This window comes from Heptranchias perlo, chromosome 2 (assembly GCF_035084215.1).
Source record: "Heptranchias perlo isolate sHepPer1 chromosome 2, sHepPer1.hap1, whole genome shotgun sequence".
Lineage (NCBI taxonomy): Eukaryota > Metazoa > Chordata > Chondrichthyes > Hexanchiformes > Hexanchidae > Heptranchias > Heptranchias perlo.
Window position 1 is genome coordinate 123,890,565 of NC_090326.1, and position 72,089 is coordinate 123,962,653.

At 43.9% G+C, this 72,089-nt stretch overlaps 1 protein-coding gene across 1 annotated transcript; it reads left to right on the forward strand.

Moving 5' to 3' along the window:
• Positions 1-4,772: 4,772 nt before the first annotated feature.
• LOC137334276 (uncharacterized) lies at positions 4,773-14,890 on the forward strand. The gene is made up of 5 exons (XM_067998938.1): positions 4,773-4,974; positions 5,630-5,738; positions 7,560-7,679; positions 12,340-12,418; positions 12,508-14,890. Exons 1-5 carry the CDS (start codon positions 4,877-4,879, stop codon positions 12,597-12,599), a joined length of 498 nt encoding a protein of 165 aa, XP_067855039.1. The 5' UTR covers positions 4,773-4,876; the 3' UTR covers positions 12,600-14,890.
• Positions 14,891-72,089: the final 57,199 nt, after the last annotated feature.

The window sequence follows — 72,089 nt, forward strand, 5'->3', positions numbered from 1 at the left end:
TGGCCAACACAGAACCAGCCCTGACAACCTCTTACATATGAAATGCAGGAAGCGAGCTATGCGGATGGCATACAGTTAGCTGGACATGGGGCGTCCGAATGCACTACCTCCAGTGCAAGCAGTTCTAAAATATCAATGGGGTATCAGTGCTTCTACAATAATTGTATTAAGTTCTGGCAAATATAATTCTTTAGGAGTATCAATCACTCATTTTGGTTTAAAAATATGACCTATTTTGATGAGTGTTTTGTTTAGGTCAATGAGGATCTAATTGGTCCCCATCAAAACAGCTTCAAGTACATCCTTGGAAGGAGGGCACCACTAATAAATGTAGGCTGCCCTGTTCAAACTAAAAAAAAGTATCAATGGATGATTATTCATCTAAAATAATGGTGTAATTTGGGCCAATAAAATAATTGATGCCTTGTGGTACCCACCAGTTGGCTCAGGAGGCAAGCAGAATAGAGGACCACCTTGTGGGTCTGCTCCTGGGCCTGGTAAAACCACCATTCACAGGTCCAGAATGTGCAGGTTCCACGGGGAGGGTCACTTCGACTGCTTGCCTCTCTTCCATGGCCTTATGAGCGCCTGGGTGACTCTGCAGAGGGATCTTGCGATGTCCACCAGTACGCTTGAAGCCACCCATGAGCGGCGGGCTCCGCAGGACATCAACTGTATTATTAATCAAAAGAACCATATTATGATATTGGTTCATTTTTATTTTGTATACATCTTAGTTTGAATAAACCATTTGTATTAGTGGTCTATTAGTGATGACCTCCTCGAGTGGGGCGCAAGTAGTGATGTTTTCGTCCTGGTGAACTGGTCCAGTACAAAATAATCCCACCAGTTGGCTTACAGTGAACTGATGGGCACCACGTGGTCACTCTTCAGTGAGCTGGGTGCATGCTAGAGAGCAGACCATGAAGAAGTAGTCAAGCAGACAATTCCTGATAATGCCCCAGAAATTGCTGGAAAAATAATGGCAAGTTCATGGCACTTGCCATTAATAGTTTTTTTTAAAAACTAGCAATTTGTGGCAAAGAGATATGGCATGAGTTCTGATTCTCCACAAATTGCTGGACGATTTGCAGTTAGTTTCGCCAAAACCGAAAAATTACCATATCACCATAAGCCTCCCCATTTTGTGTCATGAAATTGCTGGTTTTATGTTGTCAATACCAATTAATCTCACTGCAGCCATTCATGGCTGGTAATTCATGTCACAAGGACCCTGTTAATGACGTGATTTATGCTCCTGACATGCCACTCAACCATAGAGACGCGGGTAAGCCCACAAAGCTAAGATGCATACATGACTGGTAAGCTCAGTTGGTTAGAGCGTGGTGCTAATAACGCCAAGGTCGCGGGTTCGATCCCAGTACGGGCCATAAGGTTCCTATTGCAATATTTTGGTCGGCCCGGAGGACGCCGACAGTATGGACGCTCCGCTGAGTTTGGCGGAGCTGACCGGCGCCCTCCACCAGCTCTCCAGGGGCAAGTCCCCGGGGCTGGACGGGCTGACCGTGGAGTTCCTCAGGGCCTTCTGGGACGTCCTGGGGAGCGACTACGCGCGGGTCCTGGGGGAATGTCTGGCGACCGGGGAGATGCCCCTTTCGTGGCGCAGGGCGGTCGTGGTCCTGCTGCCTAAGAAGGGGGATCTCCGCAACCTTAAAAACTGGCGCCCGGTCTCCCTCCTCAGCACGGATTATAAGGTCTTTGCCAAGGCGATGTCTGCTCGCCTGGGCACCGTGCTGGCCCACATGATCCACCCTGACCAGTCCTACACGGTCCCGGGCCGGCAGATCCACGATAACATCCATCTGGTCCGGGACCTGATCCACCATTCCCAGAGGGCTGGTCTGTCGGTCGCCTTCCTTTCCTTAGATCAGGAGAAGGCGTTCGACAGGGTGGATCACGAGTACCTATTCGGGACTCTGCGCGCTTTCGGGTTCGGGTCGCATTTCGTCGCCCGGATCCGACTTCTGTACGCCGCCGCGGAGTGTCTGATTAAGGTTAACGGATCCTTGACGGCGCCCCTTCGCTTCGGGAGAGGAGTGCGTCAGGGGTGCCCCATGTCCGGCCAATTATACGCCGTCTGCGTGGAGCCTTTCCTGCGCCTCTTGCGCAAGAGGCTGTCGGGACTGGCTCTGCGCGAGCCGGACGTGGAGGTCGTCCTTTCGGCTTACGCCGACGACGTGCTCCTCGTGGTCACGGATCCCCTTGACTTGCGGAGGATGCGCGAGTGCCAAGAGGTCTACTCTGCGGCGTCTTCCGCAAGGATCAACTGGGAGAAATGTTCCGGACTCCTGGTGGGTCAGTGGCGGGTGGACTCCCTGCCAGAGGAGCTCAGGCCTTTCGCCTGGAGTACCACGCACCTCCGGTACCTGGGAGTCTACCTCGGCCCTGCCGAGGAAGCCTGGCCGGCGAACTGGGAAGAGCTGGAGGCCAAGGTCGCCGCTCGCCTGGCGCGCTGGACAGGACTGCTCCGAGTGTTATCCTACAGGGGTCGAGTGCTGGTCATAAACCAGCTGGTGGCCGCCATGTTGTGGTACAGATTGGTCACTTTGACCCCACCCCCCGAGTTTGTCGCCAAAATTCAGAGGAAGTTCGTCGACTTCTTCTGGGCCAGAGGGATACACTGGGTTGCTGCCGCGGTCCTGAGTCTCCCGCTTAGGGAGGGCGGTCAGGGGCTGGTGTGCGTCCGCACCCAGGTGGCAACTTTCCGCCTTCGGACGCTGCGGCGATACCTGTACGTTGAGCGTCCTCTTAGATGGCGTGCGCTGGCGACGTATTTTTTCCGCCAGCTGCACGGCCTGAACTACGACACGCAGCTCCTGTTCATCTCGCTGGTGGGCGGCCGCATGTCTTTGCAGGAGCTGCCTGTCTTTTACCAGGATCTGCTCAGGGTCTGGAACATGGTCGCCTCCGGTCGGTGCTCTCGCCCGTCAGGGGTAGCGGCCGTCCTGCAGGAGCCACTGCTCGGGAATCCGTTCCTCCGCGATATCGGCTTCGGCCACTCGCGGCTGTCGGTGCGGAGGGCCGTGGCCGGTCGGGTGACCAGAGTCAGGGACGTCCTGGATGGCGGTGGGTCGGGTTGGTTGGAGCCGTGGGCGCTCGCCGCACGGATGTCCTTGTGGCGTGCCGGGGACGCGGCCATCGCCATCCGGGCGTTGAAATCGGCGCTCGGCCCTGACTCCACTCGGGATGTGGAGGCGGCTCAGGCGTGCGGAGCCATCCCGTCCGACCTGACCCCCGTTCGGACGGAGTTCCTCCTCGGCGCCAAACCCCGGAACCTCCCTCGGGGGGCCGCGCCTCACAACTTGAGCCGTCTCTCGGAAATTCCCTCCATGCCGTTTCACACCGCGCGGAGGGATTTCCTGTACGGGCTGCTCCTGCACACCATCCACTTCCTCGCCCTCGTCTCTCGGCCGGACACGCCCTGGCGTGCCATCCTGCCGTCCGGCGGAGACGGGGGTCCCCAGTGGGAGGCTCTCTATATACAGGGGTCCTCCCGTGTTACTTTGGGGATCTGGGGTGGAGGGTGGCGCACGGAGCAGTCGCGTGCAACCGGCGGTTACGCCATTTCACGGACACCCAGGCCGCTTGTGATTTCTGCGGCCTGGAGGAGTCCGTGTTCCATCTGTACACTGGGTGTGCGAGACTGCAGCCCCTGTTCCATTATTTGAAGGGGCTGCTCCTCAAGTTCTGGCTGCATTTCAGTCCCACGCTCCTGATCTTTGGCCGCCCGGTGAGGAGGGGGGCGGGCAGGTCGGTGGACGTTCTCGTGGGCCTGCTCCTGGGCCTGTCCAAGGTGGCCATCCACAGGTCTAGGATGATCGTGATCCGTGGGGGCGGTCGCTCGGCCTGTCTGCCTCTCTTCCGCGGAATGCTCCGCGCCCGGGTGGCCCTGGAGATGGAGCACGCGGTGTCTGCCGGTACGCTCAAGGCTTTCCGCGACCGGTGGGCACCGCAGGGGCTGGAGTGCATCCTGGACGAGGATAATAAAATTTTAATTTGAACACTTGGTTTTGGTCTGTTTGATTTTAGTATTTAAGCACACCCCACACCCCCCCTTCTTATAAAAGGGGGGCCTAATACACAAAAAAAAAATCAAAAAAAAAAAATCTGAAAGTGTCTCTATGCTGGCGTGCCATCCTGCCAAAAAAAAACCATAGAGGCCCAGAAAGGGAACACTGAAACTGTGGAGTCTCACTTTTTTATTTCTCCTCTCTAATTTATTCTATTTGCTTCTCTGTTGTTCCCTGTTTCTTTCGCTATCCTTAAATTTAATTGGTTAAGGAGATAGACCATTGGGCACAACTTTCATGAAGTCTCAGATGCAACGTTGACATCGCTGAACCATTGTTAACTCGCATTTCCAGCAATCTGAGGGAAAAGAAAATCTAATTCACCGTGTTCGCCGCTCCAGCACTTTCTGGGCCATACTTACACATCCTGGACCTGTACATGGAGCAAATCTACCAGAAGGTATTCCAACCTCGACACCGGATGCCCAAAGATAAATAATGCGGGGGATTTTAATGAGCCATTCTTAAAAACAAACGCTATCCCACATGTTTATATAGATTTTGCAATCTCGGCCCCCTTAATTATAAATGTCAGTTTTACCATTTCACTCAATGAATAGATTAGATGTTCCGCCTCCGTATTTCTTGCTCAGCTGCCCCGGGCTGCTCCAAGTCCTCGTGACCTGCGATACCAGCAGGCGCGTGCGGCGTTTCCTGGGTCTGTTGTTTCCATGGAGATGATCACGCGAAAGGCTGTGACTGGGGCGGTCGGAGAGCCCGTGACTGGGGTGCATCCTGACCGCCGAAGTGCTGGAGACCGAGAGTTGGTGGCGGTGTGAGCAGCGATGCAGTGTTCCAGATTTGGGTTGGTGGTATGTTTGGTGCTCGGTGCATTGACCTGTATCGCGGGCGGACCTTTGCATGCGCAATGTTCGGTGGAATGGTAGGTTCGCCGTGTATTATGGATTGACTATCGCAAGTGAACGTGTTCAGAGATGAACGTGCAAAATCCCTTTAAAATTATTATGCACCCAGTGCAGTGGTTTCACTTCATTATCTGTATCGTGGGAAGCGAACGCCCCTAATACAGAATATCTGGCTTCTGATTCACTTTTGATTCCGAACCTATTTTAACTTTGTAGGTTATACTGATCAATGACTAGTTGAGCTATAGCAGGCGGTCCATCACCTATTCTTTAATCCATTCTACTGTATGGGGGAAGGCGGACGGTGGGACGTGGTAGTTGTTACTCCTAGAGTTCCGCTATGCTTCTAGAACATTATTTGAGTTGCACATCCTTCTCCTGTTTATTTTTTAAAAAATTCATTCATGAGATCTGGGCGTCGCTGGCAAGGCCTGCATTTATTGCCCATCCCTAATTGTCCTTGAGAAGGTGGTGAGCCGCCTTCTTGAACTGCTGTAGTCATTGTGGTGAAGGTACTCCCACGATCTAATAGTTACTACTCTGAAAGCAATTTGTTAATTGTGTAGAGTGTTTTGATGTGTTTTATATAAATGCTAGTGTAGTGTATCATGTTTACTTTCAACAACTTTGAGAATTGATTGCTTATTTTCATCTGACATGTTTATCTTGTAGGACATTTGGAATTCCTTGTAATAATGTGTATCTGGATTTAGTCACCCAAATTAAAGAGTGGAAGACTGCTGATAATTGTGTTAATGGAGGGGAGAAGTGCTTGTACACTGTAAGTATCAAAAGCTTAATGGTTTGAAGCTTCCAGTTAGTCAAATATAAAATCCATCCAGTTTTTAAATCTCCTTGGAAGAACTCTAGTCATCTGATTTGGAGAACTACTCCTATTGCTACAAGTCTACTGAGAGACTTTAAGCTTTCAAAATCTTTTTTTTTCTGAACACCAGCATTACTTACAGATTTTTACTGATTTGAAATGCACACTGTGAAAGAATATTTTTCAATTCAAAAGTGTTGAAAGAAAAAATAAAATGCTATTGCAAACAAAAAGGGTTAAGATTGTTGTAAATAAGTTTAATTGGCTAATTGATTTAGAATTTGGAAGAACAGCTCAGACAAATATCCTTTTAGAACTTTTTTTTTGCTAGTTTTCTTCCCTTTCTGTCATGAAAGCATCAATTTCTTGCTGGGCATCAGTTCCATGGGTGCTGGTGACTCTCTAATACAGTGCCCAAGTGCCCATTCATTTTATGAGCCTTGATGTTGAGTGTCAGTAAGTCCTTTAACCATGAGGACATCACAGTCCAACCTGATCTGGTTCTTGTTTGACATCTTTGTTTTTTCCTGAGTTTATCCAGTGAGTAGGAAGGTTTACTTTCCTGTTTGTGCTGAGTTGGCTGATTACAACTGGGATGGTGGTAAACAGTGCTATGATTAGCCTCAATGGCCTTCATTCAGGAGGAGGAAAATCAGAAATTATTCCTGCTCCTAATTGCAATCCAGTGACCCTTACTGGAAATATTTTCATTGTGTATTTTTCCCATAATCAAATTGTAAAAATGCATCGTGTTGCATATCACAATACAGAAGGAAGATTAGACTGAGGAGAATTTGGACAAAATACTTCTGAAAGGGGTATTATGCAGATGCACCGTTAGTAAAAGTAGCTTGATGAATTTGGAACAGTTTTTTGTCATTTCTTCAGAATAAGGTCATATGGCTGTATCCTAGAGTATTTGTGTGGAGAATCTTCCATGACCTCTGCTTTTTGACTTTCTGAAATCTGTCAGGGGCTAGTGTTCCAACCCAGACCACTGTCATTGCTGTGGTTCAGAGACCACAATACTGAAATGTGGCATTTTTTCAATTTAATCTTTGCTCCCATTAGTCCTCAATATTCACTCTTCTTCAGTGAGGCTGCCAGGGGTGAGACAAAGCCAAGAAACATCGGGGTAGAAATTAGTCATCATTGCACCCACTTTCCGGATGGAAAACAGGACAAAAATGACTTATTTTGCAGGGCCATGTCCTGCGCCCTATTAATGCCTGAAAACTGTCCGACACCATGTTGGCCACACACAGTTTTCAAGTGTCCGAGGTGGCTGCCTAAAACAGGCATTAGACCCCATCATTACCATATGCAAGGGGCCTATTGCCTGTTTTAGGTCCCCTCTGATAAATTGGGTTGCCCTGAGCAGAGCAGGCCTGACTCCTGCTCCGCTCAGGTTTTCTGGGCATGGATGCATCATAGCCATCAAGCAGCCACCACCAAAAAAGTAGACAATTTTTTTTCTCCACTCCTAAAAACCACTGCCACCCTGTAATATCTCCTCCTGGACTTAGCTGGGGGCTGCCAATTTTTGTATTTTAAGTAGCAAAATATTGAACACTCATTGTGATGTATTGTAACCTTTGATATAAAACACTTAGTTTTTGTTGATAAAAACTCATTTAAATATTCCAGACAAAATGCAAGCATATTACATGGCACTGAAAAAAAATTATGGGTTGTCTTCTGTAGTTACCTGTAAGAATAAAAGATGCACATTTTTCTGTGTTCACTTTCCTCCCCCCAACCCCACCCCCCACTCAGCTAAAGTCTGCAAATGAACACTACATTGTGGCTGAGCACACCACTCCTGTGCACAAATATGTCGATAACCTTACATTCAGACTGGCTTCCTCCTTGGACAAGAGATCCTGCTATGTCACTGTAAGTAATATCATTATATTTCTATACAGAACACATTTCATTTGTCATTAATAGGTCGTGTAACTTATATTGAATTTTTTTTACAAAGTGGTCTATATGTCATTTGTCATGCCTAAATGGTATCACGTCTTTTTTTGACTCTCAGCTTGGTAATTCAATTATTTGAATTTGAAGCATTGGATTCAGTAACCCTTAGTATATTCTGGATGCTTTATTCATCTGGGCATAATCTACTGTGGGCTAATTCTGTATTGAAAATAGAAGTTAGATTAGGCAGTAAAATTAATGTTTTTTTTTAAAAATGGGAGGGAGAAGGAAAAATTTTAACATTTTAAGGTTAATATAGTCACTTAAGCTACTGCTGATATTTCAGTAGTTTCATTACTGTAATAATGTTAGGTTCAGTGTCCCATTGCACGAGCTGAAAAAATACAAAACAGACTGGCCCAGGGAGACGGTCGTGTTCCTGCACGTATTGGCAGTTTTGAGGATTGAGATTAGAGTTTAATAATCTCTTTACTGGAGATAACTCCAAAAGAAATACCTGTGTTGTTTTCCATAATATAAATGATTTGGATATTGGCACAAGAGGAATGATATTAAAGCTTGTTGATACTAAGCAGCATTCCAAGTGTGAGGAAGTAACCAGGAGGACATGGACAGGCTCGCAGTGTGGGCAAAGAAATGTGAAGTTGTATATTTTGGGAAAACATTGAAAGGAAGTATGCCCAAATGGTAGAATTGCTAACCAAAGAGGCAAACAGTAAGATCTAGATCTTTAAAGGTGGGTGTCCAGGTAAATAAGGCAATAAAAAGCTAAATGGAATTCTGGGTTTTATACACAAGTGGCACTGAATATAAAATCAAAGATAATATTAACTTTGGACAAGATGTTGATTAGACCACAGTGGCGTACTGTGTGCAGTTCTGGGCACCACATTATAGGCAGGATATTAAAGCCATGGAAAGGGTACAGCAAAGATTCAATAGAATGATAACAGGAATTAGAGGTTATTTGTTTTAAAAGGCTTGAAAATTGGAGTGCTTTTTCTCTGGAAGAGGTTAAGGGGGAATATGTTGGAGTTTTCAAAATTCAATAAAGTTTGAGAAGGTAACAAGGAGACATAGGGCATGATTTTATTGGGGGGCAGGGGGTGGGGGTTTGGAATTCCTGATGGGATACCCGGAATTACTGGTTTCCCGGACGTCCATATGATTTTGACATAAGGATGTCTTTTTTTACTCATTCCCACCCGACAGGATGGCCTGTTTGACAGGCTGGCCTCAGTCGGACTGGAGAAGAGGACGTGAACAGGTAAATGTTAGATTTTTGTGGGGAAGGAGAGGTGGTTGGAGATTGTGGTGGGGGAGGAGGGTCGGAGATTGTTTTTGTAGGGCCGCTGCAGGTAGGCTTGTTGGGTCTGGGGGAAGCACTCCTATTCTTCGTGGCCCTCGAGCAGTGGTATAAAGGCACTTACCTGTTGTTTTGGGCCTTCTCGCCTCCTACTTCACGCCACCTGGGGAATCCCGGCCCCCAGGAGTCAAAAATAAAAAATCTGTTAAAATGAAGGCCTGCAGCCTCCTCGAAAACTTTTAGTAACCAACCCGCCCCTCTTCCTGCCTCTGTTACAACCGGAAATGGGTGGGTTTTACATTTAAAACATTTTTTACTGTTTTCCTCCCTGCCCCCAACCCACTTGTTTTTTTTTCATGCCCAGGACAATGAAAGGGGAAGTTAGAAATATTTTCAGTGTTATTATGCTTTATCACAAGGCTATTAAAGGAAGAAACTGTAAAAGTTTAAAAATGAATTAGATAAGTATTTTTTAAAAAATCAGAGCAAAGGAATGGATTTAAGACTAGACAATTCCAGTTAAAGAACTAGCACAGGCATGATGGGCAGAACAGTTTCCTGTGCTGCAATTTTTTAAAGTTCTATGAAAAAGGGATTTCTTGAATAAAAGCTGGGTTTACTGGAGAACTGAATTTGATTTCCACTTTGTATAAAAAATTTGTTTAGTAAGCCAACACCAAGAAAAACCCGAGTTGGGCTCCCTTCAAAGGTAAAAGAAGCATGTGGTGCAGCACTGACATATGGGTCAGGAAGTTCCCAGGTTCCATCCTTAGTCTGTGCTGAATTAGCTGATTAATTGGTGCTACAATTGGCTGTCTTGGCCTAAAAAGGGATAAAGTCAACCACAACTCCTGCTCCTGATCATGGCTGCTGTTTAAAAATGCCTTTGTGAAGATTGGGCTCAGCTGTGAGGTGCCCACGCACATCAAAAACTTACCAACATTCCCTGTCTCTCTCTGCTTGTAAATGTAAGATGCCCATGGGTATAGTAATGGAGGACATTTGTTTTTGGAACAACTCCAGTAGCAGCCGCGTCCTTTGGGGGAAGGGGAAAAGAAAGCCTACAATTCAGAAGACTGATTTCTGTGCCCTGAAAGCCCTGAAATAATTACGTTCCTTCCCCGATTGATAAAACAAAATTGTACATGTACATACAAAAATCTAATTAATGTTGAAGAACATTATCAGAAAGTGATAATTGAGCTCTTTTTTTATTTTATATTAAAAATTATAAACAAAATTCTGGAAATACTCAGGTCGGGAAGCATTTGTGGAGAGAGAGAGTTCCAGCATCCGCAGTATTTTTGCTTCTATTTTTATAATCTATTTTGCTCTACTTTTTGCTTTCCAACAAAAAAAGTTATAAAGCCTCTGAACTTGTATGTGCTTTAGCAAAAACTCCTGCTTCCTTGACCTCATTGCCACTAAACTGCTGAACAGCTAACTTTCCTTAATGGTCCCCATGCTAACTGTTTTCTCTCCTAAGATGCTGTCCTCCCCTTTCAAAATGGATGTCATCACTCTGTTCTCACAATAACCCACCCTTGACCCCCCTGTCTTGCTAACTACTACCACTTTTCCAACCTTCCTTTCAACTTCAAGGTCTCTGAATGTGTTGTTACCTCAGACCTGTGCCAACCTTTTTGGCAGTTCTGTTTGAATTGCTCCAATCAGATTTCCACCCCTTCCACAGCACCAAAACGGCCCTAACCAAAGTCACAATAAACATTCTCTATGACGGTGACCATGGTACATCCTCGACATCTCTGCGACCTTTGATACAGTCGACTATGCAATCCTCCACCACCTCAGCATGGGACCCTCCTTGCTTGTTTCCACTGTTATCTATCCAATTGTAGCTAGAGAATCTCTAGCAATGACTTCTCTTCGCACCCATAAACTGTCCTCTCAGGAGTCACCTAAGGATCTATTTGCCCCCTGCCTTCATGGTACTCCTTGGCAAATCATCTAAAAACACTGGGCCAGCTTCCACACGTATGCTTATGACACCCAGCTATACCTGTCAGCCCTGGCAATATATGCTTCATCCTATTGGACTCCGAGCTGAGCATCTGACCCTATATCCTCTCCATCACAAAGACTGTATACTTTCATCTCCGAAACATTGCTGCCTGCCTCCGCCCGTCTGTTGCTGAAATCTTCACCCCTTTATTCACTCCAGACTCAACTATTCCAATGCTTGCCTGGACAATTTCCCATCCCTCCATCCTCTGTAAATTTCAGCTCATCCAATCTCTAACTGGATCCTATCCTGCACCAAGTAGGATACGGTAGCCTAGTGATAGTGAGTTCAAATCCTACCATGGTAAGTTGCAAAATTGAATTCAATAAATCTGGTAATTTGTAGGCTAGCACCAGAAAATGACATTTTAAAAGCTGACAGACTGCCATTAAAAATCTAATTGTTTCACTAATCTCCTTCAGGGAAGAGAACTGGCCACGCTTACCCAATCGAGCCTATATGTGACTCCCGTCCCATGCTACGTGGCTTGCATGGCCACCTCAGAGTCATCCATGTTGGTTTGGGACTGGAGTCACCTATAGGGCAGACAGAGTAAGGACTGCAGGCTTTCTTCCCTAAAGGACATTGGTGAACCAGTTGGATTTTTATGATAATTCAACAGCTTCATGGTCACTTTTACTGATACCAGCTTTTTATTTGTTAAAACTGAATTCAGTTTCTCAAATTTTTGAACTCAAGTACTCAGGATTAGTAGTCCAAGCCTATAGATTACTTGTCTGGTAACATAACCTCTACACTACCTTTATTAATACTCATGATGTGGAGATGCCGGTGATGGACTGGGGTTGACAAACGTAAGGAATCTTACAACACCAGGTTATAGTCCAACTGTTTTATTTGAAAATCACAAGCTTTCGGAGGCTTTCTCCTTCGTCAGGTGAGTGAGTGACGAAGGAGAAAGCCTCCGAAAGCTTGTGATTTTCAAATAAAACAGTTGGACTATAACCTGGTGTTGTAAGATTCCTTACATTTATTAATACTGTACTTAGACTTAAAACTGTCTAATTACAGAAAATCAATACATTTATTAAAAAAAAACTTGGATTTATGAGTCCTGTGCACTAACGTGATAGGCTAGGCAATTGACCTGATTCCAAATTTCTGTTAGTGAGAAAGTCAGTCAGAGGTGTCCAAGAGTACCATGTAGTGGCTTGCCCTCAAATTATTCCCCCCCTACAGTATTGTAGGCATCAGTTTTTAATCAGTGTTTCTTCAGCTATTCTGTTTCTGCTAATACAGCTCAGTACACATTCTTGTTGCAGGGATCCTCTGTTTCTGAACTGTGGTATGCAGTCTTCGACTGTGGTACAAACTACTGCAACTTGCACAACCTTATTGAAGGTAAGAAATTAAAATAGCTGTTAATAGAAAAGCTTCTGTCATAAAAAGTATAGATTTTTTTTCTCATTTTATTCTGTTTTGTTTTCCAGGTAGTGGCTTAGACAAAGTTTCAGGTTACAGTGAATCAACAAACAACTTTAAGTGCACTCAGTATTCATCAGCTAATTGTACAATTTACTAAATGAGGTGTGCTTCAGTAATGATTAAGAATAAGCAGGAACTGCATAATGCTAAATAACTCGGGGATGCTAGTTTTATACTCTTGCTTAAAGAAAACAGACTTTGAAATAATTCTCTTCTCAGTATCATAGCCAGTCTTTCTCCAAGAATAAGGCTACTAAAACTCTGAGGGACTGGATAAAGAAAGAAATCAAACTCTTGACACCATACTCAGTAATGTCAGGGAGCAAATATGTCCCCATTTAATGACTAGGCCCCTTGTAGTTCAAGTATGAGCTGTCATTGGATGGAAATAAATATAATCTACAGTACAGAAACAAGCCATTCAGCCCAAATGGTCCATGCAGGTGTTTATACTCCATACCAGCTTCTTCCCACCCTGCCCCCATATAGAGTCATAGAGTTATACAGCACGGATAGAGGCCCTTCGGCCCATCGTGTCCGCGCCGGCCATCAAGCCCTGTCTACTCTAATCCCATATTCCAGCATTTGGTCCGTAGCCTTGTATGCTATGGCATTTCAAGTGCTCATCCAAATGCTTCTTGAATGTTGAGGGTTCCTGCCTCCACAACCCTTTCAGGCAGTGAGTTCCAGACTCCAACCACCCTCTGGGTGAAAAAGTTCTTTCTCAAATCCCCTCTAAACCTCCCGCCTTTTACCTTGAATCTATGTCCCCTTGTTATAGAACCCTCAACGAAGGGAAAAAGCTCCTTAGTATCCATCCTATCTGTGCCCCTCATAATTTTGTACACCTCAATCATGTCCCCCCTCAGCCTCCTCTGCTCCAAGGAAAACAAACCCAATCTTCCCAGTCTCTCTTCATAGCTGAAGCGCTCCAGCCCTGGTAACATCCTGGTGAATCTCCTCTGCACCCTCTCCAAAGCGATCACATCCTTCCTGTAGTGTGGTGACCAGAACTGCACACAGTACTCCAGCTGTGGCCTAACCAGTGTTCTATACAGCTCCATCATAACCTCCTTGCTCTTATATTCTATGCCTCGGCTAATAAAGGCAAGTATCCCATATGCCTTCTTTACCACCTTATCTACCTGTTCCGCCGCCTTCAGGGATCTGTGAACTTGCACACCAAGATCCCTCTGACCCTCTGTCTTGCCTAGGGTCCTCCCATTCATTGTGTATTCCCTTGCCTTGTTAGTCCCTCCAAAGTGCATCACCTCGCACTTTTCCGGGTTAAATTCCATTTGCCACTGTTCTGCCCATCTGACCAACCCATCTATATCGTCCTGCAGACTGAGGCTATCCTCCTCGCTATTTACCACCCTACCAATTTTTGTATCATCAGCGAACTTACTGATCATACCTTTTACATTCATATCCAAGTCATTAATGTAGACCACAAATAGCAAGGGACCCAGCACCGATCCCTGTGGTACCCCACTGGCCACAGGCTTCCAGTCACAAAAACAACCTTCGACCATCACCCTCTGCCTTCTGCCACTAAGCCAGTTTGTATCTCCCTCATACAAGCATCAAGCCTCCCCTTGAATGTGTCCCACCTTGCTCTGTTCTAACTTCTCCCTCCATTGATGGTTAATTAAATACCAAAGCATATTAGTGTCTTCTAAATCATTGTTAATATTCCCAGAATGTTGAACGACCTCAGTTCTGAATTTTTAGTTTGTTTGAGGACTAACAACTTGGGGAATTTCATCTGCCTGGAGAAATATTATACATCAGAATTCTGTTCTAGTATTTTAATGAATTAGTTTCTTTTACTGTATTCCACTTCTGGTGAAATCATTTGTAAAATCATTATAACTGAAATATCTTGAGTTACAGTAGTTGGTATTAATAAGAGATACCTTGACAATGTGGTGGTGGATTCAAACACAGCTGAGGTGTGTTGTGTAGGCTGTCGAATGATGGGTAAACAAGCCAATGGAATCCCAAAAAAATAAAGAAGTCATGAAGATATCAGGACTGGCACATGGTCCTTTTACCAAGTCCTTGTGCTGATTCTGGTTGCAAAAAGTGAAAAAATGTTCCATTTCCCAACTTTGACATCTCCTAATCTCAATGAGCTCAAATATTTACCCCTTAATTTCTAATCTACAGCCTGCTTAAAAATCCATTTGAACATACAATAGCCTATGTATTTGTATTGTATAATTATAACTGTGCCGCCTTATAAAACCAGTTAGTTTGACTAGGTCTAATTTTTTCCATTTGGTGATACTACACATGTGGATCCTTTGCAGTGTAAATGAATGTTTGTTTGTTTTTTTTGGAATAAATTTCTTAATTTGCATTTTATTAAATCAATGCAACTCATTTACCTGGTTGTCTATTTGTGTTTACAACGAGAATAACTGAGATAATGCTGTGATAGCCGCATCAAATGTGCCCCTCATGTATAATTTTATGTAGCTCCTAAGACTATCTGTAGAAATAAAGATACTGAGATTGTTTGCTATTTATAAGATTGTATATGCAGTCCTAAACATGACTAGGCAGAACATTTATTTTCTAAGTCTGCTATACAACAGTAATTTTGAATGAATGAACTTGAGTGCGATGGAACAAAAGACTGCTGTGCTGACTTGTCTTGTGATGTACCTGTAGGACTAATTAGTGGTTCTGAATGTTGTCCAAAGGCTTAATAGCCAAATTGTTGTGTCTACTGTACTTGCAATGCTGAAATATTTGGCATTGACTTATGGGAGATGCCACCGTTATCCAATTAGGTTCTCAAAGAATAATTTTCTGCAGTGAGATTAGAAAATGCTGGAAAGATGCTGCTTACTGTCACGTGGAGTGAACCGAATTGGCTGGACACTGCTATTTATGATGGTGGGGACCTCAGGAGGCCCCTTAGGATCATTCATTCGGCACTTTTGGCTGAAGACTCTTGCAAACATTTCAACCTTGCCTCTTATCCTCATGTGACCGGCTGCACCGTGGTTGAGAATAGTGATGTTCAAGGAGTCTCCTGCTACTTGCCTGGTTGTTTGCCCTCATTCTCAACTGAACATGGGAGGGCTACAGAGTTCTGCTCTGATCTGTTAATCATGGGATTGCTTAGCACTCTCTATAGCCTGCTGCTTTTGTTGTTTAGTATGCAGGTAGCTTCATTAGCTTGTACCTCATGCTAACGTATGCCTGCTGCTGGTCCTGGCATACCCTCCTATACTTTGAACCAGAGTTGATGTCCTGGCTTGATTGTAGTCAGAGTGAGGGATGTGCTGGGCCATGAGGTTACGGATTGTGATTGTATACAGTTCTGCTGGTGAGGGCCTACAGTATCTCCAGGATGTCCAGTTTTAATCTGTTGGATCTGTCCCACTTAGTGAGGTGGTAGTGCTGCACGACACAATGGTGGACACCCTCATGGTGCAGGGTAGCCTTGGTCTTCACAAAAACTATGCACTGGTTACTTCTCTAACACTTGTGGAAGATGTTTCTGCAACTATCTACAAGGCACAAGTCAGGAGTGTGATGGAATACTCTCTACTTGCCACTCAAGAAGCTCAACATCAGCCAGGACAAAGCAGCCCGCTTCATTGGCATCCCCTTTACCACCGGCGCACTTGTGGCTGCAGTGTGTACCATCCACAGGATGCAGTGCAGCAACTCGCCAAGGCATCTTCGACAGCACCTCCCAAACCTATGACCTCTACCACCTAGAAGGACAAGAGCAGCAGGCACATGGGAACAATACCACCTGCACGTTCCCCCTCCAAGTCACACACCATCCCGACTTGGAAATATATCGCCGTTCCTTCATCGTCGCTGGGTTAAAATCCTGGAACTCCCTTCCTAACAGCATTGTGGGAGAACCTTCACCACACGGACTGCAGTGGCTCAAGAAGGCAGCTCACAACCACCTTCTCAAGGGCAATTAGGGTTGGGAATAAATGCTAGCCTTGCCAGCGACGCCAACATCCCATGAACAAATTTTTAAAAACAGGTAGGTTGGTGAGGACAATGTCAAGTGGGTTACTTCCTTATTCCTTGGTTTCTCACCGCATGTTGCTGGCCCAATGGTGGCTATGTCCTTCAGGATTCTACCAGCACGGTCAGTGGTAATACTACCTAGCCATAGGTGTACATTGAAATCCCCCACCTAGAGTACATTCTGTGCCTTTCGTTCTTTCAGCTTCCTTCGTGGTGATCCACATGAGTACTGATTCCTCAGTTGAAAGTGGTGATTGGGGGGGGCGGTAATTATGGGGAGGTTTCATTGAGGTAATGATCTGTAGCAAGGAACCAGATGTAGGAATAACTGAAATACATGAAGAACAGGACAAACAGTGATCAAAGAGCCCAGGAGAAATATATCCCACTAAAAAGCAAGAACAAACTAGCCAGTAATGATACACCATGGATGAATAAAGAAATAAGGGCAAAATTGAGACTAAAAAAGACATACACTAAGTACATAGACAGCAAAAGGAAATATGAAAAGTTCAGGAAAGAAGTAAAAAAAACTATTAGATGGCAAAGAAAAACTATAAAATTAAATTATCAAAGGAATATTAAAAAAAAAACTAGTAAAGTACTCTATGGACACATAAATACAAAAGAAAAATCAGGATAGGGTTAGGGCCACGAAGTGATATACACGATAAGCTCACAGGAAATGACAGCGACATGGTAGAAATATTTAAAAATTACTTTGCCTCAGTATTTACCAGGGAGACTAACACAATGGGCATGACATTAGAAGAAAAGATCAAAAAAGATATAAAGACATTTAAGATAGAAAGAGGGGAGATAATTGATAAACTAATCAAATTTTGAGAGGATAAAACTCCTGGTCGAGATGGATTGCATCTGCCCACATTAAAAGAATTTATGGAAGAGATAGTAGAGGCACTATTACATAGATACATAGCCGGAGGACAGCTAATGTAATCCCTATATTTAAAAAGGGAGATAGAACAAGTCCAGGGAACTATAAACCAATTTGCTTAATGTCAGTGGTTGGAAAGATAATGGAATCCTTACACAAAGATTTAATCGAAAAATATCTAGAAACCAATATCCAGCACAGATTTCAAAAGGGAAGGTCATTCTTGACCAATTTATTTTTATTTGTTCATGTGATGTGGGCGTCGCTGGTGAGGCTGGGATTTATTGCCCATCCCTAATTGCCCTTGAGAAGGTGGTGGTGAGCCGCTGCCTTGAACCGCTGCAGTCCGTGTGGTGAAGGTTCTTCCATAGTGCTGTTAGGAAGGGCGTTCCAGGATTTTGACCCAGCGACAATGAAGGAACGGCGATATATTTCCAAGTTGGGTTGGTGTGTGACTTGGAGGGGAACGTGCAGGTGGTGGTATTCCCATGTGCCTGCTGCTCTTGTCCTTCTAGGTGGTAGAGGTCTCAGGTTTGGGAGGTGCTGTCGAAGAAGCCTTGGCGAGTTGCTGCAGTGCATCCTGTGGATGGTACACATGCAGCCACAGTGTGCCGATGGTGAAGGGAGTGAATGTTTAGGGTGGTGGATGGGGTGCCAATCAAGTGGGCTGCTTTGTCCTGGATGGTGTCGAGATTCTTGAGTGTTGTTGGAGCTGCACTCATACAGGCAAGTGGATAGTATTCCATCACACTCCTGACTTGTGCCTTGTAGATGGTGGAAAGGCTTTGGGGAGTCAGGAGGTGAGTCACTCGCCGCAGAATACCCAGCCTCTGACCTGCTCTTGTAGCCACAGTATTTATATGGCTGGCCCAGTTAAGTTTCTGGTCAATGGTGACCCCCAGGATGTTGATGGTGGGGGATTCAGCGATGGTAATGCCATTGAATGTCAAGGGGAGGTGGTTAGACTCTCTCTTGTTGGAGATAGTCATTGCCTGGCACTTGTCTGGCACGAATGTTACTTGCCACTTATCAGCCCAAGCCTGGATGTTGTCCAGGGCTTGCTGCATGCAGGCTTGGACTGCTTCATTATTTGAGGGGTTGCGACTGGAACTGAACACTGTGCAATCATCAGTGAACATCCCCATTTCTGACCTTATGATGGAGGGAAGGTCATTGATGAAGCAGTTGAAGATGGTTGGGCCTAGGACACTGCCCTGAGGAACTCCAGCAGCAATGTCCTGGGGCTGAGATGATTGGCCTCCAACAACCACTACCATCTTCCTTTGAACTCTTTGAAGAAGTAACAGAAAGGGTAGACAAGGGTAATGCAGTAGATGTAATATATTTGGATTTTCAAAGGCCTTGGATAAGGCACCCCATAGACTCATGACCAAGGTCAGAGCATGTAGAGGTGGGACAAGTAACAGAATGGATAGCAAGCTGGCTACAAAACAGAAAACAGAGACTAGGTGTTAAAGGTAGTTACTCAGACTGACAAAAGGTGGGAAGTGGTGTTCCACAAGGATCAGTACTCGGGCCACTGTTGTTCACCATTTACATAAACAATTTGGAATCAACAGTACAATTTCAAACTTTGCGGACGACACCAAATTGGGGGTTCTAGTTAATACTGGGGCGGACTGTGACAAAATACAGGAAGACATTAATAAACTTGCAGAATGGGCATGTAATTGGCAAATGAATTTCAATATAGATTAGTGTGTGGTATATTTTGGTAGGAAGAATAAGGAGGCCACATACTGCTTGGAAAATAAGTGTCCAAATGGGGTAGAGGAGCCGAGGGATCTGGGGGTACAGATACACAAATCACTAAAAGTAGTGTCGCAGGTTAGTAAGGCTATTATTAAAAAAAAATAAAACAGCACTGGGATTCATGTCTAGAGGGATAGAATTGAAAAGCAGGGAAGTTATGTTAAACTTGTATAGAACCTTGGTTAGACCACACTTGGAGTACTGTGAACAGTTTTGGTCTCCATATTATAAAAAGGATATAGAGGTGCCAAAGAAGATGCAGAAAAGATTTACTAGGATGATATCAGAACTGACCTATCAGGAAAGATTAAGCAGGCTGGGGATCTTTTCTGTAGAAAAAAGATAGAGGGGTGTCCTGATAGAGGTCTTTAAGATTATGAAAAGTTTTGATAGGGAGATGTACAGAAGATGTTTCCACTCGTGGGAGAGACCAGAACTTGGGGCATAAATATAAGATAGTCGCTAATAAATCCAATAGGGCATTCAGGAGAAACTTCTTTACCCAGAGAGTGGTTAGAATGTGGAACTCGCTACCACAAGGATTAGTTGAGGCAACTATAGAGACCTGGCTCAAAAAAAGGGCAGGGTTGGATACTACATATTCCAAGATACAAGGTGTTCAGGAAAGATAGGGAAGGGAAAAAAGGTGAGGGGGTGGCAGTATTGATTAAAAAGGATATTGCAGTGCTGGAGAGAAAGGATGTCCTTGAGGGTCAAGAACAGCATCTATTTGATTAGACTTAAGAAACAATATAGGAGCCATTACACTATTCTATAGGCCACCAACCAGTGGAAAGGATATAGAGAAGCAAATTTGCAGGGAAATTACAGAGTGGTGCAAGAACTATAGAGTTGTGATAATGGGGGACTTCAACTATCCTAATATAGACTGGGGTAGTAATAGTGTAATGGGCAAAGAGGGGGAGGAATTTCTGAAGTGTGCTCAGGAGAACTTTATTGATCAGTATGTTTCCGGCCCAATGATCAAGGAGGCAATGCTGGATCTAGTTCTGGAGAATCAAGTGGAGCAAGTGAGAGTGGGGGAACATTTAGGGAACAGTGATCGTAGTATCATAAGGTTTAGATTAGCTGTGGAAAAGGACAAGGAGCAATCTAGATTAAAAATACTTAATTGGAGGAGGGCCAATTTCAGTGGGTTGAAAACGAATCTGGCCCGGGTAAATCGGAATCAAAGATTGGGAGGCAAAACTGTAATCGAACAATGGGCAGCCTTTAAAGAGGAGATGGTTCGGGTACAGTCTAGGTGTAATCCCACATGGGGGATAGGTAGGGCAACCAAAGCCAGAGCTCCTTGGATGATGAAAGAGATAGAGAGTAAGATGAAGCAGAAAAAAGGGCCTATGACAGATGTCAGGATGACAATACAAGTGAGAACCAGGCTGAATATCGAAAGTACAGAGGAGAAGTGAAAAAGAAAATAAGAAGAGGGGCAAAGAGAGAGTATGAGAATAGACAGGCAACTAATGTAAAAGGGAATCCAAAAATCTTCTATAGTAAACAGGTAGTAAGAGGAGGGGTGGGGCCGATCAGGGACCAAAAAGGAGATCTATTCAGGGAGGCAGAGGGCATAGCTGAGATACTAAATGAGTACTTTGCATCTGTCTTTACCAAGGAAGGAGATGCTCGCAAAGTCACAGTAAAAGAGGAGGTAGTTGAGATACTGGATGGGCTAAAAATTGATAAAGAGGAGGTACTAGAAAGGCTGGCTGTACTTAAAGTAGATAAGTCACCCGGTCTGGATGGAATGCATCCTAGGTTGCTGAGGGAAGTAAGGGTGGAAATTGCAGTGGTGCTGGCCATAATCTTCCAATCCTCCTTAGTTATGGGGGTGGTGTCAGAGGACTGGAGATTTTCAAATGTTACACAATTGTTCAAAAAAAGGGTGTAAGGATAAACCCAACAGCTGCAGGCCAGTCAGTTTAATCTTGGAGGTGGGGAAGCTTTTAGAAATGATAATCTGGGACAAAATTAATAGTGACTTGGACAAGTGTGGATTAATAAAGGAAAGCCAGCACAGATTTATTAAAGGCAAATCATAGAAACATAGAAAATAGGAGCAGGAGTAGGCCATTTGGCCCTTCAAGCCTGCTCCGCCATTCAATATGATCATGGCTGATCCTCTATCTCAATACTATATTCCCGCGCTCTCCCCATACCCTTGATGCAAATTGTGTCTAGAAATCTATCTAGCTCCTTCTTAAATATATTCAGTGACTTGGCCTCCACAGCCTTCTGTGGTACAGAATTCCAAAGGTTCACCACCCTCTGAGCGAAGAAATTTCTCCTCATCTCAGTCCTAAATGTCTTACCCCATATCCTGAGACTGACCCCTCGTTCTGGACCCCCCAGCCAGGGAAAACATCTTCCCTGCATCCAATCTGTCTAGCCCTATCAGAATTTTATATGTTTCAATGAGATCCCCTCGTGTTTAACTAACTTGATTGAGTTTTTTGATGAGGTAACAGAGAGGGTGGATGAGGGCAATGCGGTTGATGTGTGTATGGACTTTCAAAAAGCATTTGATAAAGTGCCACATAATAGGCTTGTCAGCAAAATTGAAGCCCATGGAATAAAAGGGGCAGTGGCAGCATGGCTACGAAATTGAATAAGTGACAGGAAAGAGAGAGTAGTGGTGAATAGTTGTTTTTCGGACTGCAGGAAGGTATACAGTGGTGTTCCCCAGGGGTTGGCACTAGGACTACTGCTTTTTTTGATATGTATTAATGACTTGGACTTGGGTGTACAGGACACAGTTTCAAAATTTGCAGATGATAAAAAACTTGGAAGCGTAGTGAACAGTGAGCAGAATAGTAATAGACTTCAAGAGGATATAGACAGGCTGGTGGAATGGGCAGAGACATGGCAGATGAAATTTAACACATAGAAGTGCAAAGTGATATATTTTGGCAGGAAGAACAAGGAGAAGCAATATAAGCTAAATGGTACAATTCTAAAGGGGGTGCGGGATCAGAGAGATCTGGATGTATATGTGCACAAATCTTTGAAGGTGGCAGGACAGGTTGAGAAAGTGGTTAGAACTTAAGAAATAGGAGCAGGAGTAGGCCGTCTGGCCCCTTCAGCCTGCTCTGCCATTCAACAAGATCATGGCTGATCTTTTACCTCAACACCATTTTCTTGCACTATCCTCATATCCCTTGATGCCTTTAATATCTAGAAATCTGTCGCTCTCTGTTTTGAATGTATTCAATGACTGAGTCTCCACAGCTCTCTGGGGTAGAGAATTCCAAAGATTCACCACCCTCAGTGAAGAAATTTTTCCTCATCTCAGTCCTAAATGGCCTACCCCTTATTCTGAGATTGTGACCCCTGGTTCTAGACTCCCCAGCCAGGGGAAACATCCTCCCTGCATCTAACCTGTCGAGCCCTGTAAGAATTTTGTATGTTTCAATGAGATCACCTCTCATTCTTCTAAACTCTAGAGAATACAGGCCTAGAATAAAAAAGCATACAGGATCCTGGGTTTTATAAATAGAGACATGGGAGTGATTTTAGGAGGCAAATGCGGGTGCAGTGGGGGTGGGGGGATTCCGAAAATCCCGCAAATCCCGCTGGTTTCCGAGTTTCCCAGGGATTGTGCGCACGGGCGACCCGAAACCGTAAGTCCCGCCGGCAATTAAAACCGGTGGGATGACAGTTAAAGAGCCAAATGTATCTCATTGAGGTACTTAAGGCACTTTACGTGTGACAGAGTAAGTCATTAGAAAGATTTTTAACTTACCTGGGCTGCTTGCCCACCGCTTCTGATTCACGCCTGGTGAAACCCGATCTTCCCCCGATCTCACCCCCCCGATCTTCCCCCGATCTCACCCCCCCCGATCTTCCCCCGATCTCTCCCCCCCGATCTTCCCCCGATCTCACCCCCCCCGATCTTCCCCCGATCTCACCCCCCGATCTTCCCCTCTCCCCCCGATCTCCCCTGCCCCCGATCTTCTCTCTGCCCCCCGATTTTCCCCTCTCCCCCCGATCTTCCCCTCTTCTCCCCCCCACCCCGATCTTCCCCTCTCCTCCCCCCCGGTCTTCCAGTCCAGCTCCGGATGACATCTGGCTCTCCCTCTTTCCCGCAACCCCCCCCCACTCCCCCCCCCCAACCTTTCGCATTGCAGCTCTGATGGCAGCCAGATTGTCAATCAGGTTAGTTGCCGGGCGCAAAACCCAGAGAGGACGTTAATCATCAGCAATCAACGTGCGATCGTGTCAGAAACGGTAAGTTTGGTTCATGCGGGTTTGCCACGTGCCCAATCGCCCCACCCACCCACTGCCAACCTGCCTCCCCGCTAATATCGGGGCCATAGAGTACAAAAGCAAGGAAGTTATGTTGAACCTTTATAAAACACTGGTTCGGCCATAGCTGGAGTATTGTGTCCAATTCTGGGCACGGCACTTTAGGAAGGATGTGAAGGCCTTAGAGAGAGTGCAGAAAAGATTTACTAGAATGGTTCCAGGGATGAAAGACTTCAATTATGTGGATAGATTGGAGAAGCTGGGGTTGCTCTTAAGAGCAGAGAAGGTTGAGAGGAGAGTTGATAGAAGTGTTCAAACTCATGAAGGGTTTAAAATAATCATGAAGTAAATAAAGAGAAACTGTTCCCATTGGCGGATAGGTCGAGAACCAAAGGACACAGATTTAAGGTGATTGGCAAAAGAACCAGAGGCAACATGAGGAAAGGCTTTTTTATGCAGCGAGTAGTTATGATCTGGAATGCGCTGCCTGAAAGGACGGTGGAAGCAGATTCAATTGTGGCTTTCAAAAAGGAATTGGATAAATACTTGAAGGGAAAAAATTTGCAGGGGTACAGGGAAAGAGCGGGGGAATGGGACTAACTAGATTGCTCTTACAAAGAGCCGACATGGGCTCGATGGGTCACATATTCTCCTCCTGTGCTGTAACCATTCTAGGATTCTATGACTAGAATAGTTGCATTTAAAGGGAAGCTAGATAAACACATAAGGGAGAAAGGAATAGAAGGATATATTGATGGGGTTAGATGAAGAAGGGTTTGAGGAGGCTTGTGTGGAGGATAAACACTGGCATAGACCCGTAGGACTGAATGGCCTATTTCTGTGCTGTAAGTTCTATTTAATTCTATGTAATTGTTCTTGTTTAAATTGAATGCCAGAAAGTCGCTGACCATAGAAAATAGAGGATATCCTTGTTAGAATGTACTATAGAAAATATCTGCTTTTGTGCTTATTTTGCTAACATAGTTTTAGATTGCGATTACTGAGATTATACAGTGTTGATTTGTGTGGTCGATTCCTTTTATTTCTCAAAACACCACTGCCCTATTCCCTGAGTATTTTGTTCTTTTCACAGTTTTTTCACAAGTGAAGGATTCTGTTAGCTTTGTTGACATTTTTATTTTTCCCAATCGATTTCTGGTCATTTTAATCCTCAGTCATCTTTTATAATGCCTTTTCCCATCCACTGTCATTTTATTACATATAGGTTTCACGCACTTATTCACTTGTCATTTTCTTGATGCTCAAATTTAACTGTATCTTGAATCCCAAAAATAAATATGGTGGTTTTTTATAAAATCATTAACTCTGATCATAATTTAGGGGCAGTTTTATGGTTTGTTTTGGGACCCAATACCTAATAAAATTAACATAAGTAAAACAACAGTAATGAAGAAAATAATAGCACTAAAGAGTGACAAATCCCCAGGACCAGATGGTTTCCATCCCAGGGTTTTAAAGGAAGTAGGTGAGCACATTGCAGATGCCCTCACTATAATCTTTCAAAGTTCTCTAGATTCAGGAACTGTCCCTCTAGATTGGAAAATTGCACATGTTACTCCGCTTTTTAAGAAAGGAGAGAGAGGGAAACCAGGGAATTATAGACCAGTTAGCCAAACATCTGTTGTGGGGAAAATGCTGGAGTTTATAATTAAGGATAGGGTGACTGAACACCTCAAGAATTTTCAGTTAATCAGAGCGAGCCAGCATGGATTTGTGAAAGGTAGGTCGTGCCTGACAAACCTGATTGAATTTTTTGAAGAGGTGACTAAAGTAGTGGACAGGGGAATGTCAATGGATGTTATTTATATGGATTTCCAGAAGGCATTTGATAAAGTCCCACATAAGAGACTGTTAGCTAAGATAGAAGCCCATGAAATCGAGGGAAAAGTATGTACTTGGTTAGGAAGTTGGCTGAGTGAAAAGCAACAGAGAGTAGGGATAATGGGTAGGTACTCACATTGGCAGGGTGTGACTAGTGGAGTCCCGCAGGGATCTGTCTTGGGGCCTCAATTATTCACAATATTTATTAACGACTTAGATGAAGGCATAGAAAGTCTCATATCTAAGTTTGCCGATGACACAAAGATTGGTGGCATTGTAAGCAGTGTAGATGAAAACATAAAATTACAAAGGGATATTGATAGATTAGGTGAATGGGCAAAACTGTGGCAAATGGAATTCAATGTAGGCAAATGTGAGGTCATCCACTTTGGATCAAAAAAGGATAGAACAGGGTACTTTCTAAATGGTAAAAAGTTAAAAACAGTGGATGTCCAAAGGGACTTAGGGGTTCAGGTACATAGATCATTGAAGTGTCATGAACAGGTGCAGAAAATAATCAATAAGGCTAATAGAATGCAGGCCTTTATATCTTGAGCACTAGAGTACAAGGGGGCAGAAGTTATGCTGCAGCTATACGAAACCCTGGTTAGACCGCACCTGGAGTACCGTGAGCAGTTCTGGGCACCGTACCTTCGGAAGGACATATTGGCCTTGGAGGGAGTGCAGCGTAGGTTTACTAGAATGATACCCGGACTTCAAGGGTTAAGTTACGAGGAGAGATTACACAAATTGGGGTTGTATTCTCTAGAGTTTAGACGATTAAGGGGTGACCTGATCAAAGTTTATAAGATATTAAGGGGAACAGAGAGAAACTATTTCCGCTGGTTGGGGATTCTAGGAATAGGGGGCACAGTCTAAAAATTAGAGCCAGACCTTTCAGGAGTGAGATTAGAAAACATTTCTACACACAAAGGGTGGTAGAAGTTTGGAACTCTCTTCTGCAAACGGCAATTGATGCCAGCTCAATTGCTAAATTTAAATCTGCGATAGATAGTTTTTTGGCAACCAAAGGTATTAAAGGATATGGGCCAAAGGATATGGAGTTAGATCACAGATCAGCCATGATCTTATCAAATGGCAGAGTAGGCTCGAGGGGCTGAATGGCCTACTCCTGTTCCTATATTCCTATGTTCCTATGTAATAAATGTTAAAAGAACAAAGTAGTAGATTCTGAGAGTAAAATTCTAAATTTCAAAACCAGTTCTAGCCGAGACTTACAAATGTGTTCCTGCTGTGCACACAACATGTAAATGCTAATTTAGTTCAAAAATTTCTCAGGTGATTGGTTGAAATATTCCTATTAAATGGGTTACCAATCATATATCCAACTGCCTGACTGACTGTATGTGAATGAATGATAAAGTACTGGTGAAGAACAAGTAACCAGCCGGAAAGTGATCAATCATTCCTCAATTTCCCCTCTCCCTAAAGTTAACATTAATGAACAAATAAGTACCACAAAAGTGACCGATCACTTTGCTGAAAGACCTTCACCTTGTTTTTGACTGTCATGTTTCTTCTTTACTTGGTACAGCTAGAAATGATACATTAGTAACTTATGCAGAATTACCTACATATATTTAAAGTTAACAATGAAATTAGTTATTCACTTGATGCCTGAGAAGTTCTGTTCATATAGACATAAGAACATAAGAAATAGAAGCAGGAGTAGGCCATACGGCCCCTCGAGCCTGCTCCACCATTCAATCAGATCATGGCTGATCTTTGACCTCCACTCCACTTTCCCGCCTGATCCCCATATCCCTTGATTCCCCTAGAGTTCAAAAATCTATCCATCTCAGCCTTGAATTTATTCAATGATTCAGCATCCACAGCCCTTTGGGGTAGAGAATTCCAAAGATTCACATCCCTCTGAGTGAAGAAATTCCTCCTCATCTCAGTCTTGAATGGCCGACCACTTATCTTGCGACTATGCCGCTATGTATCTAATGTCTGGCACTTGAGTTGGAAATTTCAGCTGGTCTTCGGAATTTCTAGCTGCTATGGGCAAATTCTGGCTGAGGGATGAGTTCTACTTTTTGCCCTGCTCCACAATAGTTAGCGTACTGTGACAATCAGAAAGTTTACAAACAACCAACTATCATAAGCAATAAGAGGGGAAAATGTGGGTGACTACTCAGAATGGGGCAAGAGCTGGGGAGCTGAGCCAGACTGAAGGTAGCAGTACCATTGGCTGTAGCAGTGAACTCAGCCCACATGGCACTGGAGGTAGTGGCCAGGTTTCAGGGTGAGGAGGGACTCCTGTTGTCGTAGTGATGCTAGACCATATAAGATCATGCCAGTGAGCGAGATGCCTCTGCACAATATTTTGTAATTAACTAGGGTACTCGCACTGCTGTGAGCCACCAGAGGTTTAGCAGACATCTCTGATCTGTACCTCAACTCCGCTTACTTGCCTTTGATCCATATCCCTTAATACCCTTACCTAACAAAAAGACGCCCCAGTAAGAACGGGATATGACGCTCGACTCATCGATTGACAGTTCCGACGGGCCACAGCGAAAAATCACATAGACCTCCTCAGAAGACTAACACGGGACGCAACCAACAGAGTACCCTTCGTCGTCCAGTACTTCCCCGGAGCGGAGAAACTACGCCATGTTCTCCGCAGCCTTCAACATGTCATCAATGACGACGAACACCTCGCTATGGCCATCCCCACACCTCCACTACTCGCCTTTAAACAGCCACCCAACCTCAAACAGACCATCGTTCGCAGCAAATTACCCAGCTTTCAGGAGAACAGCGTCCATGACACCACACAACCCTGCCACGGTAACCTCTGCAAGATATGCCAGATCATCGACACAGATACCACCATCACACGAGAGGACACCACCCACCAGGTGCATGGTTCATACTCCTGTGACTCGGCCAAAGTTGTCTACCTCATACGTTGCAGGAAAGGATGCCCCAGAGCATGGTACATTGGCGAGACCATGCAGACGCTGCGACAACGGATGAACGGACACCGCGCAACAATCGCCAGACAGGAGGGTTCCCTCCCAGTCGGGGAACACTTCAGCAGTCAAGGACATTCAGCCACCGACCTTCGGGTAAGCGTACTCCAAGGCGGCCTTCGAGACACACGACAACGCAAAATCGTCGAGCAGAAATTGATAGCCAAATTCCGCACCCATGAGGACGGCTTCAACCGGGATCTTAGGTTCATGTCACGCTACACGTAACCCCACCAGCGAACAAAAGTTATCTGTTTTTAATATAACGGGTCATTTGCTATCTTTCTCTTCCTTCTGGATGTTTCTATGTTTCTGCCTCTCTCTCTCTCTGTTTTTTTTTGGTTGTTTGTATATTCGGTGGCCCTGTAGGTCACACCTCTCTGTCTGAACACTTTGATTGCCTTGGCAACGGGCAGTTGGAAAGACTATCTGTAATCACCAGGTATTGTTCTGTGATTTATAAATGCGAAAGGTTCGAAGATTTCATTTCCACATTCACCTGAGGAAGGAGGAAGCCTCCGAAAGCTTGTGATTTTCAAATAAAATTGTTGAACTATAACTTGGTGTTGTAAAATTGTTTACAATTAACAAAAAGGCTGACATTGGGTGTCTGAAATGTGAAGAGATCCATTCCCCAACACTAACATCTTTCAACTGAGCACAGTTTCTGTCATGGTACATATTGAGCTAAAAACACAGGTTCACCAGAGAATTGGGTGGGACAATGACACTAGCCTTTCACCTCTGGGACTTGGGTTTTAATGCAGCATGGGCTAATTGGATGACAGTCTCCCCTGTCTGCTGACTTTAAGCATCCTATGTGAAATGAGTATCGGGAGCCTCAGTCCAGAGGCTGAGCAAAAAACAAGAAAAGCACACACACAGGTTCAATCACAGATAACGGTCTAACTTGTTTTGATATAATAACACGATTTAGTCATTGGCGCTGAATGTCCATGAGTGTTCAAATATGATTCCCTGGAAGTGCAAATTAATTTTATTCATTCTCAGGATGTTGGCATCGCTGGAACGGATGACATTTGTTGCCCATCACTAGTTTCTCAAGAGAATGTGGCGGTGGGCCTTATTGATCTGCTGCAATCCATGTGGTGAAGGTGCTCCTGCAATGCTGTTGGGTAGGGAGTTCCAGGATTTGGCACAGCAATTAAGAAAGGAATGGCAATATATGTCCAAGTCAGGATAATGTGTGACTTGGAGGTGATGGCCTTTCCATGCACCTGCTGGCCTTGTCCTGGGTGGTGGAGGTCACGGGTTTGAGATGTGCTCCCGAGGAAACCGTGTTAGGATGTCAGAAAAAAATTGTTGAAAGGTAAACAAAAAACTATTTAACTGTTTCATTTTTGTGTATGTGTAACACAGAGTGGATACTCATAAATAGAATGCTTGTAGCTGTCAAACTTTCTGTTATGTATGAATTCAAATTCTTCGAGAATGGTTCTTGCTTTAATTTTTTAAAAGAATCCTTCTGAAGAGGAGGTGAATTTAGTCTTATGAAAATTCAGTAAAACGTTCGAGAGAGTAATGATCAAAAGTTTTGCTGAGTCTTTTGTAACATTGTTATTTTCCTTTCAATATTTTTTCTTTTATTGAGGGTATACAATTTTTTTCTGAAGGCATATGGGAAAGAAAAACAGTACAGATCATATCAAGTACCTGGTTGAGTGCAGATAAAAGGAGGACACAGAATTATATGCATTAGGTATTACTAGATTTTTTGAAAATTGTGTGAATTGGTGAGAGTCTATTAATTTTTGGACTGAGGAGACCACATTACTCATCCAGGATAGAAGTGACCATTCCTGCCTTTGCTTGAATCATCATATTGAACCACTAGATGGTGCCCAGTGACTACTTCAGATGAGTTGCTTTTCCGACAGACTATTAAGTCTATAAAGAAATCTCAGATCTGAAAGTAATAAGTGGTTAAGCCTTAATATACATTTTACCACGTTATACTTTTATATCAGAATTAAAGAATATTTTTTATTGGACTAACAAAATGTAAGTAACCTATTCAGAAACAGAAATTCTTAAACTGTATTTTTAAAATTAGGTACTTGAAAAGCTGTCGCTTTAGTTCTGATATCTGCTCGGTATAAGACATTTACAAGAATATAAGTTATAACTTGTGGTTACTCAACCAATCAAAGAACATCTAATTATAAAAATTAGTTTTTGGCTTCTGGGCCAGAAATTTCCTTGGAGCTGCATCTCTATAACTTTGCAGGAAGCATGGCAAAAACCCCAATTACGTGTTACGCACTTCTGGCAAAGTTACAGCGGCGGAGTGGGAACAACTCCAAGGAAATTTACGGATTTGATTTTGTTTGTCACTATGCAAACATTGGGCCAGATTTTGCTGAAAAAATAATGGTGTCTGTACAACGCACAGCGTTATTAATGTGCAAATCAGCATCTTGTAGCGAGGAAGAGAGATCGGGTGAATTGCGAATCTCTACAAGTTGCTGGCTGATTTGTGCCACTCCATCATTAGCTTCGTGAAAACAGCATCTCGTGCTTAACCTCCCCATGATTTTCATGAAGTTGTTGCATTTGCACATTAATTGCCCATTAAACTCGCCACAGAAAGTTACGTCTAGTAATTTTCAGTGTAAGTTCCCTTTTAACGACACGATAATTAAATATTTTTTCTTACTTTTCCTTTGTCACTGTTTTCTCTCTCTCTTTCTCTCAATCCAATCTTTCTTTTCCTCTTTTTATTTCTCTTTCTTCACCTGATTTGACACTGAATTCATCCACTCTAATTCACCCTCTCTTTTTTTTTGTGGAGTGGATGGAGCAAGCCCCTATTCCATCTCCCTGTTCCAAAAATCAATTTGATACATGGTCAGTCCTTCCTCTGTTTATTTCTCAATCCTTTAATCTCTTTTGTTAAGGAGAAACACTATTTGTCCCATTCACCATGGTCCCAGATGTCCCGTTGCCCTTGCTGCGCCGTTATCAGCTCAACTTCCAGCAACCTTGTGGGCAAAAAAATTTAAAACCTAAACATGTAAGTCTAACTAACGGGGCAGTCTGTGAGATGCCTCGCTCTAGCAAAATCTGGCCCAATATCTAGCACACTACCTTCCTTCAATTTAAATGTTTACCTAGTAAATTGCATCTATCTGTCCACTGATTTCCCCCATGAATGAAAATGTTAATAAGCCATATTAAGCTGAAAATGCTAAAGTGTTACAATTCAATTATATTACAAAAATGTTAATGGTATTGTCAAGAATACATGCCCCATTTGTATACATTGGACCGGATTTTGCTGTGAGCGGCGAATGAACAGCTAACTTGCACTTTCCCATAAACTTTCTATGAGATTTTGCATGGTAAGTTCCTGAAAATTAGAAATTCAAAAGCACTCCGCCCTCTACAGAGCATCTGGGACCTGTGTGAACAGGGCAAGCAGCTGTGCATCTCCTTAACCAATCAGATTGAAGCATCATTAATAACAGTGCGAAGTCAGAACCAGGAAGTGTAAGTTACAATAGTGAATTCAATGTGAAATAGAGCGGGTAAGAAAAATGAATTAAGAGATGGAGATAAAAGAGACAGAAAGAAAAAGTTTTTAAAAAATGTATTAAAATTTTGTTTTAATGCCCATCAATAATTAAAATATGAAGGAATGAGACTCCACTCTTGTAAAAGTTAATTTTCAGTGCCAGAGAGGTTGTTTGGCAATAATTAAAACTTACCACACTGTTAAAATGGTAGTTAGGCTTGAAATGACTTGACTTAACTTTTCTTGGTGAGGGTATTTAGATTTACAAGAATGTTGCCAGGGCTTGAAAATTGCAGCTACGAGGAGAGATTGGATAGGCTGGGGTTGTTTTCCTTGAAGCAGAGGAGACTGAGGGGAGACTTGATTGAGGTGTACAAAATTATGAGGGGCCTAGATAGAGTAGACAGGAAGTACCTGTTACCACTAGCGGAGAGTTCAAGAACTAGAGGACATAGATTTAAGCTGATTGATGGAAGGATTAGAGGGGTCATGAGGAAAAGCTTTTTTACCCAGAGGGTGGTGGGTGTATGGAATTCGCTGCCCAAATTGGTGGTAGAGGCAGGGACCCTCAATTCTTTTAAAAAGTACCCGGACCTGCGCCTAAAGTGCTGTAAGCTGCAGGGGTACGGACCAGGTGCTGGAAGGTGGGATTAGAATGGGCACCTGGTTGTTCTTCGAGCTGGCCCGGACATGATGGGCCAAATGGCCCCCTTCTGTGCTGTATCTTTTCTACGGTTCTATAGTTCTATGGTAAGTACAGGAACTTCATGCCGTTCGATAGGAGCCAGACAGTGAGATGCCATTTTCACGCAGCTTTTGGAGGAGCATCACATCTTGGCCATCAACTTCTGGATTTCTGCGTTTAACTGTGCATGTGCGATCGCTGCGAGGTACAGTCCAATTTGCACATGAATAACGGTGAGTGCTATTAGCTTCACCATTATTTTTACAGCAAAATCCGGCCCATTATATCTATGATGTTGTATTTATTCCACAATGGTGTAACAATTGTTCAGGTTTTTCTGTTCAGACTATTATATTTCTTTAATGTTTTCAATTTCTACCTTTTTTGTCCTAATAAAATTAAATAGTTCCCTTCCGAGTGAGGATAAACTCCCAGACCAGTATCAATGCTATTCTCTATTAGACCACCAGGAGGTCTGTGCAAACTTTCACGCCATCACTCCATGGCACAGACCATTGATACATCAACATCAGAAGCCGCTCTGACAATGTTCCACCTTTAGAAAATATAGTTTTAAGATGAGCTTGTGACACGGTTCTCAATCCTGTCTTAAAAAGTCAATATGAAGAGTTTCTCTCATATACACCACAGAAAATGTGATAGCTCACCACTTCATCCATTTAAAGGCACTATCCTCACATGCTGTAATATATCAATTTTTATTTTATTTCTTTCAGAAGGAGAAAACATTTTCTAGTGACTGAGATGCAGCTAAAATTTTCCAGAATATTATCTTAATGTTAGAATTATTCTTTCTCTCCTTGGTCCACCACAGGTGGAGAAGTTTATTTTACAATATAGTTTAAATCCTGACCAAAAAGGCTGTTTATAACTAGAATCTCAGCAATCTTTATAACGCTATATAGGGAAAACAATTGTGACTCTTAAAAATGTGCATTCAGGGATAACTGTCATTTCTCAACCAGTCTTGATGCATGATGTGGAGATGCCGGTGATGGACTGGGGTGGACAAATGTAAGGAATCTTACAATACCAGGTTATAGTCCAACAATTTTATTTTAAAATCACAAGCTTTCGGAGATTATCCCCTTCGTCAGGTGAATGAGTGAAAGATTCTCAAATCGCATATCTTATATTAGGCTGGGACAGCATCACACCAATCAAAAGGTGTCAAAAGGAGGGTTCCCTCCCAGTCGGGGAACACTTTAGCAGTCAAGGACATTCAGCCACTGATCTTCGGGTCAGCATTCTCCAAGGCGGCCTTCGAGACACACAACAATGCAAAATCATCGAGCAGAAGTTGATAGCCAAGTTCCGCACCCATGAGGACGGCCTCAACCGGGATCTTGGGTTCATGTCACACTACACGTAACCCCACCAGCAAAAAAGGGGGAAAAAATTATATGTTTTTTAAAATTCTCTCTCTCTCTCTCTCTCTCTCTGCCATTTGGGTCTCTTTCTTTCTGTCTGTGTAATTGACACAATGTATATCCAGTGTACTGGGACGTGCTGTTCTCCGTGACTGGCCTGTTTGAACAACAACGACACCTTTTGATTGGTGTGATGCTGTCCCAGCCTAATATAAGATATGCGATTTGAGAATCTTTCACTCATTCACCTGATGAAGGGGATAATCTCCGAAAGCTTGTGATTTTAAAATAAAATTGTTGGACTATAACCTAGTCTTGATGCAGGTGAAGAGGATTACTTAAAAAAGGGAAACACCTATTAGTAAGAACAATAAAAGGGAACGTAGATGCCAACTTGCAGTTGGGGAACAACAGCTCCTCCAATATTACTCCCCTAGTCTTTCCCATGCATCGGCACTGGGATCATTTAAATCTAGTAGCAAAACTTTTATGGCTATTTGGCTATGTAACTTTTTTTTTAAAAAACCCTACCAGGTATGGTGAACATCTAAGCTGCAAGGAACAGCTTCCTTAGAAGCTTTGATATGCGAACTAAGTAGCCACTCTTGGAATCAGAATGCTTGGGACCCTAGTGATTGCCAAGTTTAAAAAACAAGTCAATACAACTTCAAAGGCTAAAGAACACTTCTTTGAGCAAACAAATCTTGTGTCTTGATTTTGGACAATGGTGTTCCTCAAATTTCTTCCATGTGAAAACAACTTTCATTTCTTATGCACCAGGTATTTGCTGTAATTTAAATTCATATCCCGTCACATGCTTTTGCTTCCTGCTTGCCAAATTCATTGAAGAAAACAAAAGCTTGCATTAATATTAGCATTTGACTATTCAAAAACAAATTGCAGTTGGCAGCTTTAACTCTCGGATCGACCTATACTTTTCGTGTTGAGAGTTCTAGTTTAAGAATAATTTTGCTCATTCATTAAAATAAGGCACTTGCATTTGCTCTTTTTTAACCGTGAATTATTTGTACTTTTTACTCTAAGTGGAATTTGGCAATCTGCATAACCCAATAAGTTTGTGCATAATTTTTTTTATTGTATCGCTACTGAAGATTTATAGTAATCAAGGTTGCAAATAACTTAGAAACCAGTTAATCATTTTGTGTTTTCCAGAAATAATTGCCAGAAAGCCATGTGCGTACCTTACATATGCCCAATTTTCTGCAATCTTTTAAACCGCATAACTTGTTTGCACCCAGATTATGTAAGTATCTGGGCGCAAATCTGGAGAAAACTTCGGGCCACTATATTTTGGCTCATATTTATTTAAATATTTATTTGAGTTCTTTGAATATACATCACTGATGACTTACATTTGATGTTTCATTTGCAGAACAGTGAAACTGATGATCCTAAACCCGTTTAATTCACTCAGTGAGAAAATCAGATGCTGTCACTTTCTATCCTGCTCTAATTCTTTGGCAACTGTCTCACTACTAACTCATTGCAGGCTTTTCATTGTTTGATATTGCTGTTTAATATAATTTGATTTGTTAAATGCATTTTTTATTAAATGTGTAAATCAAGTATAATGTCAAAGTGAATTCCAAGACTGGGATTGCTTTTGCCAATCACGAGCGTAAATTCAGAGGAAGCCTGTGCACCTAAAATTCTGGGTGCAAATCTACACTTGTTCTGAGCCTGTGTATATGCAGGAAATTTGTGTTGTATGCTCTTTCGAATGAGATGGGTGGGTGGGGGTGGGGGTGGGGGTGGGCAATGCTAATATGCAAAGTAGGGTCTGGGCAAAGGTCTCGTTGAACCAGCATGAGATCAAGGTAATTTGGTTGTAGTGTAAGAACGGCTGTGTCACTTACCCCCGAATTTCCCCAATCTTTTGTGCCGGCAATCAGGATTACGCTGTTTTTCAGGTGCAAATTGACAGGAAATTCCAGGCCAGTATCTTTTAAAATCTTTTTCTAGCACAGCTTCAGTGACTAAAAAGGGTACGTGTGCTGGTAGCATAATTACATCAACTGTGCTTCAGTGGAATATTAAAGTAACACCTTCAAAATGCCTCAAAGTGTTGCCATAGGGAATAGTGAGTAAATGTCTATAAAGATTAGACTTGTTACAGCAACTCACTCAATGCTAAAAATGCCATTGCTGTTTCTGAATCTGTGAAGATGCCAGATGGTGTCTGTTACAGCTGTGCAGTAAATCCAGATTGCAGTGAGACATTTACAGCATTGGGCTGGTAAATGAGTTAAATAGAACTTTTACATTATTCTGTAGTATCTTCTAAGACCCTGTAGGGTTTACATTTTGTCCTGTATGTTGAGAAGAAAAGAAAAAGGCTATCCCAGCTTGTATGATGGGAGTTCCAAAATGGAAAAAAACTTACGGAAGCCTGTTTTGACAAAGTAATGCAAGATATTTTAATTATTTAAAAGTATGATGTTTTGCACAGGTGGTAAACCACAAGTTCAATAAAGCATGTTATAATTTGATGACCCTGTCCCTTAGTTTAAAAGTCCCTGTTGAAATCAAAGCACAGTTCTGTCTTCTACTTGCCCTTACATCATTGATCTCCACACTGCAGGCTCTCTCTCCCATTAGATTTGCTATGGTACAGTGACTGTGGTAACTGGAGATAACAAGACCAGCATCTGTACACTTAATAAAATATTTAGCATTGCTTAAAGAAGTTTAATGTTTGGGAATTCTAAGCTAAAAGATAAACCATTTAAAAGAGTACTGTACTTTCATTTTTCTTTTAATTGTTGGCATCTGACATTAAAGGACCTTGTTTAATGTACGCTTTCTCCTGTGAAAGTTGCCATGAATAATGAAAAGAGTTATTCTGTATTTTTTCACCATCAATTAAAATATCTTAGACCTCTGGAGATGAATAAACTGCACAATAAATCTGAAGGAGAATGAGTGGAAAGCAACGGTTCTTGGTATCGAACATTATTGAACAGGCCAACAATAACACACAATAAATCATTTTGAAAGGTGGAGTTAGATATTTGTTTTCTTTTACCAAGGACAAACAGGACATGGACTTTGCCAAAAAAACGAGCTTTGTTTCCCCCTCCTTTTAACTGAACCCCCATTTCACTTATTGTCTCGTGCCAACTTCAAATCGAAGAACAATGAGGTAAAATTTTCTTAATTATTGTCCTGGATAATTTTTCTGGTTTCATTGTTAATGACTGTAGGACTTTTTTTTAAAACTAGTATAGGAACAATGTAATATTTTACTTTATTCCAAATTCAAAAATTATCGAGATATTTTTCACATCTTCAGTTGTTTGAAGCTGTAAAAGTTATCTGTTCTGAAATTTTATTTTAAATAATTTGTACAAAGTAGAATGTATCTTGGTCAACACTGCTTTGGAATACCACAGTGAGAAGCCATGGAGAAGTGTGACATGTCTCTGGTATGCCTGCACATGTGAGGTTACTGATTGCAGTGTTATTGTTGTAGAAGCCAAGCAATATCCCACGGGGAGGGAGAGATAGCCAAGGACTGAACTATTTACATTGAGTTACATTCAGCCTACAGCACAGAAACAGGCCATTCGGCCCAACTGGTCTATGCCGGCGTTTATGCTCCACACGAGCCTCCTCCCTCCCTACTTCATCAACCCCTATCAGGGTATCCTTCTATTCCTTTCTCCTTCGTGTGCTCATCTAACTTCCCTATCAATGCATTTATGCTATATGCCTCAGCTATTCCTTGTGGTAGTGCATTCTACATTCTTATCACTCTTTGGGTAAAGAAGTTTCTCCTGAATTCCCGATTGGGTGTATTAGTGACTATTTTATATTGATGACCTCTAGTTTTGGACTCCCTCACAAGTGGAAACATTTTCTCAACATCCACCCAATCAAATCTTTTCATTATCGTAAAGACCTCTACCAGGTCACCCCTCAGCCTTCTCTTTTCTAGAGAAAAGAGCCCCAGCCTGTTTAGTCTTTCCTGATAAGTATATCCTCTCAGTTCTGGTATCATCCTTGTGAATCTTTTTTGCACCTTCTCCAATGCCTCTATATCCTTTTTATAATATGGAGAACAGAGTGTTGTTGGAGCTGCACTCATCCAGGCAAGTGGAGAGTATTCCATCACACTCCTGACTTGTGCCTTGTAGATGATGGAAAGGGCTTGGGGAGTCAGGAGATGAGTCACTCACCGCAGGATACCCAGCCTCTGACCTGCTCTTGTAGCCACAGTATTTATGTGGCTGGTCCAGTTAAGTTTCTGGTCAATGGTGACCCCTAGGATGTTGATGGTGGGGGATTCGGCAATGGTATTGCCGTTGAATGCCAAGGGGAGGTGGTTAGTCATTGCCTGGCACTTGTCTGGCACGAATGTTACTTGCCACTTATCAGCCCAAGCCAGGATGTTGTCCAGGTCTTGCTGCATGCAGGCTCGGACTACTTCATTATCTGAGGGGTTGCGAATGGAACTGAACACTGTGCAATCATCAGCGAACATCCCCATTTCTGAACTTATGATGGAGGGAAGGTCATTGATGAAGCAGCTGAAGATGGTTGGGCCTAGGACACTGCCCTGAGGAACTCCTGCAGCAATGTCCTGGGGCTGAGATGATTGGCCTCCAACAACCACTACCATATTCCTTTGTGCTAGGTATGACTCCAGCCACTGGAGAGTTTTCCTCCTGATTCCCATTGACTTCAATTTTACTGGGGCTCCTTGGTGCCACACTTGGTCAAATGCTGCCTTGATGTCAAGGGCAGTCACTCTCACCTCACCTCTGGAATTCAGCTCTTTTGTCCATGTCTGGACCAAGGCTGTAATGAGGTCTGGAGCCGAGTGGTCCTGGCGGAACCCAAACTGAGCATCGGTGAGCAGGTTATTAGTGAGTAAGTGCCACTTGATAGCACTGTCGATGACACCTTCTATCACTTTGCTGATGATCGAGAGTAGACTGATGGGGCGGTAATTGCCCGATTGGATTTGTCCTGCTTTTTGTGGACAGGACATACCTGGGCAATTTTCCACATTGTTGGGTAGATGCCAGTGTTGTAGCTGTACTGGAACAGTTTGGCTAGTGGCGCAGCTAGTTCTGGATCTCAAGTCTTCAGCACTACAGTTGGGATGTTGTCGGGGCCCATAGCCTTTGCTGTATCCAGTGCCACTCAGCCGTTTCTTGATATCACGTGGAGTGAATCGAATTGGCTGAAGACTGGCTTCTGTGATGGTGGGGATCTTGGGAGGAGGCCGAGGTGGATCATCCACTCGGCACTTCTGGCTGAAGACGGTTGCAAACTCTTCAGCCTTGTCTTTTGCACTCATGTGCTGGACTCCTCCATCATTGAGGATGCGGATGTTTACAGAGCCTCCTCCTCTTGTTAGTTGTTTAATTGTCCACCACCATTCATGACCGGATGTGGCAGGACTGCAGAGCTTTGATCTGATCCATTGGTTGTGGAATCGCTTAGCTCTGTCTATAGCATGTTGCTTCCGCTGTTTAGCATGCATGCAGTCCTGTGTTGTAGCTTCACCACATTGGCACCTCATTTTTAGGTACGCCTGGTGCTGCTCCTGGCATGCTCTTCTACACTTCTCACTGAACCAGGGTTGATCCCCTGGCTTGTTGGTAATGGTAGAGTGAGGAATATGCCTAATGATGAATTCAGTGAAAAATAGTTTAAAGCCTGGAAAAGAGGCTGTCCATTCTCCTGGCATATGCATGCTGCATGACCCAAGGATGTCCAGTGGGGGAGAGGAGAAAATAACGTGCTTTTTTTTCATCAGAGGAGGGTAACAGGCGATCTGATAGAGGTGCTTAAATTATGAGGAGTCTTGAGGAAAAATGCTATTTCCACTGGTTGGTGAGATGGTGGCTAGAGGCTATACATTTAAAACAGGAACAGAAAATTCTGGCAATACAGCAGGTCAATCAGCATCTTTGGAGAGAATAGACGTTGTTTCAGGTTCAGAACACTTCAGAACTTCTGAAGAAGGGCCTTCACCTGCAATGTTAAATTGGTCTGTTCTCTGCACTGATGCTGCCTGACCTGTGTGTTTCCAGCACTTTTGTTTTTGTTTCAGATTTCCAGCATCAGCAGTATTTTGCCTTATAGTTGTGGGGCATAAATTTAAGGTCATCACCAAAATAACAAAGGGAGAATTTAGGAAAATGTTCTCTTACCCAGGATGTTGTTAGGACATGGAATGGTCTACCAGAATCCAGTGGTGAAAGCTTTTAAAAAGGAGGTGGACAAATATTTGAAGAAGAAAAGTCCTTGTTGAAGGAGTCAACTAGCTTTTGCTGGGAGTCTGTTTCACGTAGGCACTGCTCTGTACAAGAGAAAAATTTCTTACCTGTACTATCATATGAGGCTTGATAATTTTGAGCCTGACTCCTCTATTTCATATTTCATTGCTGGCCAGGCCATGCCCTCTATATTTTTGTTGCTTCCACAAAAGATTATGAAAAAAAAATAGATTGAGGCCAGAAACCCTTAGATGTGATCTGGACAGTTATGGACGCATCTCTGGTGCCCACCTCCCGTGGGGAGGGGTGTGTGTTGCGCAGGCCTCCCTCCTGATCCTGGTCATGTTCCCTTATGTAGTGGGTCGATGTAAAGAAACACTATGCCTCTTTGGAGGTGTGGGCGGGGGGGGTCCAAGCTGCTTCTTTGTCCTGGACCCCAGCGGTGGAGGCCAGTATACTTGACTTCTCTGGGTGTATCGGCCTCCTCGGATACACTGCTGCCTCCAGAGCCACAGGAGTAGGAGTTCTGAATGTCGGGCATTCCCACCCTGACTCTGCCCCCACCCCACCCCCTACTAACATTTGTCTTGTAAGAGGTGAGTGGAGGTCCCACCCTTATATGGCAAGTCAGAAACGCTCAGGAACAGTAGATGCCAGGCACTGCCAGGTGTCCACCATTTTCCTGGGGATGGGGTAGGAGGTGGTTCTGCCAGACTCCAGCCAGACTTACAGCAGGAGAACAGCAGAACCCTTAAGGAATTTCATCCTCATTTTCTCTATACTTTTAAGACTAAGTATGATCGGGTTTAATAAGTGCAATATTAACAGACACAATCAGACCAGTGGAGCATTCAGATCTGATTTCCTCCCCTAAGCCATTGGGTTCCGGATCTCAGCTACACACCCATGGGAAAGCATGGAGTAGAGGCCAGGCACCTCTACATGCTAGGAAGGAAAATTGATCGCCAGGCCTACATGACAGAATATTGAATAAGAGAAAGTGGCAGAAGCTGCTTCATATAAGTACTCATGTCATAGATTTTTTCTATTTATGTTCTAACTCAGATCTATGTGAGAAGATAATAATCTCACACTCTGTCTGCTTTTCTGAACTTCAGTACACTGTGTCTATTTGAGCATTTGGTTGTATTATGGTCAGACAGTCCCTAGTGAACTAAAATGCATGACTACTATCACATTCATTATTGCCTAAGTACATCTTTTAGAGGCCTATAACTAAACAATAAAGACAGGTGGTTTCAATCCAATTCATTTCCTCTGCATCTGTTTTTATTATTCAGAAGCTTTAAATGTTTCTTTTATTGTTTTAGTAATGATAAACCTAATTATATGAGCAAACCGGTGGGGATGCTCTGAATGGTTCACTTTGAACTTAAATTCAACATTATTTAAAACAAAATATTTTCAATAGTGTATGTTCAAACCAAATTTTTTGCCCAGTTTGTTTTAACAGTGAGCACCTGTTGTGGAGAAGCCCAGCATATAAGGCGCATTTTCTGCACGATGATAGCTATGGCATTCTTACTTATTTTTACTTCCCCCTAGCTTGATAATAGGCAAATTCACCAATAATGGTTTCCCATTACGAAGAATTCTGGATTTCAAGCTCCCTTTGCAACCAGGTGTGTAGAAAGAAGAGCGACACTGGGACTGATTTTGAGTTTTTCACTGGCTTACATATTGGTACAGTTGTACATTTTGCTCACATGGCATTTACTGGAGCATGCATTAATACAATAAAATTGCTCACATAGTTCAAATATTCGTATAGCAGAGCATCCCACTAAATTGCCAATGGCCATGGTAGTGGGGTAGCTGGGTAGGGGCAGCCAGGATCCAACCTATCCCATCTGTGTTTATTTATGTTGGGTCAAGTTACAATTCTGGACAGGGTGAGGGTGCATTCCAATTTTCCCTTTTGAACCGTCCAAACATCCCGGCTGTAGTGCTGAAGACTTGTGCTCCAGAACTAGCCACGCCTCTAGCCAAACTGTTTCAGTACAGCTACAACACTGGCATCTACCTGACAATGTGGAAAATTGCCCATGTACGTCCTGTCCACAAAAAGCAGGACAAATCCAATCCGGCCAATTACCGCCAAATCAGTCTACACTCAATCATCAGCAAAGTGATGGAAGGTGTCGTCGACAGTGCTATCAAGCGTCACTTACTCACCAATAACCTGCTCACCGATGCTCGGTTTGGGTTCCACCAGGACCGCTCGGCTCCAGACCTCATTACAGCCTTGGTCCAAACATGGACAAAAGAGCTGAATTCCAGAGGTGAGGTGAGAGTGACTGCCCTTGACATCAAGGCAGCATTTGACCGAGTGTGGCACCAAGGAGCCCTAGTAAAATTGAAGTCAATGGGAATCAGGGGGAAAACTCTCCAGTGGCTGGAGTCATACCTAGCACAAAGGAATATGGTAGTGGTTGTTGGAGGCCAATCATCTCAGCCCCAGGACATTGCTGCAGGAGTTCCTCAGGGCAGTGTCCTAGGCCCAACCATCTTCAGCTGCTTCATCAATGACCTCCCCTCCATCATAAGGTCAGAAATGGGGATGTTCGCTGATGATTGCACAGTGTTCCATTTCATTCGCAACCATTCAGATAATTAAGCAGTCCGTGCCCGCGTGCAGCAAGACCTGGACAACATCCAGGCTTGGGCTCATAAGTGGCAAGTAACATTCGCGCCAGACAAGTGCCAGGCAATGACCATCTCCAACAAGAGAGAGTCTAACCACCTCCCCTTGACATTCAACGGCATTACCATCGCCGAATCCCCCTCCATCAACATCCTGGGGGTCATCATTGACCAGAAACTTAACTGGACCAGCCATATAAATACTGTGGCTACAGGAACAGGTCAGAGGATGGGTATTCTGCGGCGAGTGACTCACTTCCTGACTCCCCAAAGCCTTTCCACCATCTACAAGGCACAAGTCAGGAGTGTGATGGAATACTCTCCACTTGCCTGGATGAGTGCAGCTCCAACAACACTCAAGAAGCTCGACACCATCCAGGACAAAGCAGCCCGCTTGATTGGCACCCCTTCCACCACCCTAAACATTCACTCCCTTCACCACCGGCGCACTGTGGCTGCAGTGTGTACCATCCACAGGATGAATTTCAGCAACTCACCAAGGCTTCTTCGACAGCACCTCCCAAACCTGCGACCTCTACCACTAGAAGGACAAGGGCAGCAGGCACATCGAACAGCACCACCTGCACGTTCCCCTCCAAGTCACACACCATCCCGACTTGGAAATACATCAGCGTTCCTTCATCATTGCTGGGTCAAAATCCTGGAACTCCCTTCCTAACAGCACTGTGGGAGAACCTTCACCGCACGGACTGCAGCAGTTCAAGAAGGCGGCTCACCACCACCTTCCAAGGTCAATTCAGGAAGGGCAATAAATGCTGGCCTTGCCAGCGACGCCCACATCCCATGAACGAGTAAAAAAAAAACATGAATAGGGTCACAATGAAGCAGACTTCCCGCTTATGTAATATGCAAGGATCAATGACTGCCAGATGACGTAGTTAATGATAGTGAGGCATTTCTTCAGAAGAGATGGGAAAGTAAAGGGAAAACTTGTACCCCACTTGAATTGCAACACCTGTGAATAGCATTGAGGATGTTTAGGAAGACATCCATGGCTGAAGCTGTCCTGTCCCCTGCCTTCACCTAAAAATGAATGATGGTACATTCCTTGTAGTAGAGACACGCAAAATAAATCTTTGAAAAGAAACAAAATTAGTCAAAAGTAAGGTGTAGTTTAAAAGTAAGAGGAGAAACACCAACTTTACTCGAAAGCTCTAGAGCAAAGATCCAATGATGGCAAATAATTTTAGCGTTATCTTTTGCTCATTGTGTGACTGAAATTTGGAATCAGAATTTAAAGACTTTATGAAGAACATGTCCATTATGGATTCATGAGTTACAGACTGTCAAATAATATGATGTGCCATTGATTACACAAAGAAGCATCCTAGCAATTAAAACCGGAGCATTGGTTAACACTATCTTGAAGACATTTGTCCAACCCTTGGATCAGATTAAGCTGGTAGCAAGATTTTACCGTGCAGTACCAACATGTCTATCGGATCCAGGTATAAAGAGAAACCAAGTTAAACCTACATGTGTGGATGAGTTTTGTGAATGCATTCACAGTATGAGTAGTCAATCATTGGCGCAATGAGTAATTGTTGTAAGATTTAGGTCAAAGATGCAGAGGTGCCATCATCAGGAAATGGTGCAGCAGGACGGGCTTCAGATCCTGAGGCATTGGAACCAGTTCTGGGGCAGGGGGGATCTGTTCAAAAGGGATGATTTTCACCTCAACAGAGCTGGGACAAATGTCAACTAGTGCTGTGGGGGAGGATTTAAACTAATTTGGCAGGGGGATGGGCACTAGGATGGAACGACAGAGAGGAGAAACAAGATAAACAGAGGACTGGGAGAGGCATATGGCACTAGAGTAAACAACAGTTCAGAAATAGGAGGGATCAGACAGGGGGCAAATGCGAGGCAGTCTAAGATGAGATTGAAGTGCATGTGCGTAAATGCACGTAACGTGGTAAGTAAGGTTGATGAGCTGCAGGCTCAAGTCGCCATGTGGGACTATGATACAGTGGCAATAACAGCGACCTGGCTCAAAGAAGGAGAGGATTGGAAACTTAATATTCCTGGCTACAAGATATTCAGGAAAGATAGGGAAGGAAAGAAAGTGGGGGACGATGGCAATATTGATCAAAGAAACTATTATAGCTCTGGAAAGGGATGATGTAGTTGAGGGGTGAAAGACAGAATCTATTTAGTTAAAATTAAGGAACAATAGGGAGGCCATTACGCTACTGGGTGTATCCTATAGGCCATCAAATGGTGGGAAGGAGATAGAGGAGCAAATTTGCAGGCAAATTACAGAAAGATGCAAGATCTATAGAATAGTGATAATGGGGGACTTCAATTATCCCAATATAGACTGGGTTAGTAACAGTGTAAAGGGCAAAGAGGGGGGGAATTACTGAAATGTGTACAAGAGAACTTTCTTGATTAGTGCGTTTTCAGCCCAATGAGCAAAAAATCAGTACTGGATCTAGTTCTGGAGAATAAAGTGGAGCACGTAGAGCATGTTTCAATGGGGGAGCATTTGGGGAACAGTGATCATAATATCATCAGATTTAGAATAATTATGGAAAAAGATAAGGAACAATCAAGCGTAAAAATACTTAACTGGAGGAGGGTTAATTTCAGTGAGTTAAAAAGGGATCTTGTCCAGGTGGATTAGAATCAGAAATTGTTAGGCAAAACTGTAATTAAACAAAGAGAGGCTTTCAAGGAGGAAATGGTTTGGATACAAAGTAGAGACATTCCCACTAGCGGGAAAGGAAGGGCATCCAAATCTAGAGCTCCCTGGATGACAAAAGATACAGAGACTAAAATGAAGCAGAAAAAGAAGGCTTATAATAAATGTAAGATTCATAATATAGTAAAGAACCAAGCTGAATACAGAAAGTACAGAGGAGATCTAAAAAAGGGAATAAGAGGGGCAAAGAGAGAGTACGAGAATAGATTAGTGGCTAATATAAAAGGGAACTCAAAAGTCTTTTATAAACATATAAGTAGTAAAAGTGTAGTTAAAGGAAGGGTGGGACTGGTTAGGGACAAAAAAGGACATTATCTTGTGGAGGCAGAGGGCATGGCTGAGGCACCAAATGAATACTTCGCATCAGTCTTCACTAGAGAAGAGGATGCTGCCATTGTAGCAGTGAATGAGGAGGTAGTAGCAATATTGGAGAGGACAAAAATAGATAAAGAGGCGGTACTTAAAAGTTTGGCAGTACTCAAAGTAGAAAAGTCACCCGGTCCAAATGGGATGCATCCTAGGTTACCGAGGGAAGTAAGGGTGGAAATTGCAGAGGCTCTGGCCACAATCTCCCAATGCTTTATAGATATGGGAGTGATGCCAGAGGACTGGAAGATTGCAAATGTTACACCCCTGTTCAAAAAAGGGGAGAGGGATAAACCCGGCAATTATAGGGCAGTCAGCCTAACGTCGGTGGTGGGGAAACTTTTAGAGACAATAACTGGGACAAAATTAATTGGCAATTGGCTAGTAAATGAAAGTCAGCATGGATTTGTTAAAGGAAAATCGTGTTTACTAATTTGATGGAGTTCTTTGATGAAGTAACGGAAAGAATTGATGAGGGTAGTGCAGTTGATGAGGGTAGGCATTTGAAAAACTACCACATAATAGACTTGTTAGTAAAATTAAAGCCTATGGAATTAAAGGGACCGTGGCAGCGTGGATACAAAATTGACTAAGGACAGAAAGCAGAGAGTAGTGGTGAACGACAATTTTTCACATCCCGTGAACGAATAAATAAAAAAAAAATACATTTAGTATGTAGCCAGACATATTTTTTTTTATTTGTTCATGGAATGTGGGCATCGCTGGCAAGGCCAGCATTTATTGCCCATCCCTAATTGCCCTTGAGAAGGTGGTGGTGAGCCGCCTTCTTGAACCACTGCAGTCTGTGTGGTGAACGTTCTCGCACAGTGCTGTCAGGCAGGGAATTCCAGGATTTTGACCCAGCGACAATGAAGGAAAGGCGATATATCCATAGTGATTATGTTACTGGACTAGTAATCCAAAGGCCTGGACTAATAATCCAGTCATGAGTTTAAATCCCGTCACGGCAGCTGGGGAATTTAAATTCAATTAATTAAATTCAATTAATTAAATAAAATCTGGAATTAAAATACTAGTATCAGTAATGGTGGCCATGAAACTACCGGATTGTTGTAAAAACCCATCTGGTTCACTAATGTCCTTTAGGGAAGGAAACCTGCCGTCCTTACCCTGTCTGGCCTACATGTGACTCCAGACCCACAGCAATGTGGTTGATTCTTAATTGCCCTCTGAAATGGCCTAGCAAGCCACTCAGTTGTAAAATCTCGCTACGAAAAGTCATAATAAGAATAAAATCGGATGGACAACCCGGCATCAGACCACCAGGCACCGGACACGACAAAGGCAAACCAAGCCCAGTTGACCCTGCAAAGTCCTTCTCACTAACATCTGGGGACTTGTGCCAAAATTGGGAGAGCTGTCCCACAGACTAGTCAAGCAACAGCCTGACATAGCCATACTCACAGAATCATACCTTTCAGCCAACGTCCCAGACTCTTCCATCACCATCCCTGGGTATGTCCTGTCCCACCGGCAGGACAGACCAACCAGAGGTGGCAGTATAGTGATATACAGTCAGGAGGGAGTGGCCCTGGGAGTCCTCAACATTGACTCTGGACCCCATGAAATCTCATGGCATTAGGTCAAACATGGGCAAGGAAACCTCCTGCTGATTACCACCTACTGTCCTCCCTCAGCTGATGAATCAGTCCTCCTCCATGTTGAACATCACTTGGAAGAAGCACTGAGGGTAGCAAGGGCACAGAATGTACCCTGGGTGGGGGACTTAAATGTCCATTACCAAGAGTGGCTCGGTAGCACCACTACTGACCGAGCTGGCCAAGTCCTGAAGGACATAGCTGCTACACTGGGCCTGTGGCAGGCGGTGAGCGAACCAACACGAGGGAAAAACTTACTTGACCTCGTCCTCAACAATCTACCTGTCACAGATGCATCTGTCCATGACAGTATTGGTAGGAGTGACCACCGCACAGTCCTCGTGGAGATGAAATCCCGTCTTCGCACTGAGGACACCATCCAACGTGTTGTGTGGCACTACCACCGTGCTAAATGGGATAGATTCAGAACAGATCTAGCAGCTCAAAACAGGACATCCATGAGGCGCTGTGGGCCATCAGCAGCAGCAGAATTGTATTCCAGCACAATCTGTAACCTCATGGCCCGGCAAATTCCTCTCTCTACCATTACCAACAAGCCAGGGGATCAAACCTGGTTCAATGAGGAGTGTAGAAGAGCATGCCAGGAGCAGCACCAGGCGTACCTAAAAATGAGGTGCCAACCTGGTGAAGCTACAACACAGGATTACATGCGTGCTAAACAGTGGAAGCAACATGCTATAGACAGAGCTAAGCGATTCCACAACCAACGGATCAGATCAAAGCTCTGCAGTCCTGCCACATCCAGTTGTGAATGGTGGTGGACAATTAAACAACTAACGGGAGGAGGAGGCTCTGTAAACATCCCCACCCTCAACGATGGCGGAGTCCAGCACGTGAGTGCAAAAGACAAGGCAGGAGCGTTTGCAACCATCTTCAGCCAGAAGTGCCGAGTGGATGATCCATATCGGCCACCTCCAATGTCCCCACCTCACAGAAGCCAGTCTTCAGCCAATTTGATTCACTCCACGTGATATCAAGAAACGGCTGAGTACACTGGATACAGAAAAGGCTATGGGCCCCGACAATCTCCCGGCTGTAGTGCTGAAGACTTGTGATCCAGAACTAGCTGCGCCTCTAGCCAAGCTGTTCCAGTACAGCTACAACACTAGCATCTACCCGACAATGTGGAAAATTGCCCAGGTATGTCCTGTCCACAAAAAGCAGGACAAATCCAATCGGGCCAATTACAGCCCCATCAGTCTACTCTCGATCATCAACAAAGTGATGGAAGGTGTCGTCGACAGCGCTATCAAGTGGCACTTACTCACCAAAAACCTGCTCACCGATGCTCAGTTTCGGTTCCGCCAGGACCACTCGGCTCCAGACCTCATTACAGCCTTGGTCCAAACATGGACAAAAGAGCTGAATTCCAGAGGTGAGGTAAGAGTGACTGCCCTTGACATCAAGGCAGCATTTGACTGAGTGTAGCGCCAAGGAGCCCTAGTAAAATTGAAGTCAATGGGTATCAGGGGGAAAACTCTCCAGTGGCTGGAGTCATACCTAGCACAAAGGACAACATCCAGGCTTGGAAATATATCGCCGTTCCTTCATCGTCGCTGGGTCAAAATCCTGTAACTCCCTTCCTAACAGCGCTGTGGGAGAACCTTCACCACACGGACTGCAGTGGTTCAAGAAGACAGCTCACCACCACCTTCTCAAGGGCAATTAGGGATGGGCAATAAATGCCAGCCTCGCCAGCGACGCCCATATCCCATGAATGAATAAAAAAAAAGTCGGGATGGTGTGTGACTTGAAGGGGAACGTGCAGGTGGTGTTGTTCCCATTTGCTGCCCTTTTCCTTCTAGGTGTTAAAGGTTGCGGGTTTGGGAGGTGCTGTCGAAGAAGCCTTGGCGAGTTGCTGCACTGCATCCTGTAGATGGTACACACTGCAGCCACAGTGTGCCGGTGGTGAAGGGAGTGAATATTTAGGGTGGTGGATGGGGTGCCAATCAAGCAGGCTGCTTTGTCCTGGATGGTGTTGAACTTCTTGAGTGTTGTTGGAGCTGCACTCATCCAGGCAAGTGGAGAGTATTCCATCGCACTCCTGACTTGTGCTCTGTAGATGGTGGAAAGGCTTTGGGGAGTCAGGAGGTGAGTCACTCGCCGCAGAATACCCAGCCTCTGACCTGCTTTTGTAGCCACAGTACTTATGTGGCTGTTCCAGTTAAGTTTTTTGATCAATGGCGAACCCCACGATGTCAATAGTGGGGGATTTGGTGATGATAATGCCGTTGAATGTCAAGGGGAGGTGGTTAGACTCTCTCTTGTTAGAGATGGTCATTGTCTGGCACTTGTCTGGCTCAAATGTTACTTGCCACTTATCAGCCCAAGCCTGGATGTTGTCCAGGTCTTGCTGTATGCAGGCATGGACTGCTTCATTTTCTGAGTGGTTACGAAAGGAACTGAACACTGTGCAATCATCAGCGAACATCCCCATTTCTGACCTTTTGATGGAGGGAAGGTCATTGATGAAGCAGCTGAAGATGGTTGGACCTGGGACACTGCCCTGAGGAACTCCTGCAGCAATGTCCTGGGGCTGAGATGATTGGCCTCCAACAACCACTACCATCTTCCCTTGTGCTAGGTATGACTCCAGCCACTGGAAAGTTTTCCTCCTGATTCCCATTGACTTCAATTTTACTAGGGCTCCTTGGTGCCACACTCGGTCAAAAGCTGCCTTGATATCAAGGGAGTGTACAAATTATAAACCTGTATCAGGGACTTTTACTGGGGACAGCCACAGATACCCAGCATCTTAAGGTGATCAGCAGGGAGATGTATTTTCCAGAGGCACAGCTCACTCTTGGTTTGAGACGACTGGGTATGGGCTTTGCCATTGTCGCAGCTCCCAGAGAGATTAAGTGCTCAGCATTAGCATCACTAGCCATCTCCTCTTGATGAGGTTAAAAGTCTTGCCATTGCCTCAGCAAGTTGATGATGTCAGGTCAGGTGCCGGACCATCTGGGTTCCTTTTGTCAAGCTGATGGACTACGTCTGGCATCATCGACTGTGCTGAGGAAGTTTAGCCAGCGCACCACAGGACTTCCTGCTAAACAGTGTATAAGACACAGCTCAAACAAGGGTTCAGTGTAGAGGATCCCTGCAGGAACAGCAGACTAGGTTTGTTAAGGTGGACATGCTGGCAGGAGCCCAACGCCCGTGTCGGAAGAAGGAAAGAAGGCTTCTGAAGGCAGGATCTGCAGGATCCAAGAGGACCATGAGAAGCGAGAGGCCAAGGGACGAGCTCTACCCAGAGTGGAAGCGGGTAATACATCTCCAATTTCTATTCTGTAAACTGCTGCTTAAATGCTGAGTGTATTAAACTGTTCTTCGTAATAAAGTAAGGGCCACCGTAACCAATTGGGACTGACTCAAATCTTTTGGAACCCTGAAGTGGAGCAGGGGCTCCCTTAGACCGTGTATATATTCCCAACAGCTGTATGTAAAACTTTTGAGAAATTATTGATCATCTGCTTTATCGAGAGGCACAGGAGTACTAGTTTGACAAACATGGCTTAAAATAGTCCAAACACTAACCTTATACATATGAGAGTATCTAAGTATTTTGTTCTGGGTATGAAGTCTGCTTTAAGGTAGTCATGATGTGGAGATGCCAGTGATGGACTGGGGTTGACAATTGTAAACAATTTTACAACACCAAGTCATAGTCCAGCAATTTTATTTTAAATTCACAAGCTTTCGGAGGCTTCCTCCTTCATCAGGTGAACGATGTGAAAATGAAATCCTCGAAATGAAATCGCATTTATAATTCACAGAACAATGCTTGGTGAGTACAGACAGTTTTTTCAACTGCCCGTTGCCAAGGCAATCAGTGTGCAGACAGACAGGTGTTACCTGCCAGGTCTCACAGAATATACAAATCACCAAAAAAAACAACAAACAAAAAAAAACAGAGATAGAGAGGTAGAAACATAGAAAAGACAGCAACTGACCCGTTATATTAAAAACAGATAACATTTGTTCGCTGGTGGGGTAACGTGTAGCGTGACATGAACCCAAGATCCCGGTTGAGGCCGTCCTCATGGGTGCGGAACTTGGCTATCAATTTCTGCTCGACGATTTTGCGTTGTCGTGTGTCTCGAAGGCCGCCTTGGAGTACGCTTACCCGAAGGTCGGTGGATGAATGTCCATGACTGCTGAAGTGTTCCCCGACTGGGAGGGAACCCTCCTGTTTGGCGATTGTTGCGCGGTGTCCGTTCATCCGTTGTCGCAGCGTCTGCATGGTCTCGCCAATGTACCATGCTCTGGGGCATCCTTTCCTGCAACGTATGAGGTAGACAACGTTGGCCGAGTCACAGGAGTATGAACCATGCACCTGGTGGGTGGCACTATACACCAGTATCCCCCACGATGACGGCATCGCTGCGACAGCATCAATACTCAACACCAACAACAGCCAATCTCCGGAAGCCATCCTACAACTCATCCGCTTCATCCTGGATCACAATGTCTTCACCTTCGATAACTAGTTCTTTACCCAAACACACGGAACAGCCATGGGGACCAAATTCGCACCCCAATACGCCAACATTTTCATGCACAAGTTCGAGCAGGACTTCTTCACTGCACAGGACCTCCAACCAACGCTATACACCAGATACATCGACGACATTTTCTTTCTATGGACCCACGGCAAGGAATCACTAAAGAGACTACACGATAACATCAACAAGTTCCATCCCACCATCAAGCTCACCATGGACTACTCCTCAGAATCAGTTTCTTTCTTGGACACACGAATCTCCATCAAAGACAGGCACCTCAGCACCTCACTCTACCGCAAGCCCACGGACAACCTCACGATGCTCCACTTTTCCAGCTTCCACCCTAACCACGTCAAAGAGGCCATCCCCTATGGACAGGCCCTGCGAATACCGCGCAACAATCGCCAAACAGGAGGGTTCCCTCCCAGTCGGGGAACACTTCAGCAGTCATGGACATTCATCCACCGACCTTCGGGTAAGCATACTCCAAGGCGGCCTTCGAGACACCCGACAACGCAAAATCGTCGAGCAGAAATTGATAGCCAAGTTCCGCACCCATGAGGACGGCCTCAACCGGGATCTTGGGTTCATGTCACGCTACACATTACCCCACCAGCGAACAAATGTTATCTGTTTTTAATATAACGGGTCAGTTGCTGTCTTTTCTATGTTTCTACCTCTCTATCTCTGTTTTTTTTTGTTTGTTGTTTTTTTTGGTGATTTGTATATTCTGTGAGACCTGGCAGGTAACACCTGTCTGTCTGCACACTGATTGCCTTGGCAACGGGCAGTTGAAAAAACTGTCTGTACTCACCAAGCATTGTTCTGTGAATTATAAATGCGATTTCATTTCGAGGATTTCATTTTCACATCGTTCACCTGACGAAGGAGGAAGCCTCCGAAAGCTTGTGAATTTAAAATAAAATTGCTGGACTATAACTTGGTGTTGTAAAATTGTTTACAATTGCTTTAAGGTAAATTGCTTTACTCCATTCCCAGCCCTGAAACCTGAAAGAACGCCTATTCAAATATTTTGACACTTCAATTGGTCAAATACGATCACATGAAACAATATTCTTACCTCCCCAGCATCCACCCTAGTCCACCAAGCTATACAGTATACATTACTTCTACAATGAGCCTGGCTTTAAACAGATACTCTCTGACAGGAGATTGCTGCATTTTATTTCATTTCACTCATCTGGATGTCGACATCTCTGCAAATCATTATAAATTACAGTATCAAAAGCAAAGTGCGCGAGCTCAGAAACTTTGAAAACTCTCTTACGAAAAGATTTTAATTTGAAACAGCTTAATCAGAATTTCACTCACATGATTTAATTTAGCTACCACATGTATTGCAAATCCAGCAGTAATGAGGTTCAAGTGTTAATACAAGCACAAGAAAGCGTGTGTTGATGGATAATACTAATACTTTTTTGAAGTTGTCTGAACAGTCATAATTTCATGACAAATAATTTCAATTTAGAGAGAAATAGTACAGCTGTTTTATTTAAAAAGTGCATTAAGGAGCTACAGTGTCCATTTGTTATCTTTAGTTTGAAAAATGGGGAACTTAATGAAAGTGAATGAGAGGACACTGATTGAGGGCAACGATGCTAAATCCTTTTATAAACCAGGGCCCTGACATGAGTACTAATAGGCAGATTGGTAGGTTTAGCCTCTGCTCTCATGTTATTACCTTGTGGAGGGGGTTGAGATCGAATAGCTCATAATCTGATGAAACACCATTGTCAGAGGCTTGCTTGGTGACATATCAGCCGTTCAGTGTTGCCGAGCAAACAGCCCTTCATTATGCGGGGTGACAACCACCTGATAATTTCAAATACAAGCTTTTAGATTCCAGCAGCAAGAAGAAAAAATATCACAGGATTAGGATTCTTCATTTAATAGTAAGGGCAAGTGTAGCTGCCAAACTGATAAATGCATTACAGCCCTGTTAGCATTCAATCTGCTCTCAGAAAGATGCAAATATTGCTGGAGAAGTTACTGTAGGCTCAGAGAGTAATAACTCAATGTGCTCACTCATCCATTCTCCCAGCCGTTGTGTATTATTATCAGTCACTGTGAATCGTCATCCAGAATATTATACCAGGAAAAAAATGTGATGGGATTAAGCTGTGGGCTCCTGAAAATTGCTTTCATATTTTGGGCATTCACCAGACATAGACACTCTGCGAAGATTTCAGTGCCCTGTGGAAAATGTATTGCTGCTGCCACAAAATCTCTTTCGAACTGTTTGTCACTTACAACTGAGGACAGAACTGCAAGAGGGCCAGTCTTTTTTCATTTAATAGATCGTTGACTGAGCTGTGGACAAGGCTTTACCTATCCTCCTACCTACCAACCTAATGCCTTAAACCCAGGCAGAACATATGAATCTTTGGAGCAATATCCAAATTTCTCCAACCCAGATCTAAAAGCTTAACACATTTTGTAGTTTAATTAACAATTATTTATTTCAATAGACACTTACAATTTCGACTTTTGTCCACACAGTAGCTGTTTGCTTGTTCCAGTCGGATTATAAACCTATACAACTGACAATCTTGTGAGGACTCCAGAATCTTCCTAACAACAAGCTTTTATATTAAAACTACTCATACAAGTTTTGCTGGCAAAAACATTTGTACTGATTGGTTTGCTAAAATCTATGACACTAAACCCTTTTTATAGGTTTAGCCTCATGTGTCATTACCTTATGGAGGGGTTTGAGATTGAGCAGCTCATAATGTGATGAAACACCATTGTCAGAAGTTTGTTTGGTGACATATCAGCCGTTTAGTGTTGCCATGCAAACAGCCTTTAGTGAATCATAACATTTAGACTGTTGGCAGCTTCTCGTCTCCCTGGACCAATTGTACATTTTCAGTTCAAGCATGGTAATACTTAAAAAAGCACTAAGGCTGCAATGAACTTTATTACAGTATATTTACTCTAAGCTACTAAATAAATACTTAAAACACAATACTACATAAAAATAGTGAAGGTGGAAGGGTCAAGAACCAGAGGACATAGATTTAAGGTGATTGGCAAAAGAACCAAAGGCGACATGAGGAAAATCTTTTTTACACAGCGAGTGGTTATGATCTGGAATGCACTGCCCGAGGGGGTGGTGAAGGCAGATTCAATCGTAGCCTTCAAAAGGGAACTAGATAAGTACTTGAAAGGAAAAAATTTGCAGGGCTATGGGGATAGGGCGGGGGAATGGGACTAACTGGATTGCTCTTGCATAGAGCCGGCATGGACTCGATGGGCCAAATAGCCTCCTTCCGTGCTGTAACCTTTCTATGATTCTATGAAAAACTGTAGATCAAATTCTGCTCACCCTCTTTTATTTTGCCTCCTAAAATTATTTTTCCCTACTCCTATTTTTATTTTAACTATAATTTTACTCTTTCTCTAACTAATATGTACTATTCTGTCTATTTCTCCTCTTTTGTAAGTTTTTAATATTTTACTTACTTTTTTCTCCATTCTGCCTCCCTGCTCTCACTGGGCATTTTGAAGGTGAAGATGACTTTGAAAAAGTTGCAATTGGATTTGCCTGTCAATATTTGATGTGCTTTTATGCATCAAACAGGAAGGGGATGTTGATGGACAAAGAAACTTATCTGCAGAATGCCATGCATTAAAGAAGGGAAACTTTTCCTCATTCTCCCATTTTTAATTTGTTTCTCCCTCCCTTTAGGTTCTGAAATGTGAATCTTAGAACAAAGGAGATATTCCTGTTTAATTGCAGCAACACCTCTAGCGTGACTTGTTTTTATTTATAATTCTTTCTCCTTTCAGTGTTTCCTTTGAACATCTTACTATCAAATCGACAGCACCTCCCAAACCCGCGACCTCTACCACTTAGAAGGACAAGGGCAGCAGGCACATGGGAACACACCACTTGCACGTTCCCCTCCAAGTCACACACCATCCCGACTTGGAAATATATCGCCGTTCCTTCATCATCGCTGGGTCAAAATCCTGGAACTCCCTTCCTAACAGCACTGTGGGAGAACCTTCACCATACGGACTGCAGCGGTTCAAGAAGGCGGCTCACCACCACCTTCTCAAGGGCAATTAAGGATGGGCAATAAATGCCGGCCTCGCCAACGACGCCCACATCCCATGAACGAGTAAAAAAAATCTGGAGCCTCTCTATTAATCACAAGGCCTTGTTGGGAAGGTCAGGTATTACCCCCAGCTGAGGGGGCAACCTGCCCACCTCTAGCAGTGTTACATGATGACAGGCCACTTGGAGGCATATAAGGCTGAGTAGGTGACTTTTCCTCTGATGCCAAAGGGGGCTGTCAGCTGCCCACTAGAAAGCAGAGGATCGTGGTCCCAGCTCCTCTGTGCCGGGGTCCCCCTAAAAAATTTTGGAAAAAATGTCCACACTGATCTTCGGGGTCCAGGCCCCAACCCCAGCCTGAATCTCCATCTCACCCAGCCTGAATCTCCATCCCAAACATATTTGGGATGGACGGAGGTTTTGTCCCAGACAAGGCTCACCAGAAACTATCCCAGCTTATTTTCCAAGTTTTTCACTGCACTCCCACTGAGTAACGGCAGGAGTGCGCTGGAAGGCCTGTGCATTTTCAGGGCCAATGTGCCCATCTTTTGTCTTGATGTCCATAAATCTATTAAAATTTTTGTGTAGATGGTGTAGCAAATTCCCGAAGGCCTAATTCATGATTTCCCTGACCTGTACGGGACCAAAGTTTCAGAATGGCTCCTTATGGAATTTACCAGTGTTAGAAGTTAACCATGCTTTATTCTGAAGCTACTTTCTAGCCCAAGCATTAAAGGGGACGACTTAAATACTTTTTTTGAACGTGGTATTCAGTTATTTCTTTGTGATATAAGGTGTTGTCCACATTGTCCTAATTCATGATGTCACTGGAATGGAACTTCATGATGTCACAGCAGGGGAAGTTCTACACAAGAGGAATGATTCCATGGGGGTTGCAGGGACTACACTCTGGGAAATCAAAGAATCACAGCCATTGATTTTCGATCCATTAATTTTAATAGATGGAAAATGACAGGCTGTATGTCTGGGATTTCCTAAGGCATGTGTGGGTAAGACTGTGGCAGATGGAGTATAATGTGACAAAATGTGAGGTTATTCACTTTGGTAGGAAGAATAGAAAAACAGAATATTTTTTAAATGGTGAGACACAATTAAATGTTGGTGTTCAGAGAGATTTGGGTGTCCTCGTACAAGAAACACAAAAAGTTAGCATGCAGGTACAGCAAGCAATTAGTAAGGCCAATGGCATGTTGGCCTTTATTGCAAGGGGGTTGGAGTACAAGAGTAAGGAAGTCTTACTACAATTCTACAGGGCTTTGGTGAGGCCACACCTGGAGTACTGTGTAAAATTTTGGTCTCCTTATCTAAGGAAGGATATACTTGCCTTAGAGGCGGTGCAACGTAGGTTCACTAGATTAATTCCTGGGATGAGAGGGTTGTCCTATGATGAGAGATTGAGTAGAATGGGCCTATATTCTCTGAAGTTTAGAAGAATGAGAGGTGACCTATATAAGATTCTGAGGGGGCTTGACAGGATATATGCTGAGAGGTTGTTTCCCCTGGCAGGAGAGTCTAGAACTAGGAGGCAGAGTCTCAGGATAAGGGATTGACCATTTAAGACTGAGATGAGGAGGAATTTCTTCACTCAGAGAGCTGTGAATCTTTGGAATTCTCTACCACAGAGGGCTGTGGATGCTGAGTTGTTGAGTATATTCAAGGCTGAGATAGATAGATTTTTGGACTCTAGGGGAATCAAGAGATATGGGCATCGGGCGGGAAAGTAGATTTGAGGTTGAAGATCAGCCATGATATTATTGAATGGCGGAGCAGGCTCAGGGGGCCGTATGGTCCATTGCTGCTCCTATTTCTTATGTTCTTATGTTCACTGAAAGTGCTGCTCCATGTCAAGAGCACTGGATTGTGGAATCACCTCTAGATTTGTTTACTTCCAGACTGCGTCTAATCTACAGTTCTGAAGCGTAAGACTGCATAACGGGTCTTTGTCCCTTTTTCCTCTGCTTTGTGCCCGAGAACCAAGGTACCCCAGGTACACAGCAGTGGGAAATTGGCCCTATGATGTTTGAATCCATGTTCCTGTTAAATTGCATATGTGTCAAGTTGTTGATATTAACAGATTGTGGCGTTCTGCTTTAGGATTTATCCACCATAAAATTCAAACAGGACAGTGCAGAACATAAGAAATATAAGCTCAAATAGAATTTAGTTGCCTGGGGTTTGTGGGTTGGATTGCTAGGACTTGGGGGCTAGAGTTTGGACACCCTACAGCTTTCTACATACGAATTAAGAGCAGGAGTAGGCCATTCAGCCCCTCGAGCCTGCTCTGCCATTTGATAAGATCATGGCTGATCTGATTGTGACCTCAACCCTACTTTCCCATCTACCTACTATAACCTTTGACTCCCTTGTTAATCAGGAATCTATCTAACTTAAATTGTGTTACATTTATGACAAAAATTGCAATCTTCTGTGAGGTCAATACAATTTTTTTTAGATTGAGCATTCCACTGTGACAAACCTGGTACATTATTTCTTCATAATATATACAAATCCTCAGAGTTCAGTAACCCTGTAGAAAAACAGATAAATGCCTTTCCCTACCTTTGACTAATAACCAGGCTTTAAGATTTAAGTATAAAATCAATAAAACAAAGATTCAAAAATAAAATAGTGTGGGTTGTATATGCTGCAAGGATATGAATTTCGGAGTCCATCTCACTCCCAGTGACAGGACATGAACCACCAACATCCATGGGGAGTAGGATATATGTCCTCCATTTTGTAGCACAAAAAAAATAACAAAATGGAGGGGATAAATACGAATCTTTACATCTGACCATAAAAAATGCTTTGCAAATAGTTATTTTGTAGGAAAAGTAGCAGAGTAAAGACATTTTCAAATCAAAATAATTTGTTCAAGTTTTTTTTTGGTTAGCCTAGTGTCTGATGTGCAGAAACTCATTACCAAGCTTAAGTGTCTGCAAACCAAGCTGCTGAGAAATACACATAGGTAATTTCCATTTGCTTTAGATGAGTATATTCAAGGCTGAGATTGATAGAATTTTGGACTCTAAGAGAATCAAGGAATATGGGGATCGGGTGGGAAAGTGGAGTTAAGGTCGAAGATCAGCCATGATCAGATTGAATGGTGGAGTAGGCTTGAGGGGCCGTATGGCCTACTCCTGCTCCTATTTCTTATGTTCTTATGTTCTTAGTGCACATTCTGTCCCTGTACAGCTACAACCAATTTAACTAACCTTAGGGAATTTAGAGGCAGATAGACAAGAGCCAATGTACAGGGCCCCATGTGCAGTTTAGCAGCACAGAACATGGGTATAGTTATCCACTATTTATCCAGCAAGTACCACCCTAAGTATTAGGCCAAAGATTGATGGCACTATTTGAAGAAGGACATGGAGATCCCCTGGTGTTCCGGCCTTCACTAACAGCATCAAAAACAGATTATTTGGTCATTCACTGATTTGCTATTTGTGGGATCTTGCTCTATGCAAATTGGCTGCCATTTTTGGCTCCATTCAACTGTGAGTAAACTGTGAGGAGAAATCCATTGATTGTTAATCACCTTGGGACATTCTGAGGATGTGAAAGGCATTATATAAATGGGAGTTCTCTTTCTTTTAAAGATTTCTTAGCTTACGGTATTTTAAAAATAACTGAAAATATATTGTAACATTTTTAATTCAGCACAGAAATACTACCACAGTGCTCAGAGGATTAATAGGATCTTTAATATATCTTGTCTCACATCCTCCCTCCTTTCCAGATAATGCACAGCTCAGTACTCTCAAATCTCCCTGCCAACATAAAGTCAATAAAATATTCCCAAATATCTGGTGTTAATGATTGTTAATGAAGCTGAACTGTGCAATTATATAGAGTGGAAATGACTCAATGATCAGTTATTATGAGTAAATAAAATCTATGAGGCTGCTAGAAGCCGGTCTGCAGTCACTTTGGGGAACTGACCGATGCGTGTGATTGCTGAAGAGGAGAGGGTTAAAATGAACATCCTGGCAGTTCTGGAAAAGTCTCAGACCCTGAATTTCCATAAGGATTGTCCTGATCTCCCACCATAACTTCATCAGGAGACCGGCGGAACCCCCAGAGAAATAACGTAAATGAGAATCCGAGCAAAATTTCTAGGCGTTCATATTTAAATATGTAATGCTACAACTTTGATAATATAGACCTCAGCTAATAATCACATTCTGAAATATAATTTGTTTTCTGCTGTCATTACTTTTAACTTTTTGTAGCTTGATAAATTGTAGACTACTTGACTGTTTTCATGTCATCACAAGTTGTCTTTTGGATCTGCCAGTATGTTCTCATTCGATTGCTTTCTTACTTCCCTCTGTTTTCGGAGGGTAAAGGATTCCTATATTTTATCTCCAGTGCTGCTTCCTTTTCCCAAACCTAATGGACAAGTTGTACCCGAGAGCATGAGCTGGCGACCTGCCTCCAGATCTCTGCCAGCATTGTTCGGAGCTGGCTGCTAATAAGGTGCATGAGGGCAGCATGACCTTCCTTGTAATTTATCATTCCCAACTGGTGATGTGCTGGCCTCCACTCAGTGCATCCCACAACACTATGATGGATCTGTACCTCTCTTCCATAGACTCGGTTTTACAATATGTTCCCTGTTTCAATTCTGCTGTTAAGCAATAATAATTCCCTATCTAGCCTTGTTGCTGAGTCACATACATCCTCAAAATTTAAACCTGCCACTTGGCCAACCTGGGATGCAATCTATTCTCCAAGTCACTTTTTTCTTCTTTTCATCCATTTCTTAAATCCACTTGATTGCCAATGAATCTTGATTTCATTAAGCTCCTGTGAAAAGCCTTGACAATCTCTAATTTGTACAAATTATAGCATTTAATTGTGCATATAAATGACACATTTTGTAGATTTCAGTCCATTTATGTTAATTGTTGCTCTCCATTGCACTATAATCATTGTTTTATGGCTTTCTAAATAGCCACTTTATCAATGTTTTGCGAAGGGATGTTAGTGTTGGATTTGTCCTGAACAGTGGTTTCTTTCCCTCTGCTGGCTCAGACAGTACTGCAGCTGGCTTATGGGAGGCAGGAAATGTCGATGTATTATCCTGCTGCATACCCGGTGAGTACCTGATGGTGAGCCACCCAGCTGGCCTGCATGTGTGCAGGAGCAATGGTGCTTGATACTTCCCATTGGGAGGGAGGGAACACTGGAGGGAATCCACTAACTTAGATGGCTACTTTCCAATTGCCAATAGCTGCATTTGGTTAGTGGATCCATGTATAACAAAATACTTTAGTGAATGCATGAATAATTTCAGTGTGAGATGAATTCTGAGACCAAACTCAGGCAGCTGCTGATACGTCTAGTACTAAAATACAGAGATGTGAAACTTGAAATTCTCTGTTGTAGTGTAATTATTCAAAAATAAATTCGTGCTAGGCACGCATGGGCTGATTTTTTTTATGTCCTGGATCACTGGGGTAAGAATTCCTCAGGGCATTGTGTGTCATGAAATACGTTCGTGAAATTTTGACTGGTTTGCTATTTCCAGCTAAATTGTAAATGCCATCTTTTGTATATAGTCAGCAAATACTGTAAGAGTACATTTTGTACTTTAACCTTACTAAACTAACTGGCTGAGGCTAGAAAGCAAAAACTTGGAAAATCCTGACAGGCTGAGAGGGATATAGGAATACCACTGGGGGAAGGGGAGGGACATGTGACGCACCCAAAAGGTTTGGAGGACATCAGGTCACCTTTCCCTTGCCTCTCCTTCCCAACACTCTTGACTGCTCCTATTGCTAACAGACTCCAACAATTCCCAATACACCCACTCCCTGGGATCTTCTCCCCACTCCCCACTCCTTAAACTCTCCCTCCCAATACGTCCACGCCTCAAGACCATCCCTCAAAAAATCCTAGATCCTGCAATTACTCTTTCATTACTTGAACTACTCTAGGATGCTTAGATAAGCAAGAACCATTTCAGTGCTCCCACATCCCAGAAACCCTCTCCCCAGTTCTTCTAGACCTAGTGATTTCCTACTCCAATCTTTCCAGACCCCATGATGGTCTCAAATCACAGCACACCTATCCCCAACCCCCCCCCCCTCCAAAAGTCTTCCCACACATTGGGGCTCCTCTCTCATTCTTCTCAGAACTCCTCCTCCTCCTACTGGGCCCAAGATCCACTTTCTAATCCAATCACACCCTTGTACCCACTTCCTAGTAGTCCCAAAAACTAGGGCCACGCTCTCAGAACTCTCACACCCAGCACTGGGAATGGGGTAGTAGAGATCTGGAAGAGTGGAGGGGTGTTGGAATCTGGTATAGTTGGGAAGAAGAGCCTTTGAATGTGACTAAAGGGGGGAAGGGTTACGGCTGTGAGAGAAAACTGCAAAGGCGAGAATTAGGGAGCACTGGGAATGGTGATCATGGCGTGTGGGAGCAATGGAGAAGGTGCAGGTTCAACAGTATCTCAAATAGAGCTCACTTCATTTAAATTTTAATTTAGCGATGCATCTGTTCCGCATGCCACTTCCGACTGTTCTGTTGTGCAGGTTATCAGATCAAAATCACATCCACTTAAAATGAATTTCCAGGATTGCTTAGCAGCAGTAGATTTACAGAGGCCATGGGAAAGCTACATGTTAAGTGTATTTAAGCCATTTCTTAAACAATTTTTCTTCATTTTTTTTTTACAGTGGCACTTAGGTTTCCTTGAGCCTTTGTGACAACTGCTGTAAATTATTATTCTTGATCTTGTGAAAATTCTTCTTGACAGTATGCCCGTGTTCAATCACTTCAACTTCTAAAGCAGTAGCAACAAGATTTAGATAGGAGGTGGAATGGGCCTCGGGCAGTGCTGGGGGCTGGTCCATACCGATTTGACAAGTGTGTGCTGCTGCTTTTAGCTTCACGAAGTGAGCATATGCCTATGAATAGAAATTAAAAATAGGTTTATGTCATATACCTGTGTATCCCCTCCATGCCAGCCCTAAATGAGATGCCTCTTGAGGCAAAAGGTTATCCCCTTATCTTGATGCTTGCCAATTTCTCCCAATGCCCCGTCCTTTAAATTTCACTTAGCAGTTTTCCATTGCCACTTTTACCATGTTCCCTACACATCCTAATCTGCATCTGAAGCTATGCTAATGAGCTGACCTGGAAAAATTGGGTGCAGACAACATACATCGGGTGATAAATTGGGCCATGTAGCGCCCGTTGTTTCAGTGCTACACGGCCTCTCCGACATCCAAGATGGCGTCTTGGATGCGCATGCATGTTTCCTGCGTGACGTGCGCCAGAAGCCATCTTGGAATAAGAGTTAGCGCATACATTAATACCGGACGCTGAAAGCATGTAAAGTAGGGAGAAATTGGCTGCAATCAGTGTGCAACGCTGATTTAAAGTGATACACACCATTTTCGACCTTAACGCTCAACTCTACGCACAGTCTTATCCCCGACCATCTAAACGTTTCTTACAGTGCCTGAAAGACCCCCCCCCCCACCAGCGCTATTTAATGGGACCATGCAGGTGTTGCAGGTTAGTTGCTGCATTATTGCTTCTGGCTGCTGGAGGAGTAGGAAGTGTTTCTTGAAGCTCGCTATTCTTATTGAGAGTTCCTACACTACTTTTGAGAGTGCTTTGGCAGGTATTGCCTTACGGGTCAGAAAGTTACAACCCTGGTAGAACAACATTCCTGCCAACCATGGGCAGTCTGCTAGGGCTCCCGTTGGGCATTGAGCATGACTGGGAGCATGCAGAGAGGCCACGCCCAGCAGGTCAAGCTGCGAGGAGACGGAGAACGAGGGGGCGCAGGGCACTGAGCAGGAGGCCCTACCCAATGAGGGCCTTCTGGGATCAATTCACTTCCCTCAACATGACCGAGGAGGATTGCAACCAATGCCTGAGGTTCACCAAGGAAGCCATCACCAAGATCTGTCAACTGGTGCGGCCACAACTGCAGCCTCAGAGCAGGGCGAGGACAGCATTGCCTGTGGCTGTGAAGGTCACCATGGCGCTGAATTTCTATGGCTCAGGAGCATTTCAGGTCTCTGCTAGCAACATGTGCAACATCTCGCAGTATGCAGTGCACTGCTGCATAAGGGAGGTCACAGACGCACTGTACCACACGAGGAACAGGTTCATCACCTTCCCTCTCAAGGGAGACAATCAGAACGAGGGAACACGGGGGTTCGCCCACATTGCTGGCTTCCCCATGGGGCAGGGTGCCATGGACTGCACACATATTGCCCTGCATGCCCCGCATATCAACTCGGCTGTCTTCGTCAACCGAGAGGGCTTCCACTCCCTCAACGTGCAGCTGGTGTGCGACCACATGCATCGCATCTTGGAGTTCGATGCCCACTACCCTGGGAGTAGTCACGACGCCTTCGTCATGCGGCAGTCCAACGTGCCAGCAATCTTTCACCCGACTCGGTAAGTCAAAGGCTGGCTACTGGGCGACAAGGGCTATCCCCTCACGACATGGCTCATGACACCGGTCAGGAATCCACGCACACGTGCACAGCAGGTCTATAATGAGAGCCATGCTGCCACATGCAACATCATGGAGCACACCACAGGCCTCCTCAAACAACGCTTCTGCTGCCTGGACCAGTCTGGAGGAGCCCTGCAGTACTCCCCTGAGGGGGTGGGCAGATTTGTGGTGGTCTGATGCATGCTGCACAACCTTGCCATCATGAGGGACCAGCCTTTGCCACCAATGACTGCAGAAGATCCTGAGCCAGAGATGGAGGAGGAGGGGGCTGAGGAGGAAAAGGCGGAGGAGCAGGGGGAGGAAGAGGTTGAGGAGGAGCAGGATGAGGGGGTGGAGCCGGAAGAGGAAGTGGAGGAAGACGCAAGGGTGCAGCAGGAACCACACGCCTTGTCTGCAAGGGCTCTGCGTGCTCGCCTGACCCGTGCCCGCTATCAATAATTGGAACTACATCCCCCAACTCACCAACAGTCCTACATTCCTCACCTTTCCCCTCCCACAAGACAATCAAATCACCCTCCATCTGTTTACACATTGGTGTCCCTCTCAGCTCATTGCATAAATAAAAACCACCACCAAATGCAAAAATAAAATTCTCATTTATGGATTAATAAATGAAATTATGCAAACACAACAGAACTATTCACCCTTGTGCATTCCCTTAGTGCCTGTTGTTCGTGTGCCTTTACCTATCCCAGTATTCTTGGGTATCTACAATGACAAAGGGAAACAAGTTGAGTTGTGGAATGGGGAGAGGAGTAAGAGGTGTGTGCTGACAGCATTTGCAGCACGTGAGTCAGAAAAGATTATGAGAGGAGGGAGATGTGGAAAAGGAGAAGGAGTATTAGATATACAGAGACCCCTTCACCGGGACGTCCTGCACGGCACATTGTGACGGCCCTCCCAATGATCCGCAGCACCATCTCCTCTATGGGGGTGAGGACGTGTAGACTTGCTTGTCCAGCCTCAGGTCCCTTCTGCTGCCAGATGTTATACGCCACCCTCTTCTGCAAGGCAGAGGACAGTGTGTCAGTGAGTGTCCTGCAAGGTGTGTGGGTGATGTGCCTGTCATGGTCGAATAGCTGCCAGTTTGTGTGACTTGTGAGTGGTGGCTGTGTGGCCTGCAAGTGTGGTACTATGTGTGGGTGAGATGCAGCATTGCGTATGGATGGGGAGTGTTTCTTGATGGGTGGGTGGGTGACGGGAGGTGTCGTTAATGGAGTATTGGTGCAGTTGATAGGATGTGCCACTTGACACTTGCATTCACTCACCTTGACCACTCGTGTCAAATCATTAAACTTCTTCCGGCACTGCACCCACGTGCGTGGTGCAATGCTCCTGGCATTCACCTCCTGCGCCACAGCCTGCCAATGCCTATGCAGCTGTAGTCTGGAGGGTCTCCGGCCACCCTGCGGGTACATGCTTGCCCTCCTTTGGTTCACACCCTCCACCAGGGCCTCGAGAGCATCGTCCGAGAATCATGGAGCCCTCTCTCTTGCCTGTGCAGCTACTCGCGATGCCATTCTCCCTTCTCCGACTTGGCTGTGTACCTGCCATTTGAAATGTGCCTGCACCTTTAAGTAGTGCAGGCTGCTGATGACGTGCGCTGTGCACGCCTCATTTCCAACTTCCTGATTCTCCATGCAGCCTCTCAGCAGCGAGCGCTGCGCTTGCTGCATGGAGATTTCATGGTAAGTAGCAGGCAGAGCGAAGTTCATGTGCTGCCTGCGTCGGGTCCGTCGGACGCGGGGTGGTAGCACCTACCATCGCCCAGAACGGACCCTTATCCAAATTTTCCCCCATCCATTTCATAGAATCATAGGGAGTTAAATTGGATAACCCCCGAAACTGGGCGAGGGGGTCACGGTGCGTGATTAATCCGTGCTCGGTCGTTGAGATGCAGGCAGCATGTAACGTTCATGCTGCCTGGTCACTTACCTGATTCCTGCAAGCAGCCAGGCCTAGCTGCACTTTTGAGTGGTTGCTCACCGGCAGGGGGGCCCCAATATCCCACCTCTTAAAGGCAGCCTGCACCCCTTATTTGCAAAATATAAGATACGGGTCCGTACGGAGTCTGAACGGAGATCAGACATCAAACATGTAAAACACAGATGCAGGTCCCATCACTATGTTTACAAACTGTTGAGTTATGTTAAAACATTAAATAAAGATTGTGCACTACTAAATCCCACATCCTCCAATCTGCATGCCAGACTTCACCAATCTGCTGATCTGAGTTTGTACCAGGCCTGCGAGAGAGCATGCACCCAGGTTCTCTGCTGATGCACTAGAGGCCTTGGTGCAGGAGGTGAACAGAAGGAGGGGCACATAGCCACAGGGGGGGCAAGAGGACCCCCCCCAGACATATGCTCCCGATGCAGTGGGAGGCAGTAGGGGACAAAGTCAATGCCAGGCACATAGCACCACGAACATGGATACAGTGCTGGAAGAAGTTCAATGCTTTGACACGAGTGGTCAAGGTAAGTGAGGTCAACTGTCAAGTGGCGTCTCCTACCAACTACACCATTAGCCGCATCCATTGCTCCACACACTACATCCCCCCATCACCCACATACCAACAAACTCTTTCAAGCAGTACTCAACTCTTCCAATCAGATGCTTCCTCTCACCCTCACACATTACCACTGTTGCAAGCCCCACACCTGCAACTCACAGGTCACACAGTCTGGCAGCTAGTCAACCATGACAGGCACATCACCCAAACATGGTGGATAGGCAGTGGCTAACTTTTAAAGAACGAATGCATGAATTGCAACAATTATACATTCATTTCTGGTGCAAAAACACAAAAGGAAAAGCGGCCCAACCATGGTTAAAAAATAGAAATTAAGGATAGTATTAGATCCAAAGAGGAGTCATATAAAGTTGCCAGAAAAAGTAGCAAGCCTGAGGATTGGGAGCAGTTTAGAATTCAGCAGAAAAGGACCAAGAGATTGATTAAGAGGGGAAAAATAGAGTATGAGAGTAAACTTGCAAGGAACATAAAAGTGGACTGTAAAAGCTTCTACAAGTATGTAAAACAAAATGATTAGTAAAGACAAATGTAGGTCCCTTACAGTCAGAAACGGGAGCATTTAGAATGGAGAACAGGGAAATGGCAAATACTTTGGTTCTGTCTTATCGGAAGAGGACACAAGTAACTTTCCAGAAATGCTAGGGAACCAAGGGACTAGTGAGAAGGAGGAATTAAAGGAAATTAGTATTAGTAAAAAAAATAGTGCTGGAGAAACTAATGGGACTGAAAGCCGATAAATCCCCAGGACCTGATAATCTGCATCCTACAGTACTAAAAGAGGTAGCCATGGAAATAATGGATGCATTAGTTGTCATCTTCCAAAATTCTATAGAGTATGGAACAGTTCCTGCAGGTTGGAGGGTGGCAAATGTAACCCCACTATTTAAAAAAGGAGGGAGAGAGAAAACAGGGAACTACAGACCAGTTAGCCTAACATCAGTAGTAGGGAAAATGCTAGAGTCTATTATAAAGGATGCGATAACAGGACACTTAGAAAATATCAATGGCATTAGACAAAGTCAACATGGATTTATGAAAAGGAAATTGTGTTTGACAAACCTACTGGAGTTTTTTGAGGATGTAACTGGTAGAATAGATAAGGGAGAACCAGTGGATGTGGTTTATTTGGATTTTCAGAAGGCCTTTGATAAAGTCCCACATAAGAGGTTAGTGTGCAAAATTAAAGCACATGGGATTGGTGGTAATATACTTGTATGGATTCAAAATTGGTTAACAGACGGGAAACAGAGAGTAGGAATAAATGGATCTTTTTCAGGATGGCAGGCAGTGACTAGTGGGGTACCGCAGGGATAGGTGCTTGGGCCCCAGCTATTCACAATATATAATGATTTGGATAAGGGAACTAAATGTAATATTTCCAAGTTTGCTGACAACACAAAACTAGTTGGGATTGTGAGTTGTGAGGAGGATGCAAAGAGGCTCCAAGGTAATTTAGATAAGTTGAGTGAGTGGGCAAATACATGGCAGATGCAGTATAATGTGGATAAATGTGAAGTTATCCACTTTGGAAGGAAAAACAGAAAGGCAGAGTATTATTTAAATGGTGATAGATTGGGAAATGTTGATGTACAAAGGGACCTGGGCGTCCTTGTACACCAGTCACTGAAAGCAAATGTGCAGGTGCAGCAAGCAGTTAGGAAGGCAAATGGTGTGTTGGCCTTCATTGCAAGAGGATTTGAGTATAGGAGCAAGGATGTCTTACTGTAGTTATACAGGGCCTTGGTGAGACCACACCTGGAGTATTGTGTGCAGTTCTGGTCTCCTTACCTAAGAAAGGATATACTTGCCATAGAGTGAGTGCAGCAAAGGTACCAGACTGATTCCTGGTATGGCAGGACTGTCGTATGAGGAGAGATTGGGTCGACTCGGCCTGTATTCACTCGAATTTAGAAAAATGAGAGGGGATTTCATTGAAACAAATAAAATTCTGACAGGGCTAGACAGACTGGATGCAGGGAGGATGTTTCCCCTGGCTGGGGAGTCCAGAATGAGGGGGTCACAGTCTCAGGATACGGGGTAGGACATTTAGGACTGAGATGAGGAGAAATTTCTTCACTCAGAGGGTGGTGAACCTGTGGAATTCTCTACCACAGAAGGCTGTGGAGGCCAAGTCACTGAATATATTTAAGAAGGAGCTAGATAGACTTATAGACACAAAAGGCATCAAGGGGTATGGGGAGAGAGCGGGAATATGGTATTGAGATAGAGGATCAGCCATGATCATATTGAATGCGGAGCAGGCTCAAAGGGCAGAATGGCCTACTCCTGCTCCTATTTTCTATGTTTCTATGTTTCTATCCTGCAGGACACTCAATGACACACATCCTGCTTTCTTGCAGGAGAAGGTGGCGCATAACAGGAGGCAGCAAGGGGCAGTGGCTCCATGGAACATGAATCTGCTGTCCTCTCTCAGGATGACAGCATTCCTGTCCCACCCCTGCCACTCTGCCAGTGCCCTTGCTTTTGCCTGTCAGCTAGCCAGCCCACTCCCTGTAGAGTATTGAAACTTTATTATAGGAACATAGGAAGTTATTCTTGAATCTGTTTCCGCTACCCTTTCAGGCAGTGCATTTCAGATCATAACTTCTCGGAGTGTAAATTTTTTTTTCCTCATGTCGCCTCTGATTCATTTGCCAATTACCTTAAATCTGTGTCCTCTCTTTACTGACCCTCCTGCCACTGGAAACAGTTTCTCCTTATTTACTTTATCTAAACCCTTCATGATTTTGAACACTTCTATCAAATCTCCCCTTAACCTTCTCTGCTCTAAGGAGAAAAACCCTAGTTTCTCTAGTCTTGCCACGTAATTGAAGTCTTTCATCCCTGGTACCATTCTAGTAAATCTCCTCTGCACCCTCTCTAAGGCCTTGACATCCTTCCTAAAGTGCGGTGCCCAGAATTGGCCACTGTACTCCAGCTGGGGCCTAACCAGTGTTTTATAAAGGTTTAACATAACTTCTTTGCTTTTGTACTTTATGCCTCTATAAAGCCAAGGATCCCATATACCTTTTTAAGAGCCTTGACAACTGGATTTGAGTCTATCTAAATCCCTACAAAGCCATGTGGGTCTAAACCACATCAATGTCAGAAAATGTCTGTTACCTCTGAATGACTTTACCAATCATGCTTAAAAAAGAGAAAAAAAAGTTGGGGTTGTGACCTGCAGCCTGAAGAGCAATAAAGCTCCAACCTCACCTAGTGTTTACAGTCAGACTTTGTGGCCTTAAAGGGACAGCAGAATAATACATTCTGCAATATATGGTATAACTTGGGCCTTATGTATCATTCAATTTAGTGTAAACAATGCCATGGGAGGTCCGCTAGTAACATAATTAAAAAACAATGGAGTGCGCAATACCGCTTCTGCATCCCCAACTCCCTTCATCACACTTCAAGTGTCACATTTAAATTTCTGTGTCATCCTTAAATAAAGTATAAAGAAACAGAACCAGTTATTTGGATTGTACAGATTGTATCGCCTAAAGTCAAAATTACCCCCACATACTGCAATGTATAGTTATCCTGTATGAGCACTTTACAGAGAAAAATGAGACATCTATGATGACTGCCGCCCAGTGTGTTAGTTGATTTAATCAAGTATCATTGACAATAATACAGTATCGAAGTCAACATAAAAACAGAAAATTTATTGTACTTCTCCAAATTCCTTGAACGTGTAGTCGCCTCCCAAATCAGTGTCTATATTTCCTGGAGATCCATGTTTGAATCCCTCCGATCAGTTTTCCACCCCTGCCACAGCACTGAAACAGCCCTAATCAATGTCACAAATGACATCCTTTGTGACTGTGCCCATGGTGCACTATCCCTCCTTGGTGCTATATAAATCCAAGTTGATTTTGTTTAATCAGTATCTGAAAGAGAAATATAAGTTAGCAAGTTAACTGTGCTCAGACCTGAAATATTAGGCTATATTTTTCTTTCAGATGCTGACTGATCAGTTACATGTTTCCAACATTTTCTATTTTTATTTCAGACTTACATAGAATTACATAGAATGTGCGCACAGAAACAGGCCATTTGGCCCAACAGGTCCATGCTGGTGTTTATGCTCCACACAAGCCTTCTCCCTCCCTACTTCATCTAACCCTATCAGCATATCCTTCTATTCCTTTCTCCCTCATATGTTTATCTTTAGCTTTGCCTTAAATGCATCTACACTAGTCGCCTCAACTATTCCTTGTGGTAGCGAGTTCCACATTCTAACCACTCTCTGGGTAAAGAAGTTTCTCCTGAATTCCTGCATATGGGAACGTGGAGGGTCCTTTTACGTTCCCTGTTTGAAAGCTGCGAGGATGGATTTTGAAATCCATGTTATACTTTTTTTATTACACTGTTTATAACTTTATGGACAAAAAGATAGATTCTTTTGCTTTTTTTTACTGAAACTGGATGTAAAAAAAAATTACAGAAAAATTGCAGAGAAGTATATGACTATAAATTTGACATTTCTTTAGTTAAAGTACAAGTTATTCACAGGAGACCATGGAAAAAACATCCAGGTTTTACTTGTCATGAGTTTTACCTCGGTAGGTTGGCAAAAAATAAATCCTCTTTTCATCTTTAGTGTTTACCTCCACTGTCAAGGGCACCAAACTTTAGACATCTATATAAATTCACTATGAGAACATGTCCAGTAAGCTGTGTGCAGATCAAACAGCTTAAACATTGTGTATGTTTTTGATAGAATCTTTTATCCCCCATCATTTCAAGTTTCTACTAATATTAAAGAATGCTGCATGTAACAGAAGCTATGGCTACTTGACTCTAGTTTACATTTTTCTGTGCAAAATAACAGTACTAAGGAATGATGTTTAACATGTGTACAGCGAAATGATATATCATTAACATGTACGGTAAGCAGAAAC

Bases quoted from the DNA above. Each gene is read 5' to 3' on its own strand.
- LOC137334276 (XM_067998938.1), top strand. From the start codon at position 4,877: ATGCAGTGTTCCAGATTTGGGTTGGTGGTATGTTTGGTGCTCGGTGCA. The intron at 5,739-7,559 runs GTAAGTATCAAA...CCCCCCACTCAG, and splicing joins GGGAGAAGTGCTTGTACACT to CTAAAGTCTGCAAATGAACA. The intron at 12,419-12,507 runs GTAAGAAATTAA...TTTGTTTTCCAG, and splicing joins CTTGCACAACCTTATTGAAG to GTAGTGGCTTAGACAAAGTT.